Source organism: Orbicella faveolata, unplaced genomic scaffold (assembly GCF_042242905.1).
Source record: "Orbicella faveolata isolate gen_17 unplaced genomic scaffold, um_ofav_v1 contig_1, whole genome shotgun sequence".
Taxonomy (NCBI): domain Eukaryota; kingdom Metazoa; phylum Cnidaria; class Anthozoa; order Scleractinia; family Merulinidae; genus Orbicella; species Orbicella faveolata.
In genome coordinates this window covers 24,227,082-24,297,889 of record NW_028301536.1, presented here as the reverse complement: position 1 = coordinate 24,297,889, position 70,808 = coordinate 24,227,082, and the positions used below count along the sequence as shown (strand labels likewise).

The following is a 70,808-nucleotide window of genomic DNA, read 5'->3' as shown; positions in this document are numbered from 1 at the left end:
CCATCTGGTGAAGCCCCTAACCAACAAAATGCTGGGTTAACCACTAGTCCACTCTTGTACATTTTTTTATTTTGTCCACAATCAAGATACTCTTTTGCAGTCCTGATCTCATTGGTCAAACCATACTTCATAGCTGGTGTCTGAATTGTTTTTCCTTGAAGCAGTTCATTCAGAAACTTTTCTGTGACAGCTGCCTTTCTTTTGATAACCTGGCCAAACTGAGATGCAGTGATGCGCTTTGCTCTCTCTAAGGGTCCGGACGCACTGGACTGACAAAATTTGTTTGGCCCTTCCAAGAATCTCGACAAAATTTGTCAAGCGTGGGCGCACTGAATCACAGCAAAATATTTGTTAACCACAAGTGTCAATCACATGGAAATTAACACCATACTTTGCCGCTTGTTTCTTTGGATCTTTGCCCCTTTTTCTGCTCTCGTCTGCTCTTGAATCCTCAGCTTGGCTGCTTTCCATTTGATAACATGTAGTCGTGAAACTTGCACTTGTACTTGTACTCGGCTGACTCGGGTGGACATACGGATGTACAAATTGAGCAGAGCTTGGTCCTGGAGATGCAGCTGGAACGTTAACGTAGACTTGGGAACCGTAATAGTCGTACTGTGCGAACGGACCGTCATGGAGCATACCGAGGTATGAATCTTCCATGTTTATCGTTTGATTGCCGCGCAAATATAAATTTAATTTTGGCGGGCTTCGGACTGACTTGATTGACATTTTCCTTCAAATCATGGCGTGTAAATTGACAAATCTGTCAGATTTCACGCCTGACAAAAATTTGTCCTGCTCCGAGGCAGGACGACGGCGTCTTTGAAGTTTGGTAAGCCTTGACAAAATTTGGTAGATCTAAAAATCACCGGACCCACTTGTCTCAGGGAATTGATGACAGATTTTTTCGCAAAATAAACAAAAATTTGCCCAGTGCGTCCGGGCCCTAATTTCCACTTTGCACTTCCACTTTGCTCTCTCATGTCACATTCAAGTTGTGATGTATCTTTTGGCGACAAGGTAATGAAGCTAAGATCTACATTTTGAAACCCATGTACATATTCATTCCAGTCATCACTCAGCACAGGAAGTTTAAATGGTAACTCGCCATATATGTTTGTTTGATTTCCAATACAATCAATTGAAGGTAGCTGATAACTTAATGGACTGCCCTTAAGGTATTCACCAAAATTTGTTTAAACGGTGGTAGAACTATCATTTTCCACGTGAACAACTGGTGCAGTTGGGCATACCTTTTTAAATTTATCTTGAAACTCTTAAAATATTTGTTTGCTTTCCTCCGAGTCCTTTCTCTTGAGAGGTCTTGGATCGTAAAGGCACAGTGATGCACCTCTTGCTGATTCCTTTTCCACTGATGGTTTTGAAAAATTTAGCTGCATCCAGGGTTGCGGGTCGATTTTTGCACCTCTAGGAACATGCCATTGCTGGGGCTTTGAAGTACAAGCTGAAGCACCATCACTCTCCTTCATAGAACTCAACACTGCGTAGGCTAAAGCCGAGAGATGATGATAATGTCCCTGCCCGGCTTTGCAAGAACATCTTCTAAACACAATATTCGACCCTGAGTCGCTGAATTCCAAGATCATTTTATCTCATGCGGCTTTTCCGACCTAGACATCGATCGATAGCATTTTCCTTTCATAACACAACATTCTGCTTTGTGAAATGTGATAAAAAGATAGTGAACATAATCTTCCACGAAGAATGCCTGAGCCCTCTGATCTGATTTCTTTTCCTTGATAAACTCATCTAGGTATCTTTGGGTTAAAGTTTTACAAGTTTCTTCACTATTAGCTGTCATTTTAAGCTAACGAGCAAAGGTCAACACAGGTGCACATTAATAATTAGCCATGTGTCATATCAAAGATGGGGGTCGCATACCTCCAGTGACCAGTCCCTGCGCGGCATGCAAAAGGTCTATTGGTTAGTCACTGATTCCTGTGGAGGACTAGTACACATGTTAACCATGGTGACCATCATGCTGTGATTTGTTGATAACTCTTTGGTGGTGCTGCTGCTTGAATAATTGTTTTGTGATAAGGTACTTATACCTGGTCGTCCCTATTTGGTAGGCTTCGGCAGCATGTCGGGTAATATTGGTTTGAGCCTTCATTCATATGTTGATGAGACATAGTCGAGCCAAAATACCCATGGCAAGACCAAAAACAGCCTGATATACAGCCAAAGCACACCAAAAAAGGTACAATCGGGTATTTACCATACCAAAATTCAGCGAAGTAACCATGCCATCATAGCCATATCAGGTTAATAACTTGATATTGCAGAATATTGAGACATTAGACACTGTTGCTGATTTGCTAGTTGCAAATTTGGGTACGGTAACTTCAGATATCTGTGAAAAATATATATGAAAAATATATCATCAGTTTATAACTTCATGTAGCGTATCACTAACAATAGACTGTTCTATGGTGCATGCTAGTAATTGTATTGGATTTAGCCATTGCAGTAAATGTAGGGCTGGCATGTTAAAAGTTCTGTTCATATCTACAGGCAAGGATGACTTTGGAAAAATTCTGGCTGAAAAAGCCAGAGAAGCTGGTGTTAATGTGAACTATATGGTCAATGACAAAGAACCAACAGGAACTTGTGCTGTGTGCATAACTGGAAAACATAGGTTAGTGTTGGATCGATCAGATATACTTATCTGCTTATAAGTCATGGCACGACTTTTCTTCCAATCAGATAATTACATGTTCCCATGGCAAACACCCCCCTGGTTTACAAGGCCTTTTATTCACCTTTTACATGCCATCACACAATTCTCTACAAGTATTCTTGGCATAATGGTTCCAGCAATTTTCTCTGCCCATCTCCCCTATGGTGGTACTGGCAAATCTACACTCCTCTGCTCCTGCTATGCCTTCAGAATATTTTTCACCCACAACTTATGGACATACAGTCAAATCTCCTATAAGTGACCACCCAAAATGTCATCTAGTAATGATAGTTGTACAATTTTGTTATTATTTACCTTTAAGGTCTCTTGTCGCAAATCTTGCTGCAGCAAACTTTTACAGCAAAACAGATCACTTGGAAAAACCAGAAAACTGGAAATTTGTAGAGAAGGCTGAATATATTTATATTAGTGTAAGTATGTAAGGAGAAGCAGTTACTGAACATGCCTTAACTTTAGTTTAGTTTAGCAATAGACCATGGATCTCTGAAAACATTTAGCACTGCTGTGCTAATGTGGAAGGCATTGTTCTAAAGCTCTTTTGCTTTTGTAGTAATTTCCATGTGGGATCACAGCACAGTCTGTTCAATAAGCGGTTGAGCAAACAGAGACTTAAGCATATCATCTTTCCAATCAATCATTGTTAGATCGTTTAAGAACAGTTACATTCTGATATATATACTAAGGATGCTTTCACTGCCATTCCGTTTTATCCCTTGCAAACAGCTCATTAATTCGCCCACGGGTGTTCCAATTTTCAATAACGAAATACTATTTAAAACTTGAAGCCTTCTTTGTGAGAATAGGAGACTAGTTGTAAATTATAACAGATAACAGAAATCCACAGGTTTAACGTATGCACTAGCCAATTAATAATTTACACTAATTAAAATTGTTTTCTTTTGCTCAGGGATTTTTCTTAACAGTATCCCCTGAAACAATTGTAACAGTTGGCAAGCATGCTGCTGAGGAAAACAAGGTATGAAAAGTCACAACGCTATTATGATGATTTATTTCTATTTTTTAAATTGTTAATTCCACCTTTGTTTTAAGGTGACCCATGCCAGATCCCTTGGTATCATGATTAAAACTGCTTAACGTGGCTCGAAGCGGTTTCCAGCATGTTCCAAGATGTGGATTTTGATTGGTCATTATAATTTGATTGCCAAAGTGTGGTATTCTTTACCGTATGAATTACGTTCAATGGCAATCCTTAACCCATTGACACCTGTGCTGCCCGTAACTGCCTGTGTGAAAAACTCCTCCATTTCCCTGTGCTGCCTGTAACTGCCCGAAAAAAAGCATAGGGGGACAATTGCCTTTCCTACCCTCCCTGAAAACTTTTTGGTTCTCCTATTGTTCTATTGTTCTTGAGGACAAATAAACCATTCAGAATGGACTTTCTCAGCATACTTTTAGAGGACTTTAGGGGTCCTAGAAAGACGGTTTTTCTTCTTAAAATTGTGCACTCGAAAAGTGCAGGTAATCATGGTGCGTTGCAGGCCAAATCTAAAAACTTCCAAGGTCTTGTTTTTCATTCCTAAGACGGATAAATTACTGATTTGGGCTTTAAAATAGAAAGGAAAAATACAAATCAATGTTTAGGTGGCCTCAGAATCGAGGATCAAGGAGTACAGAGTCCTCAAAACTTTCTGGTGAAGAAGTTTTTCTTCCTACAACCGCCATGAAACATGAAGATCAGAGTGCTTTCAAGTAAGTTATGATGACAGATTGCAGATTTAAAGCAGCTTTTTGGACTTAGGAAACAAAAATGGTAATGTACATTATTACTTCGAAGTTGAATTCAACTTTTGGAATGATTGGTAAAGCCACGGGTGTTAAAATGACTGCAATAGTGCTCGGCAAAAACTCAAGCTTGAATGAAAATTTATTGTTATTGAACTTCCTTTCGCATTTCTTTCATTTGGTTCCCTGTATTTGGGAATTTTAGGTTTTAAAAGTGAACAGTAATTTGCACGCTGGATTTCTGCATATTTAATTTACGCTGTGGCTACATGTCTGGCAGCCAGACAGGTTTTTTAGAATACTCCATGTCTGGCAGTTAGACTTAGAAATTTTTTATAAAGTAAATCACAGTAAAAAGAACTGTAAGACAGGCAACCCCAAGAGGAATCGAACCCAGGTCGCCGCAAGTGATACTCATGACCACTGCAACACAGCAACCGACCAGCAAATTTCAGAATTTTTTAATAATTATTATTTATAGAGTTACCCTTAGCATTAATGAAAGTTAACCGTAAACAGGCTAACTCGAGGGGTAACCCGAAAACACTGACGCCTGGTCCGTGGACCCCCACTACTGACTGGGTCCACGGACTACCCATGGTCCAGTCCATGGACTACCCCTACGGACCCACTCTACAGACCACCCCCCAAAGCTTAAAAGCTGTTTGTTTTCAGTGTAATGAGATACCGATGGCAAAAAGAAGGAAAATTGTTACCTTCCATTTGTGGCTCAATCTGGGCTCAATCTGGCCATGGAAGATGTGTTTTTAGGTCGTTCAAGCTTATTTGTATCTGTAATTTGCGCTGAGCAAATTATGAAGCCTGGAATGAGTTAACGAATCCACATGAGAATGGGCTGAACAAAATTGTGGAGGGGAAAGTGCACAAATTTCAAGGCTTCCTGCAGGCTTCCTGGAGGCTTTCACGGTCTTTCATATAGAGTATGGCCACAGCAAAGGAAATGGCAATGTGTAATGATATGACTTATGCCCGAGCCTGAACCTAAGAATGTTACATTTACAAAATGTAAAGTTCGAAATTTCGTCAGCACAATCTATTAAACAACCCATAAGTGAAATATGTATTTCTTATTTTTATTCTATTTTGCGGGGTGGTCCGTAGAGGGGGTCCATAGGGGTAGTCCGTAGACCGGTCCGTAGGTAGTCTGCGGACCCGGTCCGTCACGGGGGTCTGCAGACCGGGGGTCAGTGTTTTCAGGTTACCCTAACCGGAGAGCTATTTAGGCTAACTGGAGTGCTATTCAAACGCTTTGACTGCCAGTCACTTTATAATAGTCTACGTTATAAATCCAAATATACTGGGTGCCGGGCTCACCAAAATTAGTATTCAGCCATGTAAACAAGGATTTGACATTGTTAACTGAAATTTTTAAAAAATAATTTTGACTGCTGGACATGGAGTATTTTGAAAAACCTGTCTGGCTGCCGGACATAGAGACACAGTATTTAATTTAGGGGGACCTCCAGGCACTTTGTTTATTTAGTTTATTCGCTTCGTTCAAATATTTTTTGGGGTCTTATTCAGCTAGTACAAAACCACTGAGAAAAGAACTAAATGGCCACTAATTAACACAGTTGAAATACTACTGATTTCAAAATAATTCGCTTGTTTTTGTCGTCTTTTTAATTTACAACTTTCATTTTTCTTTCGCAGCATCATGATATTTTCGTCGTGCGGCGACAAAATTACTTGATTCCTTGTTTTCAGATTGAGTTTTACATGAGTTCTTCGCTTTTATTTTTCATTGTTTTCTCAAATGTTAGTTGTTATAGTACAAGAATGAAATTCTGTCCTATTTGGCTTCGTTTTTTGTCCTCCAAAGTCAATAATTAACTCAAAGTCAATTTTCTCAGCTTCTGTGGCACATTTTGTCGCGCTGTAAAGAAATAATGTAATTTCTTGTTTCTCATCAGTTTTACACATCAGGTTGAGTTCTGTTTGTTAATATCTTTTAATATTTTGACTCTTCATTTATTCAACTTCAAATAAACGATGTCTTGAAACCTGATGTTGTGTCTGTGGTTACTGTGCATATGGTTTATTTTTGTGCTTTTGCTCACTCTGAAATATTTCAAACAAATGCCAGGGAATTAGGGGTGGGTCACGGGCAATTTCATTCAGGTGTCAATGGGTTAAGGAAGTTATGAATGCTGTAAGAGAGCTAAATTTGTGATGTACAGTTTTCTATGATTCACTGTTCAGTAATAATTTTAAGATTTAGGACATTTTATTGTTTATTTATTGATATAGTTAGAATGTTAGTCATCAACTGATCAACAATAGGTTACCATAGCAATGATATGACCAGCTAAAAACACCCTTAATTTTAGCATTAAGCTCTCATAACTCAAAAACGAGGTCAGTGATGACCATTTTTTATTACCAAATTGTGATAAGCATTGGCGACTCGCCAATTGAGCACTGGCGACTCGCGTTTTGTCCGATATTTAAAGAAAACCACAACACAACTTTTGTTTTTAAATCTTTATATTAGGAAATCAATCGGATACGGTAGCTAGTATACAACTCACCTTTCCGTCCCCAGTAAAATAATGTCTGAATATTTCAAGATAATCGAAAAAATTGAATGTATTTCGACACGTCGATACTGCGTTCACGGCGCGCCATATTGTTTCAGCGGCTTCTTCGGGAACTGAGATCGGAGGCGCACTTCAACACCATGTGCTTTTCATTTGCTGTGAAAATGACGGCAGATACCAATCACTTGAACGAAATGCGTGGGGTTTAACGTGAGGGGAACGAAGACTCAGCCAAAAGGTTAATCCAAACTTTGAATCCTTCATCAGTTGTTGATGTAGGGAAGGTGGATTTCACCAAACTGTCGACAGCGAAAGGCATTTCGAAGAAGTAGCAAAGGGAAAATACGCAAGGACTCGTCTCGCAGTGAAAACCACGGGCTTGAAACGTCTTACGCTTCGCTTCATTTAAAATGACTATGGAGACAACCATTACCTTCAGACCAGAGACATATCACCTGAGAACAATGGTAGCTTTATAACTAAGTGTTATTCGTGTTGTTTCTAATTGTTTTCGCTCTTCAATTGTGACTTTCCTTGCATGCAAAGTAACGTATAAAATCGTGTTCTTGTGTAAGTTAAATATAAAATAAGGTGGCGACCAAAATTTTTCCGTTAGTCGCCAGCTGGCTCCCGAACGAAAAAGTTAATTTCGAGCCCTGTTCAGTGAATAAATTCTTTTGAGCAGAGGTCAATTCATGAAAAATGTTACTTGACTTTTACATATGTACCGTCTTGTTCCAAAAGTTCACATTATGTTGTATGTTTTGATAGTAATGAATTGAAACTAGCATTGGAAAAAGATTGCTACATCAGAAAGTAATGCCAGTTGAAAGGGTTGTCATTTTCAGAACTTAACAGTAAAGAATTTGAGAAAGGGGAGTTGAGAATTTACAATGTGTAACTCATATTAAATGGTCAGTCATTCAGAGTACAAAACAAAAAACAATTCTCAGACTTTATTTATGGTGTAGGTAGTAGCTTAGATTAGGGTTTGAATTTCGTCAGTCGGTCAGTCAAACAACCCATCCCTGCATCTGTCTGTCAATCATTCAATCAATTAACATTGGACTCTTTTACCAGAAAATTTCCATTTTATTCCTGTGAGATGTACGACTACTCACTTTGTTTTCTTTTTATTGTTTGCAGCTCTTTACGATGAATTTATCAGCGCCATTTTTATGTCAGTTTTTCAAAAAGCCAATGACGGATGCCCTCCCTTATGTTGACATTCTATTTGGCAATGAAACTGTAAGTGTTCAGTAAAGATTATTATTATTTTCATGATAAGTATTACTACTCTGCATTATTTATTTATTTGTGATCATTTCAGAGCAATACTTTTTTCACAGAAGTACAGTAATGCATGTAATATAATTATGTAACTATTATTATCATTATTATTGTTGTTGTTGTTGTTGTTATTATTATTATTCTTATTATTATTATTATTTGTAACAAAGTTATCAAAGCTACTGCCCTGTATTTTTCATTTCCTTTTTCAGACCTACATGTAGCACCAAGTCAAATCCATTTTAATTTTATTTCTATCTATTTATGTCTCAGACTACTAGTAGTAATCAAAGATTAGAGTAGTGCGTTCACACGCATACTTTGCATGTTTGGTCTACTTTGGTGGTGTTGGAATGGCTAGATATGGAAAACTAAGTTTGATCGAATGACAGATAACGATCTACATATGAAGTTGAAGCCTGTGGTAAAATTGTTTTTAATTAATTATAAGTATTAAATTGTACCGGACAAAATCTTTGCCAGGAAAGGCATTTGAACTGTTGGCGACACTTGGAATTCAATTTTAGATCGCCAACACTTGTAACAAATAAGCTTATTTCTCGACAAAATAAAGTTTTGACCAGTGACCCTGCAAGACAGTGCATCCCCAAATGTTTTTAAATTTTTTGTTTGTATTTGTTTACATTGCTCGAATTTACATCTTGCTTTCACAAATGAAAAAAGGTGAATTAACCATTCTGATCGCAAAACACAGCCTTTTGGTGAGTTACACAACATGGAGGCTTTGTTTTCTGACAACCAATTATGGCCACAACGAATTTGTTGTGCTACAAATCAGAAAATTTATTTTCTGACCACAGATCTGAGGGCTATCATGGGCATTTGTTGTCGCCAAGCTACAAAACATTCTTTCCTGATAACGCAGGCTTTAGTTACTTGTTTTTGAAAGCTAGCAGGTCAAAATACATGCAGCTTGGCAGAAATCATGTGGAGGCGTGGTGGCCTCATGGTTAGTGAGCTCGTCCCTGGATCGAGCGGTCTGGGTTTAAGCCCTGGCCAGGGACACTGTGTTGTGTTCTTGGGCAAGACACTTAACTCTAACAGTGCCTCTCTCCACCCAGGAGTATAAATGGGTACCGGCGAATTGTTGGGGAAACCTAACAAATTGCGGGAAGTGACCTGTGATGGACTAGCATCCCGTCCAGGTGGAGTAGAAATACACCTAGACGCTTCATGCTACAGAAGCCGGGATAAGCTATGTCAGCTATGAGCGAGTCAGCTCCAAGGCTTCACTTTTTTTGCAGAAATCATAGACACTTAAAATCTATACAGCGAATATGTGACTGCGTGGATGCACTAATGATGTAATTTGCACCTGCTGTGGATGGGTGGCAGGGAGGGGGGGGGGGTGCAAATCGGTGAATAAATCCATCCGAAAAATTCTCGATACAAACTGGATTAGGATTGCATTATACTACGTGAACACAAATATAAGTTAACAGGAGGAGACAAAGTTTGCGTATTACCGAAAGTGAATTACAACTCTGTACTTGGTATAGAGTTGAATTCACTTTAAGTAGCACGCCAAACCTTAAGCCGAAGGTAAAATCGTAGTTCTGAGATAGGATCAACGAAAAAAAAAAAAAAACTAATTAACTACACTAGAACGAATGCAACACCCTATGGAATGGGCTTGGGACATATCGTATCTTATAACTTGTTCAGGCATGTCTAAAATTTCATCACAGCTAGGTTTGCGCATCATTTTAGACAGAACATGAATTGATAAAATGATTATAGTGCCACTCCAAGCTGGTAATAATCTATTTTAACCTCTGTCTATCATTATTAGTAACTAGAAAATCTCATTTTAAATCTGTATTTAATCCATACTTTTCCTGATCTACTTCAAATCCACTTATTTTCCATTCCTTTTTTGTCCTTCCGACAAATTTTAGTAAGTTATCCAAATGTTACAGAGAACTTTAAAGCTATTATTATAATCAGTGGTACTTTTAGTTGGCAAACCTAGACCTCGGTGAGAATGTGGGAAAATGTAAGACAAATGTAACATCCATATACAGTGGAACCTCTATACAACAAAGTCCTCGGAATAACGGATATTCCTCGCCCCAGTAATAGTAATATATATGGAAAAGAACCTTGTTACAACAAAACCTCATCATAGCAAACATATCTTGTCAGTCCTTTGGCCCTTCTTTATATCAAGGTTTCACTGTATATACATGTACATGCAAGTCACCCCTCGAAGAAATAGTGGAATGGTACCTAGAGAAGATATCTGCCCGCAAATTCTTTATTGCATTCTCTTAATCCTTTGAGAGAGGTTTCTTTGTGAGTAACTAGTGCATTCAAGTGGATGCTGTTTTCTTCATTTTCCCTCCAGGAAGCTACAGTTTTTGCCAAAGAGCATGATTTTAAGGTGAGTGTATCTCTGCAGTACACATCAATTGTGTAAAAGGAAAATTTAAAAATGTCTTTGGAGGTTGATTGTCAGAGGCCTCGTGACCTGCTTCTGGAATCCTGATTTGCAGCACTCCAGATAAGCTGTCAATAAAGAATACTAATAACACTTAAATTAAGTCTTTCATACAAACATCCAATTCAATAGATATTTCCAAAACACCAAAAGATCTCTATGATATTGTCCTTCTTGTGCAGTTTTTGACCTAAGTTAATTCCCTACCAAGAGTTTTTTGTTTACTAACATGCTGTTAATAATTTCGTCCATTTGACAGACAGAAGACATTAAAGAAATTGCAATGAAAATGGGTGCTCTTGATAAAGTCAACAAAAGCCGTCCTCGCACTGTGGTGATAACACAAGGAAAGGAACCTACTATAGTTGTTAAAGGTATGGCCTCTGCACCCTGTGAGGAGGGCCTCTGTTGACTTTCGTTAAAGGAACTTAGTCACGGTATTTTGAGTTATTTTGGCCACATACAAAATTACCTTTAAATGTTAGGAAATCTGAAAATAACAGTTTAATAAGATAGAAAAACACCAGAGATAATGATAAACCATAAAGGAACAAGGATGGCTAAGGATGGAGAAGATTAACACGGATTACAAACGACGAATTTGAAAAATTGAGGCTAAACTTTTCAATATGCTCAAACCGTGACTGAGCTCCTTTAAATCGAGAAGAAAGGCAAAAATTAGAGGTTCTGCAAGCAGGATGCTGCCAGACACTTGTTTCGCATTGTACTGTAACCTTTAACGCATATATCGGACCAGACCAACCACAAAGCCGGCTTTCGTCTTAAATATGACTTCAAATTTTGTCCTCACCAATGGCTTTTACTTGTCTAAAGTGAGTTACGTGCATGAATGGCCATCCAAACAATGCCTCATAGTCTTGGGTGTTTCTTTGTGGAAAATGTTTCACTGCCAAAGCAAATTCCTAAGCTTTAACTGGAAAAACAAAGTAAGTATGTCCAAGGTTCGTACTTGTCCTGGAAAACCTGGAAAGTCCTGGAATTTTACTGTGGCATTTTCCAGGACAGTGAAGTCCTGGAAAAGGGCTACTAGTCCTGGAAAGTTCTGGAAATCTGTTAAACTCAAGTAAAAAATATGAAATGTATGGCAGACAGTAAGGAGAATTAACGCCCAAGTCGCTAGTGGAGGGAAGATGCCTACGAAGCTCAGGGGCTGCAACCGCAGTCACATCCCCAAGGCGCTAGAACACCCGACTGGCCTGCCCAACCTGCAATCAAGCCACAAGCCCCCCGCGCCAGGCCCCCTGCAGGCACCCATCACACTCAAGCCAGACGGCTCAGTGGAAGGGGGAAAAAAAAAAGAAAAAAGAGGGAGGGGGATAGGGAGGGAACACCGAGAACTGCTTAACTATAATTCAATCCACAACGCCACACTAACAGAGCAACGAACACACTGCAAGCACATGGGACGACAACGCACGTACTAACCAAGAATACGGCTGGACAATGTCAGCCCCAGGACTGTCACGACCATATGACTACTGCAAACGCTACAGAACGCACCAAACGCTAAACAAACGCTAACAGATGGCCAAGACAATATCAAACGCCTACAAAAAACGCAACTGACCAGACTAGCTCCTGGTCATAAACTATGTAAAATTGCATTGAACTATATCAAACGCTACAGAACGCACCAAACGCTAAACAAACGCTAACAGACGGCCAAGACACTAACAACCGCCTACAAAAACGCTACTGACCAGACTAGCTCCTAGTCGTTAACTATGTTAAATTTCATTTAACTATATTTAACATTGAAATCTTGGGAGTGAAAGGGTTAATGTGAATTTTAGAGTCCTGGAAAAATCAGTCTGAGTCCTGGGAAAGTCCTGAAAATTTGTTTCTGAAGAAGATTATGTAACCCTGTATGTCAGCTGGAAGATGCAAAGGAGTTACGAAGCTGGATATTTTACCCTATGAGATAGTAACGTTCCCCCATTCTTCCTGTGAATTATTAAGTTACCCCGGAGATTAAACTTCTTTTTCTGTTGTCTTTCGCTGAAAGTGAAATGTAAAGTTAACGTTTTAATTTCAAGATTCTTTTGTTGTCGAGTGCAAAAAGACAAAGAATCACAGTCACGATATTTTGAGTTATTTTGGCTGCGAACAGAATTAGGAACAGTGATGGAGAAGATTGACACGAATTATAAATGACGAACTTGAAAAACATTTAGGCTAAACTTTTCAAGATTCGCAAACCGTGACGTAGCTCCTTTGACCTTGACCTTTGAAAGCTTCAACTATAGTCGAGTCACTTCTCTGTTCATGGACTCTTTGCAGATGGTAAAGTCACAGAATACCCAATCATTCCCATAAAAGAAGAAGACATAGTGGATACTAATGGAGCTGGTGATGCCTTTGTAGGAGGTGAGAAAACAGAGTTGATTTCCTTAAAGCATTTTGCAGAAAAAGTGGTGTTTTTTTTTATGTACTTTTGTGGGATGGTATAAACGTTTTCTGACTTGTTTTCCAAACATTGAAATTAGAATTTTGTTACAACTGGAGTCGGTGGCAACTAGCTAAATTCACAGAGGGCCCTTGCATCGCATCAGAGAATAAATTAAAATAGACTACTTTTATTGTGTTCTGTGGCGGCCATTTAGAATTTCAAATATGCTCGGGGCTCGGTGAGCGATCCGATCATCCGAGAATGCTCCGAGAATGTCCTTGGTACTAGCTCAGCACGTATATTTAAGTTTGTTTGTTTGTTTGTTTCATTTTTCCATAGTGAAATGGGGCTCCATCTGAATTCCTGGTCTGGGAGTATGGTTTAACTCAGTGGGTTGTGTTTGGAAAAAGAGGACAAACAGCAGTTTCTGAAACTGGTGGGAACAAAATTCACAAATTGAACGATCAACAAAAAATCCTAGATAACCGTTTAAGAAAGAGAAAGAAAAACTTGCTCCATGGAAGTAATGTGCAATTCACTGGTATAAACGTTACATGTAGCGCAAAAATTGCCGGTAAAGATTTCATAAGCCACACTGCTGATGGTAATTGATATAGAGGGGTATTTCAAAAACTTATTTTTATTGTCGAAGCTTAGATAGCCAGAATCGTTTTCTGGGGTGGAGTGTTTTCAAGTGTATCAACCTTCCAGCATGTTTTCAGCCGTTCTTTGTTTTGTTGCAGGTTTCCTCAGTCAGTTGGCTCAAGGAAAATCAGTGGATGACTGTGTTCGCTGCGGACACTATGCTGCTAATTACATGATAAAGCAGTCGGGTGTCACGCTAACAGATATTCCAAACTTTTCGTAGCGCTGCGTGACTGCAAACTAGGGAAATAGCATTTACTCCTCCTTGCAAACGTCAATAAACCAATGTTTTACTATAAGTGAGTCATATCTTGGTTATATTCCGCTGACCAGTATGTCTTGATTTTTCTTTCTGATTTTTCTTTCCCACTGACCTGGTTCCCAGGGTCTCTCGCTTAGGGAGGGAGAGAGTTGCTTTCCCGGGCGTTTTAGCCGGCTGTATACCTCAGATTATCTGGAAATGTGCTAAAGACCAGCTCGCCGTTTGGCTCTTTCCGTCTTCGATTTGCTATAAAGTTTTCCACACTACCAAGGAATTTAGCTCGTGCATTTCTCCACAGCGACAAAGTCCATAGAACTCCAGCAAAGCCGACTTATTTAATCCGTTTATTTATATGGCTGTCAGTGCCGAAAATAAAATCAATTAATGTGGAAAATAAAGTTTAAAGTTTTCAAGTTTAATTCAACAAACAAGTCTTCGGGTTTTTTGTTTGTTTATTTTGTTGTTATTGTTGTTGTTTTGATTTTTATAATTAGTTTGAAAATATGGCCAGAAAGTAAACTACCCAATAATAGGTTGTACACGTGCATATAATCTCTACGATCGCTGCAAAAAAGTTCAGAGATCAATGCGATCATATGGAAACCACTCTTAGTTTACCGATCGTTGTCAGAAATAGACCTCGGTTCTACTTCAACGATCGTTGCACTCCTATGGAAACCACTCATGTTACCTCTTGGCACATATGGCCTTTACAGAGGTCTTCCAGTGTTCTCTGTTTGCTGCAATCATCTTCATTTTCCCCCATGATCTCCACCTTGCCTATTTACGTACCTTTTCAGCTGTTCGTCGCCATGTTGTCTTGGGCCTTTTCCCCTCTGGGGCCCAGCTTATTGCAGTGTTACAATCATTACTGCGATCTTGCCTCAGGATGTGACCCCTTCATATTCCATACCAAAATGGTTACGATCAAATATATACCAGAATGCAGCTCCTGTCGGGCATTTCTTTTATTTTGTGATCAATCAAGCCGTAGCCTGTGTAGCTGGCGGTATTGTAGGCGTGCGGAATAAAGTTTTGTGGCGGTATTGTAGGCGCGCAGAATAAAGTTTTGGCGGCTGAGCCGCTAATCGCGAGTGGCAAAGCGAGCACCGCTCGCTTTTAGCGGCTCCGCCGCCAAAACTTTATTCGGCGCGCCTACAATACCGCCAGCTACGCAGGCTAACAACCTTTTGCATAAATGGCAACTAAATTTGAATAACAATACTTATTATCAATTATTCAAGCGGTTTTTCAACTGATGAAGGTTTAAGAGTTAGCCGAAACGTCTTGCTAAAATATGCAAGTCAGTGCACTTTTATCGATTATACTTATTATCACTTATTATACATACTTAGCCACGCATTCATGTGAAAGGTCCTGTGTCTGGAAACACGTGTACGAGGTTAAGGTACATAAAGTACCGTTATTCAAATTTAGGCGCCAGATATGCCAAGGGTCCATGGAAACTGGTAGGCGTAGGGAATTAAACGCTAGATTATATGGAGACCAGCCTTAAGAATGAAGTTTACGGCAACCGACATGTGGCAAAAATGATAAAGCAACCTCAGGTTTTGTCGTCTTTTCTTCTAATCCTAAAACAATCCGACAAAAGCGGAAAAAAGATTTATTCACAGAAAATGCAAATTTTATCTCCAAAGTGTACAAACGGCTAAAAACCGAAGAGACGGCAAAAGATCAATTTTATGATTGGCCGTAAGCTTCATTCTTAACTTCTGTTATTAAGAATGGATCTGTTTCTGTTCGCGAAGGCATTTCCGTCCCTTTTTTTGCGGTGTGTTCTGTGTTAGCTTCACAAACCTCGCCCTAAGATGTTTGCGGACGCATGCGCGAGCAGCCGTTCAATTTCAGTATTTTAAAGCGCGCGGTTTGAAATGAAGTGTGGAGAGATAAGGGAAATCGTCTCTAGATCACGACTACTTCCCATTTACTATAGTCATAACTTAGAATGAACTAGATTTGAATTTTTTTTGCCTCATAATTATTTTGGAGTTTTGCGACTTTTCTGAGTGGTAACTAATTTGTCAGAGCGCGAGCAAATTATTACTGCGCGCGAAGTTGAAGTATGTCATAAAGAGAGCAGGCGTCACAAAAGGAAAATAACTGCGTCAATCGATCAGTCGAAAGATTGCTTTTGAAAAGAGAGGACGTGTTGTGCTCTTGTCGGCGAAAAATTCTTATTAGTGTACATTAAACGGATTTAAAAAGTTTACATTTTCACTTTCAACAATCTTGTATAATCACGAGTAACTGCTGTTGCTGGAGGTAAGAAAGAGAATTTCAGGTTTATAATTTTACCTTTGCGCCTAATTTTCAAGCTGCAATATTTGTTTGATTTTTCGCTTCCTTTTCATACCAGGTCAAGTCCAATGAAGGGCACAATTATTGTGATCTTCCTTTTGTTAGCGTCAGCAAATCCCACTGGTCAGTGGGTCACCAAGTCCAGAAACCTTCTGGAGAGCAACACCTGGTATTTTACCCGCTTGGAAATACGTAATGGTAAGTAAGCGAAGTAAAATATGGCTGTACTGTGGAAGGAAAGAGGGATACTTGTTCAAGTTAGTAGTCTACCTCGCTGGCCTTTAAAGGCTCCTCCCTTTTTACCTACATCTCCCTGTTTTTCCTTAATCGTCCAGTTCAGTTTTATTTCCGTTTCACGTGAACGTCCTTTACAGAAGCCTAGTTAATTTTCATCATCGTTTCATGTGAAATACAACTTATTCACACAGTCGAGCAACTGGCTCGTTCAGTCGATAAAGAAGAGCAGCGCGCTCTGTAATTAACAAGAACTTATACGAGAAAATAAGGCTGTTACTAACGCCGGCTCTGAAGCAACTAAATTAGCCAACACTGGAGAAAACGAAACAGGTAGCTAGACACATTTCTGTATAATGGCCTTAATAACCAGGCCGCTATTAATCGATATCTAGCTTGGAAGTTATGCACAACACCAGTCTTCTCTGAAACCTAGATCATCTCATTTATTGAACTGAGTTCTTCCCGCTCCAGACATTCTGTGACACCTATAAGTATAGTTTCTGGCCAAGAACGGTATCGTTGACTCCTGGAACAGTCTTCCATCTGATTACTCGTTGAATAGACTCCTCCGCAAAGTTTAAGGCCACCATCTCTGACCACATGTGTTGAATTTTATTCCATTTAATTTGAACTTTTCCAATTTATTTTTTGTATTAAAATTTTGTTTATTTAATCTTGCACTCGTGACACTAGGTGATTTTGCAAGTATCCAATGTTAATGTCCATTGTTCTTTCCCTCCTATCCAGTCTTTTCTTCCACGTCGCCAGATAAAAACTTTAACAACTGTTCTTCATTGGGTAGAAACTAACTTTGGTAATAGGAAAAAAAAAAACGTTGGGAATTCGTTATTCCTCTCAGTTTCGTCTCAGTATTCAATTTGTGTCAGGTTTAGCGCTTCTGGCTCTACTTTAAGCACTGGGGTTCCTTAAAAATTATTTGTTATAGCTATACTCTTACTATGAAATGCCTGATAGGCGTCTTCTTGGGCTTTGTTTCAGATCTTCTGTTGCCTTCGTTATTTACCATATGTGGAAGTCTATTGGCATTGTCACTGATAGTAGTGAGTACAAAAAGTTCTCTGTGGCCAAAGATGAGGTTTACAAGGAAGACTGGAACCCGCGAAGAACTGTCATCATCTTATATGACACCTCTTTATGTCCAAAGAATCACGCAAAGAAGAAACCAGTCAGCTGCTCAACGTCGGGTTACGCAAGTTAATTTCAACACGAGACCTCTGTGGTGTAGCAAATCAGATAACGATACACGGGGCGATTGTGAATTATGGAAGAGAAGGCGCGAGAAAAATCGCGAGAAAAGGAAAGAAAGGCTCACCAAACGACCGGCGAGAATTAACCCTGAAGAGTTGAAAAGAATCAATCAGAAATGGCACAAGGTGTACGGATTCAAAAACGGAGATCTGTTTCACATTGAAAACGAGTTGGAGAACACTGTTGCTAAAGTTCCTTCAGTTTATTCCAAGAAAGGCAAGGCGATCAGGTTTGATAATTCCGTAGATGTTGTCTACATCCAGAAAGATAATGCAGGCCGTCGAGTGAACAGATCACAGTGCGAAACATGGAGATCTGCAGTGAGAAACACTGAAGTCACATCGGAGCAACAAATTATTGTGTAATGACATTTAAACTGACGTTTTTAAAAACCTGTGCGGAACATTCATTGCTTTTCGAGACTGTATTTAATTGAACTAAGTGTTCGAATTTGCGTTTTTTGGGGGGCGATTTTGTTTATTTCTTAACTGACGTTCTTGAAAATGTGACTTTTATAAGTCTAGTTTGTTGTGTTAATAAACGATTTGTTTTCATAGTAGTATCGTTCTTTGTACAGGGCGGAAGTGTTGTCAAAATGTACCGCGCGCGGGAAAGATTGGAAAACAAATACAATACAGTTCTTCACTCTGAGGCAACAAGCTACTTACATACCAATCAGTCTATATCAGCTATACCTATAGCAGAATCAGAAAATACTATGACTAATAACTAAAACATCCACGATAGTCACGTAGTCAGTGTAACGACACAAAGGGGGATAGAGCCCTTTCCCAAGTAATGTATGATGAGTTGGAAGAGCAAAAAACAAGTGCTCGCACTCCTTTCATAGTTGGCAACCTCTTTCCCTAGGTCTCTCAAGATGAGAGACCCTGGGAACGAGGTTGCATAGTTGGTAGAAGAAAATAAGCTCCCATTTTCTTGTTAGTGAATTGCCTGAAGTGCTAATCATTCAATTTCTGAAAAATGAAGAAAAAATTCTGACTTAACACTCAGGGGGCGTTGTAATTGTCCTCCAATCTTCCTCTTGACAACCTTCAGCTAACTGTTGTAAGCTAGCCTGCGTAGCTTGGCGGTTTTTAAGCAATTTGAGTGCGCTAAGAAAGGGAGCCTGGGAGAGAGACAACTAAGACACTCGTTTGCTCGTTTTCGCGGCTTCGCCGCTTTGTGCGCTCGCGCCCAAATTGCTTAAACAATTGCTCAAACCGCCAAGCTTCGTACGCTAGTTGGAAGCTAAAAAACAATCGCTCAGAAAAATAGTTATACTTGCGAAAATAATTTTTGGTAGATAATGGGACCTTTCCTCATACCATCTCCTTCTTGAAATTATTAACATAAAATACGGTTTCTTTATGGGAAGAAAACGGTATTGTAAACGTATACAGTACAAAAACTTCTGCGGCGGCTAACAACGGCGCGATGCAGGTAAAGACCGAGGAAGACTGAGAACGAATATTCTGTGGTTTGGTGCCACGGGAGGGACTGGGTAACAAATGATGTAAACATGGCGGCCAAAGGCATTCTAGAACGTGGAATCACTGCAATCTGGCAGAAACTTTTGACGGTTGTCAACAATGCCTTGGTCTATCTTGACAGTAGAACGGCTGAATGGATGCATTGGTGTGGTAGTCTTCAAGATTTGATTGATGCAGGAGCTCTTAATGTCTACGACATTGCGTCCCAAAGAGTGAGTCAATAATTTACTAACGCGAACTAAACAGAGAGATAGAGGAGTTTGTTTAGGTGTTATTGATGAAGCGAGTTAAGCTTTAATTAGAGCTAATTAATGTGATTTATATAAGATCATTAGCAAGGAACTTTTAATCTTTAAATGAAATTGTCAAGAATAAAGCAAGCATTTCATAGGAAAAGCAGAAGTACGCGTCGATGATCAGTCTTATAAAACTGGGTACATGCAATTTCTCAGAAGGTTTTCAAACAGATCAGCTAATATTTCACGTATTTTTGCCTTTCATTCTTTATATTTGTGAGTATTTTCGTTGTTTTTGGGAGCGTCACCTTGGGATGATCCGGATCATGGTCTCTCGGATCATGGTGCATCTATGCAAAGAAACTGATGAATCCACTCTGGACAACGATTTATTAGTTTTTTTTTGATACACCATGATCCAAATGCCCCTGGATCATGGATTCTAATTCGGATCTTACCAAACGAGTTGCACCCAATAATAGGCTCTTAGCACAGTTGACAACTTTGTGCTTTAATATATTAGTCGATTACTGCAATATCCATCAATAGACCTCTTCACGTTTTAAGGGGCATTATGGGTAATCAGGGCAAATTTACAAAGAAGCAAAGGTGTAAAACATACATTTTCTTTATATTTACGTTCTGATTTTACAGTTGGAGATAAAACATATACTGTAGATGGAGAAACCCCTTTTCTAGGTTTACCAGTGTTTTTGAGCTGTTGGAGTGACTGTTGTGGGGGCAGGAATTTTTTACGATTAAAACTGAGTAATTTGATCAAGTCTTAGCCGCTGAAGCCACAAAAATAACATCTCCGATACTCTGATAAGTAGGCTAACGCCTAGCTCAATCAAATCAAACATGCTAGTAACCATAGAAAAGGGGTTTCTCTATTTACAGTAAAAGTTTCCCCTTGAAAATGAAACTCAGAATGGAAATATGAAGAAAAACGTATCTTTTGCCGCTTTGTGTCTTTACAGTCTTGCCCTGATTACCCATAATGCCCCTTAAAGCATGAAGGGGTCTATGTCAGGGTACAGTTCATGTGCATATATCCCACCCCAGGATAATTTATAGCATTTCTCCTGATATTTATTTCAATATCTGGGAACCTCATCACAGACCTGGACGGTACCTTTTCATTCTTCCTCACCAAGTTTGTCCAAATGAAAAATATTTTCCTTCTAATTCAGACTAAAATGAAAACATGTGAGCCAACAAAGACCACCAGAGCAAATAGAGGTTGGGTAACTTGTTTCAGGTAATTAGGGAGTGTAAGAAATTCTTGTACAAGGAAAAAAAATAACAAAGATGCAAAATGTCTGCTTTCTAACAAAGTAAAATTTACCATCTAGTGGCACATAGCTAAAGAGATTACATAAGTTGGTAGTACACCCATTCGATAACAGTGGTTCCATAACGGTGGTTATCTACCTGTAACCTAAAGAGATTGGATCATGTGTACTAAAGGAATCTGCGGTCAAGTGTTGATCAATACCCTTGATCGACACTCCACCGAATTCTTGACACTTGACCCTTGATTGACATCTTGATTGATACTTGGTCTACACTAGATTGACATTTGATCAACATCTTGGTTGGCCCTTGATCGACACTCGATCGACAGTTGTTTGATAGTTGGCAGAGTGTCAGCCCACTCACATGTGTCAATCAACACTTGATGGCATGTCTGGGAAAATTAGTTGACTCTCGACCGACCTTCGACCAAGATCAATGTCAATTGAGTGTTGACTGAGTAGCAATGGAGATGTCGATCAAGTGTTGATCGAGATGTCCATTGAGATGTCGATCGAGTGGTGATCAAGTGTTGATCAAAGGTATCAATCAAAACTCAACTGTGGATGCCGAAGTAGTACACATCGATCTGAAAGATCTGTCTTTCATAAAAGGCCAATATGCGTAATATACATACAGAATGGTGTGAATAACTATCTTCTTATTCCCAGGGAGGAAACGAATCAGAAACAAAGGCTGTCTTTATTGTTGGCACACTCCTTCAAAGTGAAACTCTGGACTTAATTCGCACCATTGTAGAATCAAGTGATTTTCAACACTGTACAGTTCTCTGTACTGTGCCAGAATCTGTCCACAGTTTTGCAAGACACTCAGACATAGGAGAAGTTTCACCATTTGGGGAAATATCACAGAAACTTAGAGAGTGGATGGGAAACATGGTGAGTGTAAATCATATTATTTTTACTTTCAAAATTATGCCATGATGCTGTTTTAGGACACAAAACTGAATAATCAATACCCTTTGCTCCCTTGGATTGTAGTGTATCTATGGCTAATCCATCTCCACCCATTCTGATCCCCGGGGCTTTAGTTAGTATTTCACTGTGACCCTATCTCACTGCTTTTCTTATCAGGCATTTGACCTCTGCTACATATTTCTTAGGCTTTCCTCACTGACCTTCTTCACTCATTTTCCTCAGAGGTTTCCTCAGTTGGACTGTTCTATCTATGTACAGTTGGGACCCACTAATTCAAACGCAGTTATTTAGAATTCCCTGTTGTTTCAAACTCAAAACTATTTCCCTTGGATTCCCCCTTCAGTCATCTACTTTCAGCTATTTTGAACTTGCACTATAGGCGAATCTTTGCTGACGTCATTGTTTACATTTTTCCTCATTAACATACAACTTTGCACATAGAAGGCATCATGGTAGACATGATTTTACTAGAAAAACTTAAAGAGCTTGTGAAACTTAGTAAGTGGTGAAATTTTTGGCTCTTTGGGTGTAATATTCAAGGAGAAATTGGCTTTCAAAAACATCAAAATTTCTGTGTGGCAAAAGCGCTAATGAGCTCATACATTCTTTGTAAAATGTTGAGCTTTTAAACCCACATCGCACAAAAAGTATTCAATGCATTGCCCTCAAATTCCTTGGGACAGTTAATTGTGCTGTGCCCTTCCAATATTCAGTATTAATCTCTTTGTAGCTCCATCAGAAACTGTATTGCTTACGGTAACGAGGCAAATATTGTAAACAAAGATTCTCCTATTTCAAACGATTTTTCGTTTTCCCTGAGAGTTCGAAATTGTGGTGTTCAACTTCAGTGACAGCTAACTAGGGAAAGTCATGGGAGTAACTTAAGAGATTGTGAATACAATTTCTGAAGATATTTGATTTTCCAAACACTGTCTATGAATGTCTGTACGTAAGAGCTTAAATGCTTTGTTAAATGATTCATTTTTGCAAACAGTATGCGACTGTGGATGTTCATTACCTGCCTTTGTTCCCTGCTGTGGTTTGTCCAGGACTTTTCATCACTCCAGTTTTTTCAACACTCTTTCCTCTTCTACCATCAGATGTTCCTAGGTTGCAAAAATTCCTCAGGAGTATGGTATGATCTTTAGAATACTAGTGTCGTGTTAGATTAGTTGTTGAAAATGTGACTGAAGAAAAGTAAACTAACATGAAGCATTTTCTGATTTTTTTGTATTATTATTTAACAAATGTCCTGATTTTAATTTAGCTGTTTTTTTTTTGTTTTTTTTAATAGGGTGACAAAAGAATATTCAACTTCCTTGACGATTTTGAGATGTCTTCACTTCCTCATAATTTACAACTTAAAATCAAGGTACAACGTTGTGTTGGTCTATGTTGTGGCTTAATTTTTGTCAGTTTGAAGTTTTTCATGATAAGCTTGATTTTTCTTTCTCTCTGTCTCCTAGTCATCCAATGCCATGATCTGAAACAAATGTTTGTTTGATATATGGATACTACCAATTTGAACAAGCAACACAGTCACAACACAGTCACAACACAGAAAAATTACAGTCAACATGTCACAGTGCTATCAAGTAAACCCTGAATTGACTACAGTACCTATGTTTGATTCATGTGGCATTGTCTCCCGCAACTAATAAAAGTCACTCACATAATTATATATAATTTTTGTCTCTGACATGGTATCATTAAATGATGTTGCAGATGTTTGCATTTGGTATGAACAGTTTATTTGAACTGTTGGAAGTCAGTGAGGATTGTTATGGCATCGGTTACCTCAGCAAAGTTGTCGCTACAGAGTTAGCAAACTTACCAGCAGCAAGAACAAGAAGAAAGGTAAATCAAACTACAAATAAATGTTTCTCTCAGATCTATAAACATGTCAACCCTCCCGGATTTTTTTATTTTGTACTCATCTAGCCACAAACACCTGATCTCTGACTTTGTAGACCACCTTTGTAGTCCATGCAAGCAATCATTGTAAATTTCCTCCTGTTTGCTGGTCTTAGAGGTCATTGGTGACAGACTCCTTCCTCTTTGACAAAAATTAAACTAGTTTGAAATCATTCTGACCTAAAAACAAAAGTTCAATTTACTAATTTAGAGAGGCCTGAGGTCTCACTGGCATCCACTCTGGTTTCTACAGTATATGCTCCTAATAGGTTCCCCCAATATTTTGTTCGGTTGCTTTTAAATTTATTAGATTTATACACCTGAGTGGACAGAAGCATTGTCAAATAGATGGGTGACACAGTGACCCCACAAAGGGTTGAGCTTTCATCTCTTTATCAAGAGTCTGTCCCACTCCCAGTAGACCACTGTGCTTCCTCAAACCACATGAAATGAAGTCTGTTGTTAATTAACACCTTTGTTTTCTTTATTTCATGTATTACCTCAGAGCTCTAGCAGTCGAGGATCTCTGATTCTGATTGACAGAACACTTGACCTGGTTGGGCCCTCGGGACACACATTTGACACACTTGCTGACAGGATCATTCAGCTCTTACCAAGGTTACCACAACATACCAATGATGTGGCTATAGACATGTCTCCACTCTGCTCTCATGGCAGGTATGGCTGTCTTCCCTAGTACCAGGGGATGTTGTTCTTGAAAGATCAGGGAATTCCCCATTGGGGCAAAGAGACTTGGGAGGTCTGCTCTTAAGGAAAACTCCACATATAGAGAGCTTACATTCTTTGTCTCTTCTGTTTTCCAGTTCAACTCCACACACTGTAGCTCCTGGCTGCCTGGCACATCCTAGAGACCCTCCTACACAGGCTCTCCTCTGCTCTCTGATTACTAAAAGACAAAAGGTGACTGGTACACAAAGATAACTTTTTGTTTTATTGGCCACACATGTACTGAACAGAGTTGAATAGCTAGAGCAAAAATAATGTTTAATCCAACATCAACATAATAGATTTTAAATTGACTATAGATCATGCATAGCTCACTTGTTACAAATTGAAGAACTTCTTTATATTGGTATGTGACAAGTTTGTTCTTACTGTAACCACATTCAAAACAGTGACCAGTGTGTACAATCCATGGCTACTTCTACAATCTGTGTGTATTTTCAAAAATCATAGTTTTTCCTGGTGGCTATTAAAGTACATTGAACATTATTTCATGTTTTCCATTGTCAAGGAAAGTCTGGTGGACCTCTCAAGGCAGCTGCAAGAAGCTTTGGCAAAGGAATCACTTGTACAAAAGAGCAAATCTGTGCACAGTAAAATTACAACAGAACAGCTCAAAACTATGACAGAACATTTCAGGTATGCCAAAACTGCAAGTCAAATAAATATTTCCTTGTTTTCAGATTTCTAGCCCTCTACTTCTAAATGTCCACATATATAGGAGACCATAATTTCCATGCAGTCCAGGCAGTCCAGACACAATATGAGAGTTTAGTGGATGAGTGAGATGTGTTAGAGATGTTGCATTGCACTGTCTATTAATTGTTAAGAATATCTTTGTAATAGTTATTGTATGGAAACTAATTTATTATGTGTTCTGGGTTCAGCCTCTCGCTGTACATTTTGAGTGATTTTCTTTCTCTGTTAGGGGTCAACCAAAGTCTCTTCAAAGACACGGTGCACTGCTACAGTTGGTCAGAGCAGCAATAACAGCGTTAAAAAATGAACAGACATCACAGGTGGAGCACTTACAGGCTGTAGAGAAAGTGAGTATTTTAGCAGAATTTCATTATTCACTTCATGTAAGGGCCTGGATTTTGTTGCTAGACAAATGATAACCTTTGCCTTACCCTGTGAGACAGACTGGGGAGATTCCCTTCTCTTTCTGTCTCTCTCCGAGCAGAAAGGGAATCTCTGTTGGTACCTTTGCCTAGGCAGGCTCAAGTTTTGCTGCTCTCTTGAGTCCAATCTCTGCTCCTCTGTGGGAAGGACGTGGACTCCTTTCACTAACAACGAGCCAAATTGAACTTAAACTGGGCTATGCTATCATAGTTCTCAATTATGTTCAAACCCAAACTAATAACTAACCTTGAATTGCTAGTAAGTTTTCTATAGTGCAGTTACTTTACTGAGGTTAGTGAATTTGTTTTATCATCTTATAATTTTCAGGGTTTAATTCTTCATATTGGAGAGCATGGTGTACAGAGTGTTTTATCAGAGCTGATAACAGCCCTACAGTCTGATAAAGAACAGAGGTGTGTTTCTTACCTGTCATTTGTTGACCTACTTATTCAACTAGCTTCTATATGTCTCTAACTGCAACGCTCCATTCGTTTCTTCCACCCTTCTCTCTCAGGCGTCACTTTATCTCCTTAGTTTATGCTTGGATAACTTTCATGGAAACTGGGGCCTTGTCTGAAAGCACTCCTGTCTGTCACATAGCACAGCAACCTGCCTGAGAGCTCACTAGCCACACCATTCTGAAGAGATCCAAGAAGGTTTCCCTGCCGGTGAATGTTTGAGGTCTCTCAAAGCTCAAGCCAAACACCACTCAGGGGTAGTGACCGTACTGATCTTGCTAGATAGCATAACGTTTACAAAACGTACATTGTTTGTACATTTAGGCACTGGCTGTCATACTGTTTAATTTAGTTGAAGTGTTAGCTGTAATCAAATATATGGGTGGTGCATTTTTGTATTATTTCTTTGTAGATTTGCGACTGTAGAGGATATTCTCCAAATCCTGGTATTCCTTTACTCATTGACGGGTGGACAAGAATGTTATGATTCACCTATGGAAGAGGAGCAGATCAAAGTAAGTTTGTAAGTCTTGCCAATTTTAAAAAGGTAGAGCTTTGGGCGCTGCTGGGTGGAGGTGTGTGTTGTTAAGGCTGTTGGCCATGAGTTTAAGGTGTTGAAGATGCTCGTTTAACGTTGTCGTATGGCTTTTCCAGAGAGCCACCTTTGGGAACTAGATTGTTCCAGAAAGTTGCGCAGTGTTTAAAAATGTAGAAGGTTTCTCTTAGGCTTGATTACCAGCTGCTGTTCGGGTAGGGAGCCAGCGCTCCTCTCTCAAACTCTTCTTGGGGTGGAACATAGACTAGACTCGAGTAAGCGGTGGAAATCAAGCCAAGGTTTCAATCGGTGCTACAAGATGGTACAGTGTATTACCGCTAATGCTAACATAGCCCTTTTCAGTCAGACTAAGGTGCACAATGGCCGGCCTTATCCACAAACCCTAGTGGGTTGTAAATCTTCACCATTTGTACCGCTATTCTTATTTTGTGTCTCTCAGAACATCTTGGTGAACAGCATACTCAGCGGAGAACTCAAATGCAGCAGTGACACATTTATAGGTCAGTGACAACCTTATCATATGAACACAGTAGACCACAGTAAGCACAAAGTAGAGTGTGCTCTCTGCTCAAAGAGGCCCACATCACTGGAGCTTATCCCAGCATCTGTGACATGAATTGACCTGGACTATTGCTACCCTCTCTAGATAGGATGGTAGGTATTGCCGGCAGTTGTGGCAAGTCTCCAAATATAGACAGCTGCATTTGAATGCCAACTTGTACCTATCTGCCCATAACCATAGCCAGCCACTGAGAATGATATTGCAGCCCTTTCAGGGACATGCCCGGCTTAAGTGTGACATTGAGAGTTGATTATTATCTTTATTTCTGTATCTTAGGATCGGAGCTTTCGGAGAAGACTGTAAGAACCAGAATTTCTGAAGCGTTTGAGAAAGTGCGCGGAGTTAGCTTGGCAAGGGAGGAACTTCAAATGTTCAGGTACATTTAGCGGAAGCAGGCAAGGTTTCAAGAGATGTTTCACCGGTCTGGAAAACATTTGGAAAAAGTTTTTCAAAGCCTGAGTTTAATACATGGTCAGGAAGTTGTAAATTTTTTGTCAAAATGTTGGAATTCAGTTTTATTTAGGAATATTGCATGTTTTGATAAATAATAAAAAAAAATAAAACATAATAAACGAATATTTTAAGGGGGGGGCCTCCAATCACCTAGAGGTAGTTTTCAGGGGGGTCCTCTAAAAAATAAAAGTCTAGAATATACATTAAATGTCTAAAATAGTGAAGTAAGTGTGTGTTGATGGCATAAGTGAGTGTTGTTGATAACGACTGTGGTATGTGGTCAGTGAAAATTGTTTTTCACTGACCACATGAGCATTTTTAAACCATCCCGCATGGTTCATTGAGACAAATGAGACAAGTGGTATTTGCAAGGACTTCATTCTCAACTAAAAAGAAAACTCCTGAATGAAAACCTCTACACTTTGTTTCCTCACAAATGACTTTGTCATACTTAAGTGTTATTTTCTTCTTTCTTGTCAACAGACATGTATTTCAGACGGGGACTGCATTAAAACCAGCTCAGTATCAACCACTCGTCAAACAGGTTTGTATTCTACACCACTCGTCAAACAGGTTTGTGTTTTTGCACCACTCGTCAAACAGGCTTTTGTTTTCAAGACCACTTGGTAAACAGGTTAAAAGACCACTCGTTTTTACCCACATGTAGGTAAAAAAGAGTTTTCATGTTAGTTAAGCTATCAATGATTTAATTGCGTACTTAAAATTTGTTTTCATCAGTCCTATCTTTTTCAGATCATAGATGGCATATTTAGCCCTGAATCACCTGAGCTTCCAGACATTGAGTTCAAGTCACACGGACTGAAGGATTTCATCAAAACGGGATTTAGGTAAACACTAGCCAAAGTGGGAAAGCTCCAGGCGGGGGCTACTCCCTTAGATTGGCTATATAGGGTCAGGTCTTTTAGCTGTTTTGGTCTGAAAAGGGGTAAAGATTTTAATCATTTTGTCTGAAATAGGTTATGTTTTCCACTCTGGCTTGGCATTGGACATCTTGTTTATAAGGAATTAATTGTTATTGTAGTTCTTCTCAAATGTTTACGCAAATACAAGCCATATCTGGTTATAGCTGCGGTCATATATTAGAGCCGTGTACTAATCGCAAGTAGTGGAAACGTGTTATAAATGTCGTGAATTGATCACTGTGTTTTATTCTTTGATTCAGTTTATTTATGAATGTGAGCAAGCCTCGTCCTAACGACCATCCATTATTGGTGCTTTACATTGTTGGAGGAATCACGTGTTCTGAGGTCCACCAAATAAGGGAAGCGCTTGCTGCATACCATCCTAACACACAGGTCAGTGACCATGTCACTATAGCAACTGAAAACAGGCAGTTTGGAAAGGGAAAGGCAACTATTTGGATTTCAAACTTGCATATCCGCTCAAGTTGAGATCGAGTGCGTCTTATTTCCATGATCTGTAGGTAGTAATTAGTTGTCCTTGTAGGAGGTACAGGGCCGCTCTAATCGTTAGCGTAATGAACTCTACAACTTGAAAACATTACATTAGGTACAGGCTCACAGGCTCACGTTTACAGCTTTCTTAAAGGAGCTCAGTGAGGGTTTTTTCTAGTTATTTTTGCGACGCACCAAATTACATGAGTTAAATTAAGGAAACCTGAAAAAAGTAGTTACTAAGATAGAAAAACACCAAAGAGATAATAATAACTCATAAAGGAACAAGGAGAAGATAAACGCGGCGGATTACAAACGACGAACTTGAAAAATTTAGGTTAAACTTTTCAAGATGCGTTATCTGTTTCATAGCTGCTTTAAAGACACTGAAATAAAACTTTATAGTCGTTAATATAAATTACTACTCTTATGTGCCAACCTTACACCAGCTTTGCGTCAACTTTACGCTCAGTTCGAATTTAAGGATCTTGAACGACATTTAAGTCATGGTGTCAGACAACGGGGTTTTGCCCGACCGGTCGCTCTGAACTCTAAATGGGGAAACGGGCGCTGAGAGGCCTGGAAACTTGTTTCGCTTGACTCGACTGGGGAGTTTAGCTTGGAGCAACCTGCTAGGCTGCGGGAAACTGATGAACTTTTCACGGGTTCCAAGATATCGAACAGATCTGCGTCAAATGGAAATAACGACACTCGTAGAACTTAGGCTTCACACGTTTATTCTGCGCTCTTCAACTTCGACGTAAATCGCACATGTAAATCGAATTACAAGGATAAGAGCACTCTATTTATGCTGACGAAATGCATGATTTCGCCATCTAGGGTACAATAGGCCATTTTTGAGTTGACTTTTGCCTGTGTCAAAACGAGTCCACTCATATGAAAATGCGTCCCACCTACAGGTTCTTTTTCACGCACATCAAATTCATTTTCATATGAAAGGTTTTGCACAAGGACTCGTTTCGAAAAAGAGGCACAAGGTAACTCGTAAGTGACCTGTTGAAGGATAGCCGAATAAAGTCAGCTTGTGACCTGAAAGTATTAACCTGAATACATCAGCTGAGAATTGGCGGTCTCTACAAAGCTAGTTTATAGCGTGCATCTACAGAACGTGTGCCCAGCCTAGAAAGCTGTTTAAAGTCAGCTTTACTTTAGAACATAACTTGAAAATTGGGTTTTCTTTCGCGGTAACATTTCAGTATGCTCAGAGACAAATCCATTCAACTTATTTACCGCGAATACTACTGTTTTTATCCAGGTGTATAATATAAACCAACTTTAAATTTTCCGTAACTGAATCTGTGTGTTCATCATGGATGTGCTGGTTGGGAAGATGCCATTACTCTTCATCACTTCCCCATCAACGTTTTGTATATTGAATGTTATGTATATTTTAAATTTTTGTTTCAGCTCTTGATTGGTAGTACACGGCTTCTGAAATGTGATGATTTGTTTGAAGAAGTTTTCCTTCAGGACAATTTGTTCCCAGCCCTTCATTGATGATCTTCAAAGCAAACTTTACAGAGAAGAGGCCACAGAGTTCTGTCACCTCCATGACATTTCAGGAAGTTTACTGCGAGGTTTTGTGCAAGTTAGTAGAAGTACAATTGGCGTCACGCATCGTGTATCCAATGACAAGTTGTCCAAGCAAGTGGTGAACCGATCGAGCAGAGGACAGACTGATAACTAATAGACCATGATTAAAGAGAAAGCGAGAGTAAACCGTCGATATCAAGAGGAGAAATGCTCCCAGATTTTTAAGAAATGTTTTGATAAAAGTGGTTGACTGAATAATATAATTATAGTATTGTTACAAACGACGTATATTATTTAAAAGTAGAAACAAGAATAAGTTTGTGCATGGACATCGACTTTGTAACCGTAGCGACTCACAGTTGCCAATTTTGAAACGTAGTTTTTGACTAAAACAAAAAGAGTAAGGAATTTTCTTTACTTTATTATTGCTCTTTTGAACTTAAAGAAAATTGGTAGAATATAAAGCGTTCGAGGGCCTTATTTATAGTTTTAAAATGAAATAAATGAAATAAACCTTGTGGCGCAGTCTTTTATTCCATGAATTCGTTCTCATTGTACTGACTGAAAAAAAATACATGAATGTTTATACACGTACACCTTTTTATCGTTTACTGACCCCTAAATGTAGATGTCTCTTAAAGTCTTTTTAGGGAATGTTCTAACATTTTGCTATTCAACGTTTTACATATTTTCACACGAATATAAGGTGACCAAAGGTCACTCTCACGGCCCTGGTTGTTATTCTTGTGAGTTCAGTTTATTTGTCTTCTAGCTTTCTTGTCAACGACCACTTCTTGGGATCTTTTGAAAAACCCAAACACGTCTATAAGTTACTGTTTGAGAAGGTTAGCCCATTACTAGATTAGGTAATCGCTATACGCCAGTAATGTAAGCCCCGGGTGTAAGTCGTGCAAGAATAGTGTATCGCTGCCAAAGGTGAAGAGTCCTTTATCATAAAGTTAAAAGCTACGAAATTAAAATAAAATTGAGGGACACGCATCAGTTCGGCTCGTCAGCTCTATTCAAACCACTGGGGCCCGTTTCTCGAAAGCCCCGCACTGAATCTTTTCGGGCCCGAAAAGCCATTTCTCGAATAGTTAATCGGTATTTAAAGACAGAGAGGTGTATACGCCTAAAACTTCTTGAATGAAGAGAACCTCTGTATTAAGAACATATGAATAAAACTGCTCTGCAGTCAAAAGGTTTGAGATCTTGCTACGGCTTTCCGGATGAGAAAACTTTTCGGGACCTTCGAGAAACGGGCCCCAGGGCGCAGAAAAGAATTCTCTTCTGCGCCCTCATTGAAACCCTTGCTTTACCCTAGCTTTATTTCGCACGCCGTGCGCGAAAACACTGTCTTAACTCTGTCTTTGAAACCCGATCGGGACCCGAGCCCGGGGGGGGGGGGGGGGTACTTTGGGAATTTCTGGGTGGGGATGTGCCGCTTGGACCCTGGAACCCTTAACCTATACCAGAGCTAGTTCAGCTGAATTTTGCTACCCTATACTAGAGTAAAATTCCCAAATCCCCCCATCTATCGACACTGTTGAGGCTGATTTGTGTAAATTTAAACTTGCCGATATGATTTTTTTATATTTTTGAGTGGCAATTCCTGGTTTCCTTAGTCTAGATAAAATCTTCAACCAACTAGTCAGTTTTGTGAAAAATTATAACCTTTTCTAGACCCAAACGCTCTGATTTATATACCCTATCCTAGAGTAAACGGCTTGAAAACCATACCCTTCACAGCGGCACATACCTATATAGCCCATATATGGCAGTGCCGCCCTCCCCCGGGACTCGAGCTCTGTTAAAAGAAATCTACAACCTGACCGTTCCAGCCATGAAACTTTTTCAACTTCAGGTTGATAAATCGCTAAGCGTTGTATGGTCAGAATTTGTCAGGCTAGTAGTATTTTAAATACTACGATGCTTTTTTTTTTTCTTCTAAAATACGATATTATATTTCTTTGGTTATTTGACTTTCTTTTGTCACCTCGGCATTGATTGATGGCCATGAAACTTTTTCAACTTCAGGTTGATAAATCGGTAAGCGTTGCATGGTCAGAATCTGTCAAGCTAGTAGTATTATCAGTGTTATTAATATTCTAATGTCTTTCTAAAATCCGGTAAATTCTTTGGTTATTTGACTTTCTTTTGTCACCTAGGCATTGATTGATAAGTACAATATTAAAACTGGGAAAAAAGGGCATCATTATTGAACCATATTTTACACATGTCTTACATGCCGCACAATTACCGCAACCTTTGGTATGGTACTTGCTTATCTGTTTAATTTTATTAGCTTAGATAAGAATCAAGTTCCTCAAAAATTAAAGCCGTAAATAAAGTCGAATTACTATCATTTTATTTCGTCGGGTGCATCTTTGTAAGGATTGAGGATTGAGGGAGATTATTCAAGTCTATTTTCAGGAATTTTGTTTCAAGACTTGATTTACATGTTATTTAGGATTGACCCATTTTATTATCACAAAAACAGCTTGTTAGAGTCGTCACCACTTGTAAACATGCACAGACCACCCACTGATTTGGAGAAAAAACTAACATGTGGTCCGCCAATGGCACATTATATATATGTAGGCGCAACTGTTTTGCTAAGCTGCTTAACTTTTCGTTTGGACTTTGTGACGAATTTTAACGAATTAAATGATATTTAGAATAAGCGTTTTAAACGTAAAACAAAATTCACCGTGTTTCGCTCGTAAAAATATGACCAAAATAAAGTAAATGATCTTTATTTTTCTCTTTTGATGATTTGATATGCTAGCCTTTGCAGTAATGACATGAAATACTTCAAGGTTTTCTTTGTTCAGCCCTGAGAATTCGTCTGAGTGAAGGAGTTCACCTCTTTCGTTGTTTCAAAACACAGGTTCACAGGAAACAGTAAAAACAGAGGAAATTGCAAAGTAACAAAGAGATAACATTTTGTTTTTTCTTATCCAGTTTATTAACGGAAAGTGTATGTCGTTTTCATTTTTTGTGGTTTTGTTTTTCCACGCGCCAGTTATTCTTTGCTTTTATCTAGTGTTTAATTCATTTTAATGAAGAGAATCTTTTTATAAACGAACAATGCTTTTAGATGAAGTGAAAGAAGAGAGGAGATAAAAAATTTGCATACAAAGCAAGGCGGGAAGATCGACACAACAGCATCGCAAAGAGGCTTGTGACGTCACGCAACCGCAATTTCCTTCAAGTGTTTTGGCAGTTGAAGATTATTTTATCACATCCTGCGTACGATCGGACCGGAACAGTTGATTCGGCGTTATTTTCTCCACAACAAAAGACTGACATCAAGACGTGATAAGGCAGTGTCGGGTCAGTGTTCAAGCCACGCTTCTGATTTCAGGACAAGGAAAAATGGACGCGTTGAGATGAATCTTATAAAAGGTGAGAGTTATGGAGAGCCCTTCTAAATACAAATACCGGGTTTCTTGTTTGGATGGATTCTGTGTGGAATTGACGTGATTCTATGAACATAAAATTATACTGCTCCTCAACACGTGTTTCGGGTCCATCGGTGTACCATTAGCGGTATGAATTACTTTGTTATTCTACGCAGAATTCAGTCATTGCAAATAAACGCTTACACGTACGGGCGCTGGGTCGCTCGTGCATAACTGGTAAACCACTATTTAAGTGAAACTCGTTTATAAAGCTTATTGAATTTTGTTCTCTTGTTGTTTGTTTAAGGTTTGCTTTCGCTGTGCATGCAGTGAAAACATGTTTATAACGTTCCTTTCGTGTATTTTTTCGAGTAAAAACCTGCAATAAGCGCCACTAATGACTACATGTATTTGTAGATGCGGTTGTGTGATTACGGTAATCAATGCATGAACGAGGTAAAGTTACAGAACCGTTTTAATTGTCCATAGAATCTTAGTTTTCTATCGTTAATTCCAGTAAATGTTTGTCTATTCCTTATATGCGTTGGGAAATCGAACGTAGGCATGACGGCGTACTGCTTTGCTAACAAATTCACGATCGTTTTCACCTGAAACAAGTGCCATTGTTTGCTTAAAAGGTCGGTTAAATTTAGAAAATTATATCAGCTATACTTAAGCTGCTTTACAGAATACAATCACGCAATATTCTAGTTCTTAGCGGCTGGGTTCATTTCTGATCTTCTTCGATTCCTCTCAACTAGAAGATGTAATCAGAGCTTTCTTTTCGTGAATGTGTTTTCAGGTTTTCAACAACGGTGGACAAAAGATAATTACATTCGGAGATTGTAGTTCGTTGACACTTTCAGATCACGCCCTCGGATGGGAAATGGTCTTTTCTCTTTCAGCTGTTCTATTCCAAGAGTTGAATGTTTAAATGACTTGATAGTTAGTATTGGTCCACCAAACTGCAAACCCACTCTATAGGTTTTTAGTTTTTCTTAAATTAAGCTCATAAACCGTTAAAACATTGGACCCGTGGGTAGTTCAGCTTATGGTATCGAAGTAATTGTGCCAAACTAGTCTTATAGAAACCAAGCTCAAGATCAAATCGCCGCATATCTTGCGATCCCAAACTTTTGCGGTTTTATGCTTGAGCACCTCACTGAGATATTTGATGTGACGACCCCGTTTATGTAAATTTTATTGCTACAAAATCATTCCACTTTCCAGCACTTTCCAAGGGGGTGCATTCGATCTTGTGTTCCTAGTAGTGGCTCCATGCCGAGATGCATGCTAAAACGCTGCTCACATTGGCGCAGCTCAATAGATCACCGGAATACCACCTTGTGAGGTAAAATTTGTTAATTTTGTAGCGATTCTTTTGTGAGTAAATGTTTGTGTGTTATCCGCATTATTTTCTGTGAATGCTTGTACATGTACTTGAAACTTTCACTCAAAGAAACATGACATATCACTTTTCAAAGTGTGGCATGGTGTTCGATTTTGTGAAAAATGTCTCTCTGCGATCGTTTTTCAATTGCGCTCACGTTTGAATGATCTTTGGGAACAACTTGATCAAGACAGCTTGCTGTGTACGTGCCTTTCAGTAATAGCTAGCTCCTACTTTGTAAAGGAATGTAGAATTTTTGTTAATCCACCCTCTGTGTTGAAAGGCAAACAGTGGCATAATTGTTTTTTATTTGACATGTGAAAATTAGTTTTTTTCCAGTGTAAATGCGCAGCATCCTTATGCCAAGAGGAAGTCATTTGATGATATGGGCTGAAAAATTGTGTAGTTCTGAAGCCGGGAAAAAGCCAGTTTTTTATAACCACAAGAAATTATTACTGCTGTCAGTAAAATAAAATTTGATCCATTTTAGAACTTTGGAATAATGAAATGCACATTCTAGAAGGCAAGCTGTTGACATTGCAGAGTGCGAATAAAAACACAGAATGATGTAACTTTTCTTCATCTGCCCAATCCGGCATCATCTGCAGTAACAATTTCCTGCACCACTAGTACACAAAACAGATGCACTTTTTGAAGAAATTTAGAAATTTGACCCAACCTAAGGAGATTTCAAACACTTTTTTTTAAATCAACCGTCAATTAATTGGCTGTACATACTACAAATAATGTTGAAGCATTTGAATAAATAAGGCGACCAAAGTTTTACAAGTAGTTTTTAACGACATCTCTTGTCTTTAATTCGCCACCAATTTCCAATCAACCAAATAGTACGAGTCAACTCTGTGATTAAGCTTTTTATATGACAAACAGCAGCATGGGATGGTTAAGTTGTGTAAACTTATATAAACAACGTGCACTGGAACAAATTGAATTCCTTTTTGGTGCAGATGTTAGTTTTGAATACAATTTTTGCATTACAAATATTAACGCTAAGTAAATACACCTTTCTTTGATCCAATAAGGGATAAGCTATATATATATATATGCTAACATGTACATTTTGATTGGAGGATGGAAAGTAAAGCATGGCAACACGTTTATGGCTTGTGCAAAAATGTCTTTGGAAAATTCTAAAAATTAAGAAAAGAAAACATTTGATGAATAAATTCCAGCTGTTAGAATTGTTGATTTAAAAGATTAGAGACTCAACCAGTAATGTGATGGGTATGGTTTTGTTGGGATTCCAGATCTGAAGCTACAAAACAAAATAATAAAATTATACAGAAAGGCCAGACATTGTGTCGAGAACTATCCATTCATCTTTTAGGAATAATCAACATCCTCAAATACACAAGGGTTCATAATCCATCAAATATAGGTATTTTTTTCTTGTGTGAACTTGCCCTAAATAAGTTATGTAATCTAGCCCACCCGAGGAATAGATGATGATGATCCTCCAAATAACATTCCCAGTTTTCAGAATTTGTGTTTTATGTTTGCACATTTAGGTTACACCCAAGTACTATACACATACAATAATATGTTAAATTGAGTAGTCAGCATACATGTTAAACAGACTTAAAATATTTTTGAACACTGGTAGAGTTGATCAGTTTGGAAAGTACAGGTCTCCTCATGCAAGCAACCTTATACTTTAATATTTAAAGGACAATCTACTCAATTACCTTGATCATGCCATGAAAAAAAAAATGTATACTAAGGTATTATTTGGTCCTTGGATGTAGTCTTTATTTCGTAAAGCTCACAGTTCTCCTTGAACTTCACTCAGAGATTTTTTTTGCTTCTCAGTTCAAATTATGTGTGGCTCAGGCAATATATTTGTGACCATTTTTGCAATCAAGGGAGGTCATTGTTTAGTTATTTTAACCCAGACTGGATATTACCTCAGTCTGGATACAATTGTGTTTATTTTGAGTTGTTTGAATATACAGTGTAATGGATCATATCTACCATAAACTGAGTTCTATTTTTTAAAGTGGAATAATAAAATATTTGCAAAACTTGCAGTGTTTCAAAAAGCAATTTAGCAATGCTTAATTTCAGAAGGTTTTCTTATGCAGTTTTATTTTAACATGATTATTTCAACTATTTGTGAGGTTTGGTTGGTGAAATGAATTTAACAGGCAGCATTTGGTAGACACTTGGGAAGGGTCTCAATTTGTCAAATGTTAATTAAACCAAATTGGGTTAATCTGCACATTAATTTGGCAGTTGCAGTTGAGTTGTAAATCTATTTAACCCTCATACACACTTGTCTCTAAGCATGTAAATGTTTCATTGCGATTATTTCAGTTTGTAATATCAGTGTAAATACTGGTGTAATTTTGTAATAGGTTTATTTGTTTTCTTATTTCGACTTCTCCATATCCATGTGTCCCCTTATCAGTTTTGAAATCAACTGCACCCTTTGGGCTGTCTGAAAGATCTTGCATATTTTCTGTCTAACTGAGATAAAGTTACTCCAGCTTCTTAATTTTCAGCCACAGTTTAGTTGTTAATATGGCCATGTTAATTCTGTTGTTTCACATTGGAATGACAAGTGACAATTATTATGCATTTATTTGATTTAAAAGAGTTATTCATTTTGTTTCATACATGTATACACTTAATATTTATGTTATGCATGTCTTAAGCAATTACATGTAAATGACATTTTCTGCATACCAAGTATTCTGTCTGGTGTATTTGACTACATATTTACAGCAGTGTCAAGTTTTGACCATTGACTGACAACCAGTTTGCTACAATTGTCATTCTGATTGATCAGTGCTCTTTTACCAATACTTTAAAAAGCCATGTCTGGAACACCATGCTACAAGTAAGCATTGGTTATTTTGAACTTATATTTATTCATTGTTTGGGAAGACAAAAGCCGGCTTTCTTGTCACTTTCTACTGTCTAGCAGTTTGTGATTATTATCTCAGCAAGTAAGATAACATTTGTTTTAAGAAATCTCTGCTTCACTAGATCAATTCTGATTGTCAAAATGAGAATCTGTAGAAATATCTAAATATCACAGTATTAGAGCATTATGAATGTATATCAATTGACATTCCTTGAATCTTTTGTTCTAGATTCAAAAATCATGCATGCATGGCAAATTTAAAGATGTAGAAGTTGAAATTCCTCCCGTTGATTACATAGACTACAGTAGCTGAGAGAATTATGCTATCTTTATGGAAAAAAAATGTTCTAGTGATGTACATGTTCTATATTGTATTGCAAGCCAACTGATAAAGCTATGACTTCACTGCCTAATCATGAAGCCTTGCTACACGGATGCTAAATGAATATCAATAACACCTTCTAATGTGGACTTTTTAACTTGAGTCAGATCCAACCCTTGTGATCTTTTGTTGTTAACACACATCTCATAAATTATTTCATTTAACTGAGGCTCAACAAGAGCTTGTCTCATTAAAGATTATTTTTGACTGTCATCAAGAGTTATTTTTAACAGAGAGCTAGTAATTTATTGGACACAATTATTGTACCTGTTGTGTAAGATGAAACAAAATAACTTGCAAGACTGAATGAGAACTGCAAGAGAAATGTACCAGTATATTTACAGTGCATCTGGATCTCTAGATCTTTAAGAATAATCACTATTTAATTACACCAAATGATGTCCTTATACTGTACAAATTCAATCTAAACGCATGTAGGTGTAGATGATGTGAAGCTTGTGGAAAATGTAAAATTATATGTATAAGTGAGTCATGACTGGTTTTAGTCCTTACTAAATAAAGCTGATCTGGTGAGAAAGTGGTGCAAATTTCTTAACCCAGTCACTTAAGCATACAGGTAGTGATACAGAACTAAAAGTGAATGCAAATTACTTTTGACAGCTCAGTGAAAATCGACCTTTGGGCTAACATGTGAATGTTACTGATTGATCAGCATCTTACTTATCATGAATCTCAAATGTCTTCCTCATTCTATTACACAAAAGCATTGTGTGAATGATTTTTTTTTAATGTGAAATTTTATCTTCTATTTTTCAGAGGTCAGCTGGAATCATTTCAGGCCAGAGTGAGACCATTATGGCAAATGGCTCAACTTAACTGACATGAGTAGCAGAGAAAAGCCTGGAGTGATTCGTCGACTCAATCGTGGAAGAAGTACACCTGATAGTAAAAGTAAAACTGACTCTGGGTGTTTTGTGGACGAGGAACTTGAAAGAAATGGTGGCAGCGATAGTTCCCAAGGATCCATCAACTCATCACCAGTGAAAGAAAAAGATTGCAAAAAGTCCGAACAAGCGCATAAAGAGAGCAAAGCAAATACTGCCACCACACTGGGGTCATCTTCTGAGCCAGCCACATTTGAAGAAAATGCTTCAAAGAATTGTGTTGTTGCCAAGGAAAATGTCATGAATGGGGACATAACTGCTGATGATGAGAATGAAACTTCAGTCACAGAGAATGCGGACTCAGTTTGTGATATTGTCGAGAAGACTCGATGTTCCAGTGATTTCTATTGTCTTTACTACAGTGTGTCACCAGAGGGTACACTGACAAAGAGTGATGCTGTAAAGTTGAGAGGGAAACCTCCTGTTCCCCTTAAGCCCAAGCTTAGACGTGGCAGTGCTCCTCCGTCAAGTTTTAATCATGTTGAAGGAATCTATAACCAAAATAAAGACATCACAAAACGTTTCTCTTACAATGAAGGCCAGAGTGATAATAATGAGATTGTCCAGCAAAGTGAAAAGAGAAAATCAGTTGAGGAACGTGTTCTCTTTTTTGAAGGATTTGCCAAAGATGACACATTTAAAAGCAAAAATGTACAAGCTGCAAATTTTAGGGATTTGCCTGATGTCCTTGGAGGTAAGGACTTGGAGAGAGAAAATCCCAGCGGTTTGCATGTTGTTCAGAATGGTTTAGATGTGGAGAAAAGGACTGCTCCTTTGGCTGATAATGAAGAATTTTCCTTTGAGAGTAACAGTGGTTGCGAGTCTGTTAATTTTGATCAGGAAGTATGTGTACCAGAGACGTTTGTACCACTAGCTGAAGAAGATGCACTCTCAATTAATGGAAGCAACTATTACCACTCATCAATAAACTGCAGTACTGGTAATGACAATAGCCACAGTAGTGAGAGTGACAGGAAGTGTCTTGACTGCGTTAATGAAGTTGATGAGATCGAAGACACTGAATGTTTTGTTGTGGATGAAAATCAGAATGGTGTCAAAATTGCTTGTCATCAAAATGATCATCAATTCTCTGATGTAATGGCTTCAAACATTTATGAAGAAACAGTGACTGATGCACAGACAAAAGATAGTTGTAATCTTGCTCTTCAGAATGGAATGGAGTGTTTTGAAGTTTTGACAAAGGAAGGTGACTTATTAGCAGTAAATACACCGACTTGCAGCAGTGATTACAACATGTCAGTGCCTGCTCCTGAGAATGAGGAGGGGATAGGTTTCAGTGAAAAACTTGTGAATCCACGACTAAATGAAATCAAGCAAGAGTTGTTGGTCAGTTCATGGCATTATGAAGGAAATAAAATGCCAAGATGTCCAGGATCCTTTGCTGGTTTGCCTGAACAAAATAAGGATGTCTCTAACTTGGAGCTGAAAAGAAGATCATGGTCATTTAGTGAGTTGACACATCCCACGGACAGCAACACCCCTTTTGTGCGCAAAGTTTATCAGGTTCCTGCTCCAAAGCTAACCACATCATTGTGGCATTCTGAGAGTGGTCTTTCATCACCATTTATTCGCTCTGTGCAGCAAAATCAACCAAAGCAAAGTCCATTAACTGGTAGAAATGTTTTCCAGAGAAAGATGGGCCTGAGTGATCACCGTCCAGCTAGTGCTACACAATACCTTGATTACTCAGGCTATACTTCAGATGACAGCAGTGTTCATTCAGAACCATTATTTCAGCCATTGAGACGCCGGCCACAAAATCTGAATAATGATCGTATTCTCAAAAGCGTGTCTGTCGATTCTAACATCTCTATGCTAGACAATGGGGCCACCTCTTGGTCTAAAGTTCAAAGAAGGAGGGTTCGACATTCGTTAGGAAGCAGGGATCCCATCTTTGCATTGAGGAGACAATCTGTTGAATTTGCTGAAGAAGAGCAGCCACCTTCATTTCGCCCTGTCAGTCCAGTTCAGCTTCCAAACCTTCAAACCTTGAGGCGGGCTTCATCATACACCAGCTCTTCAAGCGACTCGGAGGTTGAGAAGATCTTTAAACAGCCAGAGGTTTCAACTTCTCAATACCATCGTCACACCAGTGGTCACAGTGGCCTAGTAAGCAATGTGACTCACCGCAAAGTCAGTGCAATGGAGGCACTGTTTGGCCCTCAGTCTCCAAACAGTGTGGCACCTAGCTCGGATTCTGAACAATCAAGGAGAAAATCTCTTTCTGAGAGGCTTTCTGAAATTCCATCTCAGCCAGCAGAGGGAGATTTCTTTTCTGAGGAACTGGAAGAAGATGAAATGGCAGTAATGGATGAAAAGGTTGAAGAGCCAGGGCTGGAGTTTGATGACACTGATTACAGTGAGTTTTACACTCGATGTGAAGACAAGGAAAGCATCATTACAGCTGAAGCACTGAGTATTAAAAAACTCTTGCAGTCTCCGATAACAGTTTTACCCGACCCTGATATTGAGTCTGTGGTGATGTCAGTGACAGAGAGACAGGCCTCAGTACCAACCTTAGACAAAGCGGAATTTACCATTGAGTCTCAAAATGCATTACCTGAAGATGACAATTTTAGCACAGAAGACAACACTTCTGAACTTGAAACAGCACAGCAATTTTACAGACGACACAGAGGAACGCAGACACCGCCTCCTGAGGTCTTTAAAGCTTTGTCTCCGCCACCTTCAGTTGCAACTCAAACTCCTCCCTTGCCAGTCTCTCAAGAGCTTTCATCTTCACTGTTAAAAGAGTTAGAATTGCAAATCCTCAAACCAACGATACCAAAAGCCTCTCCCACTATGTCACTGTTACAAGAACACCATTCTCCATTGCTGAGTGATTTCCAAGCAGTCTCCCCATCCTCTGCTCCCATTACTAACACAGGCCTGCTTTCCCCTTCTCAGGAGGCTGACAAAGCTGTCTCGGTCGAAGAACTTCTACAGATCCTTGCTAATATGCCGGCTTGCTCACCCAAAGAAGCACCATCACGGAAGCCTGTCTCTGTGCAGAAGTATAACAATCCATCGCTTCAGAATGAAAGCACAAAACCCAGTGAAATTCCCAAAAGTCTTCCAAGCAGTTGGCAGCATTTGAGTAGCCCCACTGGAAAACAGAATGACAGTGAAAGCTTTAAGAAACCTACTGGTGTTCCACCAAGGTCTTCCAAGAGCTATGATTGCTTGAGGCGGGGTTTCTCAGGTAGAGAGAAGCGCAGTGATGCAATGCAAGCAAAGATGGTTGGGAGTAATGAAAGTAGTGAGAACATTCGTAAGAAGCTCAAGGAGTGGAAGCTTAGATCGCAGCTCTTTGAAGAAGAGGTTGAGTGCTTGGAAGACAAGGGAAATAAGCGTAGACAGCCAAAACCCAAGGAGGAAAAAGCTTTAAAAGTTTCCTATGATGGAAGCGAGTCCACAGATAACATTGAAACACAAAGCAAGTTGACTAATACTCACAGCCTGAAAAGACCACGTAAAGACAGGGCATTCTCTCAGAAGGAAAGAAATTTCATTGATGTTAGCAGCTTTGACGAGAAACAATCTTTAACACTCACCACCACAAAGCATGACAGTTTGAAAAGTACAGAGGCTAAAGATAGTGATGGTGTGGTCAAGGAGACCTCCAGTAGCTACGGAGAAGATAAAAGTGAGCTTGAATTGACTTCAGTTGCTGATAAATTGCAGAGTAATGAACCACTGCTGCATGAAGTAGCCAGCCCTGAAGGTGTTGACATTTTTATTGATTATAGAAAGAAACATGGAATGCACATCACGAGTACTCCAAAACCCCCACCTGACCCTGACAAGAGTGTTTCTTGTAGGGAGGATAGGGTGGGTAAAATAAATTTTGAGAAACTTGATGATCTACAGGCAGAGAAACCTCTTAGAACAGGTACAACAGAAGACAAATTTGTCCCTACTGATGTGGAATCTCAAGGGGATGCTTCTTCGTCATCTTACTCATCTGATGATGATCACTTTGGAGACTTTGGTGGAAGTACAGAGACGGTTGTCTTTGTGGACACTGAACCAAACTCAGGGATCTCACTGGTGTCTAATCTTGAGACTCTTGACATGAATCTTGTTGGAGGCGACAAACTGTTATCTGGCAAAAATGACGATGATGATGATGATGAGAAAGACAAGTCTAGACTAGATGCTCTGTTAGGAGAAGTGCGCAGATCTCTGAACTTGGAATTTGTGGACTCTGATATCTTGGATAAAGCAATTGATAGATTTAAGCAGCGTGTGTCCCCAAACACTCAAGATAAGGTGAGTTCTACACTTGTTTATTAACTTTTTAAATTTACTTAATTTTGTTTTTCAGTGAAATCAAGCTGCAACAGCATGCAAAGAAAGATGTGTCCGATAGCCCTGTGAAGCCCGATAGCCCTAGCGAAGTTTCTTGGGGAATTTTTTGAGGAAATTCCAATAATTAGAGATTGAAGTACTGTAAGAGATGAATTTTTGGACTAGTGAAAATGACTTTTGGGCTAGGACATCACAGTTACAGCTTGCCCCAGCTAAAGGCAGTGAAATACGAGATACAAAAGCCCTCAACTTGTCGCGCAACATTATTTTGTTGCAAGTTTTGGGTCGATGTTTCACGTTTTTCACGTTGCGTAATCAACTTGTCGCACAACAAAAACATTTATTGCGGGTTAGTAAGTAAGTAACTTTATTTAACCAGGGTAGCCCATTCAGCAACGAGGCTGGTATCCATAGGGGTCCTGGGGAATAAAGATATGTACAATCTATAAGATCTAAAAAGTTGAAGAAAGGTTGAAGAAAGTTGTTGTGAAAAGTAGAGTGCGGGTCTACAACAAATTTTGGCTTTGTTGCTCATTTTTCATCAAACTCGCAACTTGTCACGCAACAAATTTGCTCATGTTGAGCGACAAGTTGAGGGTTTTTGTATCTTGTATTTCGCCACCTTAAGGGCAAGTCCAGCAATTGGAAATATCACAAAAAAAGTGGAAACATTACTTGCCTTTAAAATAATGAAAAAAGAGAGATCTGGAAGGTATTTTACAAGGAGCTGCTATTGTATATTTTGTGGCGTTATGGTTCTTAGTGTGCAGGACTTTGGACTGAGCTGTACTTGTGACAGCATTGTCCATGACCATGCCCGTCATATATGTTGGATTCTTGGGTTCGTCACGCTCAATTCCTCTTTTCACCTAGTAGGAGTTAATACATGTACAACTTACATTTACATGTATAAATATTTACTGATGGCTAATGGCAAACTTAAGGATGTAAGGAGATTCATTTGAAAGTTGACATCAATAACGAGTTTTATTAGACAGCATATTTCACCAGCTACCTGCATATAATACATCTTATAAAGAGGTGATGAAATAATCATTTTCCTAGATTATTTTGTTCAACTTGTGGGTGAAAGATTTCACTCCTGCAAATAGATTGAAAAATTGCCTGAGTTTGTTGATGTATATCTTTCAATTTTAAATTTCTGAGAAAGTATTGATGACCTCTTACTATAAAATAGATAAATATAAACAAATATTTAAGTAGGATAAACCCATCAATACTAGTAGCACTGTTATCAAAAGGGTCCTGTAAAACTTAAAAAGTTAAAAAATGTCAAAATGTACAAAACATCATCTTAGTAAAATGTACATGTAAAAAAAGTTGGCTATGTATGTGTACTTTTTGGCTTTTTAATCTTCTTTGCAGATTAAAAGGTAGAAAGTTTCTTCAGAGACAAATCCCTCCAAATGTTCTTTCAAGTTAGATCGTGATGTGATGAGCAGATTTAATTACAAGCCTATTCTCTCAGGCACAAAAGAGTTTTTATCAATTAGACTGGTCAGCACATTAATTTTGGATCACAGATGTTCATTTAATTAACTGTATGTAATTTCTGTGAGCCCTTGGTGGGCATTTTGTTTTCTATAGTTGTTGTCTTTTCAAGACAGCTAAATGAATGTTTTCTTCAAGGTATTGATAAGACTGTAGCAACCTGATCTATTGATGTCACTGTGTTATATTAAGCACACATCAATCAGTGAAGAACACCAGACATTTGAAAAATGCAACATTTAGTAATCCAGCCAGAGCCCAGTGTGTACCTGGTCTTGTTACAATATCTGGTTCAAACTTGGACATTTTATTAAAGAGTGTAGTGTGATATTTCTCTTGGAACACTTTCAGGTATTGTGTAGAAGCTTCCTTATGATATTTTTTAGCTCAAAACTGACCTCTTTTTTGACAAAAATTTCCTGTTTGTGTTTCAGCAAGCCATGCAGTTGATTTTGTGAAACTAATCAGGTTTTTTAATAGCATCTTACACAGTCAAAATTAATTTTTGCAGTTTGTTTAAGTTCTACTTTTAAGGACATTTTAATTCCATGTTCCTTTTTAGGCAGGATCATAGTTTCTTACCCATGTATTCAATGAAGGCTTAATGTAAAATGTGTCCTATGTAATAAGGACAATTCATGGAAAGTTAACTGTGTTTACAAAGCTAGTCTTCTAATATGTTTAGTATTTTAGTGTGAAATCAAATATATTTTCTCCTTTTTTGCTATTTAAAGTGTAGTTTTAGCTCAAGTGAGAAACAAAACATTGGTTAAAACCAAAATTTAAAGAATGATTTAATTTGCAATGGTGACCTAACATTTACGAAATAAATTCCCTTTCAAATGATGATTGTAAGCATTCTGACTTTCAAAACAGTGACACTCTGAATTAATTTAGTTTTCTGGATATTTAACTGATCACAAGAAGTACATATAGCTTTATTTAAAGTTATTAAGAACACTTAAATTACCACAAAGTATAATAATTGAATAGAATGTCATACACAACTTTGAAATTATTTTCCTTCGGTTCCTGCAGCAAGCTAAACGATCTGACTTTTCTGACCTTGGATTTTGTCCTAGTGTGATGCTTCATTTTCATTTTGTTGACTTTGTACAACAGGTCCTAAGAGTTAACAGTTAATCAGCCAGCTTTTGTTGCATACTCCATCTTTTTGTCTTTGCTAGGACTGTGTATTTTTCCTGTATTACATGAACATGTATGTGATTGTATGGTGTTGACAGACCGTTTAACAATAAAAAGTAGAGCAGCTTGTACTTGTTAAAAGACAGCAACAAAAAGCTTTGTTACAACGTTGACTTTCAGTAATTCATTCTGACTTTGTAGTGATGTTCAGATAGCTCCGTGCCTCCATAAAAATGTTCATGGATTTGGCTTGAGTTCAAAAACCATGTTGATCTTTCAAAACATTTAAGGTTCAAGATTTGATCACCAAATGCACCACGTTTGTGCCTAATTGAAACAGACTGATCAGTGTTTAACATGTTTTGAAATGTCCACAATATGCAAGGTTCTGCTAAATAGAAGTGTTGTAACTTCGTCAAACTCATATCAGCAAAACTGAAAGCAACTCTAACAGTTACTGTTAGATGAATTAATCAGTATTTATATCAAGTGAGCTATTGGTAGACAAATTGTATTTGCAGCAATGTATTTTGTGAATCTGTTCAGGATATGAAGCCATACAAAACGTACGTCTTTAATTGGAAAAGATTGATTTACTTTGAGGGATTTTTCTATTCGTTTTATGGATGTTATTTTGGCACAGTGAATTTTGTGACAATGTTTTGGTTTCTTTGAAGTTGTTGTTTGTCAAATGCATAGCTTCTGATTACATTGAAATGTCATCAAGTCGGGTGCTACTTTATCAGACATATGCCTGATGTTTTCCTTGATCTTAACACAGCTATTTACTGTCAAATGATTAACAAGTGTGCATGTTTCCTACCCAGGCACTCTGTGGAGGTCTCAGCATGGAAGCTTATGTGGCTTTGCACCAAGCTGATGAATTACAAGGAATTATCAGTGAAATAAAGGTTAGTTGATGTTCTTGTTGAAAATTTTGAGCAAGTGAAAGCAGGTCTAGACACATACTCTTAAATGGAAAAATATCTGCCAGACTTTACCATCAAACTCTACACGAGAAGCACAGTTATTTTGTTTCCACTGCCTTTAGCATATGGTTTAGACCCTTTTGTGATGTCTCTAATATTAAAAATCATTTAAAAGTCAAGCACAACACAATTTACAGTTCTGCTGTCTTGTGTTTCCAGGGGGAGCTGAAACTACTCCATGATGAAAATGATATGCTGCGAGAACAAGTTGTCACCCTGGCTAATTATCAAACAAATGGAGAAGTGACTGAAAACAGTAGCACAGAGTCATCTGAGAGACTGGAAAATCTCTATAAGCTGTACAAAGTCAAGCATGGTTAGCTGTGTGTTTGTATGTTCTGACTACTAAATAACATTTACATGTGGGTCTGGAGAGGTTCAGACTCTAAAAATAGCCAAAGAGAGTGAACTAAAATACTTATTATGTAATAACTGGCACTAAATTTAGTTGGAAAAGGTATCTATATGTTTTCTAATTTCCCTCAAGTTCTCTTCCTTTTAGTCTTAATTTTGCTTCTCACACTGGTGCTTAGTATTCTTCCAAACAAAAAGGTTGAGAGAAATTTTTTCCAAGTAGACAAGAACATGCAACTTGTGCTTAGAAATCCAACCAAAATCTGGAAGGACAGTTTAAATTTCATACCCAATTCAACACAGCCTTGTAAATAAGAGAGCTTAAAATCATTCCAGGTGACACAGATGATGAGGATGCAGTTGAAATTGATGTGTGCCTTAGGGGATTTTCCACAGTACCACTTGGCCACGTTCCCTCCAAGGTGAATATTGATTGTTTGATTTATGCAGTGATGTGGGAGATGGGTAGCATATTTAGCTCTGGATGAAATGGTTTGATTTCAAGCTCTTGCTGGAACATCTTGTTGTGTTCTTGGGCAAGACACTAAAGCCTGGTTCTCATATCCAGCTGACCTACCTGGGACGTAGTCGCCGGTTGCAGATGACAACGTTTGGTGATCTGTTCCAGTGGGTCCCTGGTGCACCTGCGATGGATCGCCGACATACTCAGATTGTCACCTAATGCAAATTGAATTGACGCAATTTTCAACCATTCCATCTGTAAATGTGGAATTGTGGGAAAAATCGAGATGTTACGTCATTCATTGTATCCGCAGATGATGTTCACATGAAATATTTTCATCCCTGACAATCGCCAACGACTGCCGGCTCGCCTGCGAAGTTGAACTCATCTCAACTTCGCAGGTAAGCTGGCGGTCAGTGCCTGTGACAGGTAATGATTCGGCGATAAATGTTCACATATGCTGTAATGGTGTCCCAGGCCGGTTGGTGGCTCTGTCCCAGGTATGTTGGCGGCATATGAGAACCAGGCTTTAGGTAATGCTGTACCTCTCATCACCAAGGTATATATAACCAATCAGAATTCTCCTTTTCATTGTGGACCAGTTCAGCCATATAATAACAGGTGTTATTGGTTATAACTGTATGTTTGTTCATTTGTTTAATATTTATATCAACCAGTTATGATTGAACGTGGTTGTGATGGCCTTTCATTTATTTGATTTTTCCTGACAATTTTCAAAGAAAAATGATGTCCATCTGGGAACAGTATCAGTGAAGGGAGCTGACTGGAATGGAGTCATGGAAGCTGCAAAGAAAACATTTGTGGTGAGTTACAAATGGTAACCTGTGCAGGACTTGTAGTGTATATGAACTTCTCTACATGCACAGTAAATGGTTTTCTTTTGTCTGAGTGCCAACAGTCTATTTGGAAGAACAAAATTATGTTTTCAGCCAGAAATGCATGTTTATATAAAGAGGCTGGACTCTGTAACTAAAACAGAACTTTTACATGCCTTGCGGACCTATGGTACTAGGGGATAATATTGATTGAGAGTGTAGGGACAGAAGATATAGGTAGGTTTACAAGTTCAGATATTGAACGAACAAATTTTTTTACATTACATTTTATATTCTTCACAAAATTCAAGGAAAAAAGTAAACAATTCAATTGGGAGATGCATATAAATCTTTTGTCTCCACCAGCAATCAGTTTCAATTTGCTCTTTACAAAATCATCTCAAATCCAAGGAAACTGGTAATGAGAACAATAGACTTGATCACTTCAAAATCTAAGCTTAGACACTAAAACAAATTCACCCAAGGGGACTAAGAAAAAATTTGTGTAGTGTAGTGCTCAAGTAAAATTTTGATAAGTTATGTTTTGTACACAGGAGCACATGAGGAAAGTTGATCCAGAAGACTATCTGTGTCTTGGAGCACACAGCATACGAGGAGTTCAAACAGGAGTCGTTGTGTGGAGTCCAGGTCTGAAAAGGCTCTTTATGATCTTAGTTATAGAGCAGGTTTTACTGATAGTGGCAGCGCCATGGTTAGGCCACTCAACTCTGGATTGAGTGGACCTTGTTTGAGCCCTGGCCAGGGATTTTGTGATGTGCTCTTAGACAAGACACTCTACTCTCACAGTGCCTCTCTTGACCTAGATCTGTAAATGGGTATGGATGAATCTAATGTGGGGGGTAACCCTGTGCAATAGAGTAGCATCCCATTTGGGGGTGGGGTGGAGGTTGAAATACTCCTAGTCACTTCTGGGTACAGAAACTGGAGATAAGTGCCAGCTTGATGGGCCACTTGGCTTGGTGGAAGACAGTACAACTTAAGATGGACTAGTATCTCATCAAGAAAGGTAGGTTAAGGCAAAGTCTGCAGACGAAGCATAGAACACAGTAGTGACTAGAAACATGGAAACACATGTATGGTTTATAAGTGGGAGAATTTAATTTCAAATTTGGTCTCGCCTTAATTAAACTAAAATGTAGGATTGTTATTTTTTTCCTGTCAGGCTCTCTGAAAAGAAGCTCTCCACGTGTTGAACTGTCTGATAAAAGTACTCCCTGTGTCATTCAACTTAAAGGTGCGTAAACTCTAATACATACATGTAGTTGTATGTGTGAAACATTTATTCATGTATGACTTTCATTGCATTGATAGTGATACAGTGGAAGTATGCTATATATATATATTAAGGATTTAAACTTCTGTTGCCTTCCTGAGATTTGTAGAAAAATTTTGTAAAATCAGGGAACTCAATTTATAAACATTATCCTGGTGATTCCAGAGGGCTTTTTGGTATTCACTCTGTTAACTGTTTACCACTGTCTTCCAGTGTTTACTGATATATTTTTCTTGCAGACGGAAGTCACTTCTCTTGTGATTCACTTGTTTATGACACACTGCTGCCCAAGGAAGCAATAGAGGTGAGTGGCTGTGAAATAGAATGTGTGATAATCCTTCATGAGAAACAACTGAGATGTCTGTATACAATCTAAGGATCAGCTTTAAAGTACATGTAGATAGATAATCCAGACCTGCCTTGTCTGAGGGATAACTACGAAATAAATAACAGCCAAAGGGTGCACTTCCCCAACACAGCATAGTTAGTAATTGCGGAACCAACTTTTGCTGATATTGTAACTAAATAACATGAGGCATGGTTGCCTCATGGTTGGTGCGCTCGTCTCTGGATCAAGCGGTCTGGGTTCGAGCCCTGGTCAGGTATACTGCATTGTGTTATTGGGCAAGATACTTTACTCTCACAGTGCCTCTCTCCATCCAGGTGTATAAATAGATACCAGCAAACTTAATGCTGGAGGGTAACCCTGTGATGGACTAGCATCCCATCCAGGGGGGAGTAGAAATACTCATAGTCACTTCATGCTACAGAAACCGAGATAAGCTCTGGCCTGATGGGCCACTTGGCTCGTATGCAGACTTATAACTAAATAATACTAAGTGTGTTATGAAAAGTAATCATAAACAAAATTAACAAAAGTTCCAAGGATACTGAATAGTTAGAGGACAAATTGGAGAAGAAGTAAAAAACACTGGGAATAAAACTGTATGGCTAATCATACATAACATGCAGTAGGAGTGGAAAATGCACCAGATTTTGTGAATTTTAGGAAGCACATCCTTATTGTTTAGTGAAAGGCTGAGCCTAACACAAGTATACAAAAGTATGCAGTTATTGAATAACTGTTGACAGACTATGTGCATGGCTGACATGTGCTGATATCAGTATAGTTAAATTATTAACACTTATATGAAATAGCATATTTATTGTCTGAAGATAGTGCATGTCTTAAAGATACGTTCCTTGCTGTTGTAACTAGTAGATGAAGTACCATTTGTTTACGAGATGACCCCCAAAAAACAATAATTTATTCTTACAAATGTCTTGTTTTTTAATCTAAAAGTGATCTACAGTCATAACTAGCTAAGAAGGCATTGTATGAAATGCCATATTGCTGTGCTTCTGAGACCTTTGTGGTCTTTCATATTAGATTTCTGTAACAAAGGTTCTATATAGTCTAGGAAGGAATGGATTCCCAGTGCAGTCCCAAGATGATCATCATGCATTATCTTATTTTAATGTTTGTTATAAGAACTTATGGCAAGATAGTGTGAACACGAACTGAAATGTTTGTGCACTGTATGGCACTTTGTGGGAACCAAAAATTTTGATTCAAATGCTATGGGCCAGGCCCGCCATTAGCGGAAGTTGTTGCATCAAGATAGTGATATACTATCAAGAGAGTATCTGTTGATGATTTTCATGATTCTCATCAGCTGTTTGCTCGACAGTTATATTACCACTACAAGGAGAAAATATGGCTGTTAATCACTCTAGGAATTTTAAAGAGCCACTGTGTACAGTTCAAATTCATGTGAGATTATATTTAGGTATAGTTGTTCGGTTTTGATATCAAATGCTCTGATCTTACAGAATTATGTTGAGCAGTTGTTGGAACACAGATGTATTGTATTATGTGGACAGCAAGGCTTAGGCAAGTCATACCTGGCTGCCAAACTAGCAGAACATGTTGTTCAAAGGTGAATTGTTGATTGATTCTGAACCAATTTAGGGGTGGACCAGTTGGCTTTTAAGGGGGGATGTGGATGATCTGGTAATTGCATGAATTTTTTTTCACCCTTTCATGGACAAGCATTTTTTTTTTTAATCTTTGTCTTTTTTTGGCGGGGGGGGGGGGGGTAGGAAGCAGAGGTAGGGGGTTATGTGTATGCGTGATATATTTCTCCATATAACGTGCTTTTTTTCAGTTCACTGAACGTGCGTGATATTTCTTTTGGCAGTGGTCGTTTACATGAATGTTTTGGGGGTACAAGTACACTGTATGCTTGCCGGACTTTTTTTTTCAGAATTACCCACCCCACCTCAAAAGTCAAATGACCCACCCCCTTAGTGGTTTTCTTTCAATGCTGCTAAAGATTGTTATTACCTAGTGACAGCCACTGAATACTTAAAAACAATTTGTTTGTCTAATTTGTGCCATAATTAATTGTTATTGTTTACTAGAGGTTATAAAATTACAGTATTTGTCACTGTACTGGCGTCATTAGGACTCCAGTACAGTATTAGTGGTCTCTCCTTACTTGAAGTATCAAATGTTATGACAACATTGTGCTGGGACTGTGAGTCATGACCTGTCAGGAAATGTGCCAAAGTGGAGATAAGAATTCACATTGAACTACTAGCCCAAATCTGTTTGTTTTTTATCCATAGTTTTATTGACATTTTTCCTGTGTGCTTTCCATATTGACGTTGGCCTTTTTACCAATACATTTATTAGATTCATGTGACTGCTGAATCAAATTCTAAGAATGGACATGATCTGGCTATACGGCTAAGATCTATCTCTACAAACTCCGATTTTTTCATTAGTGTGTGTTTTGCAGTTTTATTCGGGCAACATTTAAATTTAGCCACCTTGCTATGTGACCATAAGAACGCGCGTTAGCTTCCACTATACTCCAGTTATATATCAATGCGTGATGGTACATTGCGATAATTCAGAAATGTTTTATTTGACATTCTATCAGGATTGGATGGAAGTCGTCACCAGCTGTGGTAACTTTCAATGTCACTCAACAAACTCGAAAAGTAAGTCTCATCAATTAGCAACCTGGGATCAGGCGTTCTTTTTTTGGCTAACGGGAGAAGAGGAATAAAAAAGAACGCCTGATCGCAGCTTAATTAATCAGTAATTATTTTTTTTAATTGTACTCTTGCACGAATATCGTCTAATTAGTTCGTGATCCTCTATCTTTGCAATTCATTAGAGTATGTTTCTTTTTTGTTTTTTCTTCACACTTAGTGAAAGACCTACACTTAACATTCTTTTGTAAGTGCTCAAAAAGATGTCTGGTATAAAACTTGTTTTTGCCTTTTTGTCGCTATCATTGTACATACAGTCAGTTTTGAAAATACCAACTTACACTTTGCTTTTCAAAAAATGATGTAGTCGTAATCTGTGCAGAAGGTAAAACCAGAGTTAAGATATTTGTAATTTTATGGATTTCTTAAAGTTGTGTTACTCGTCATAAATAATATTTCTAATCTTGATATCTCGTATGTTGTCCCGAGTAGCCATGTCTCAATTCGTTGTTGTTCTCTTACAGGAACTAAAGCGAGATTTAGCCTCTCTAATGGAGAAGACCCTGTCAAGGTATGTATTGACCTGAAGTAGTAGTTTATTGACCCGAAGATGTTTAACAAGCTAGATGAAAAAGGGGATAAGTGGTGGACTCAGAACATCCCTGTTGCGAGGTGTTAAGCAAGTTCTTTCACATTGATTGATTGTCTGTCTGATTGTTTGTTCTTGTTCAGTACCGCCCAGAGATAAGGGAACAATCAAACGCGTTTGAAACTCGTTGACAAAAGGAAGTCAACGCGTTGGTGCGTTTTCTCCAACGCATTTAGGAAACTCGTTTTTCATCAACGCGTTTTGCCTTTCTTATTTATTTTGTCACCTCCAGTTTGTTTTCTTTTGTGCGCTTTCTCTATGAATTGAAGATGGCTTGGATTGTAAATTTTGTTTTGAAATGTGACTCGACTTGTAAGAATTGAAAGAAAATCTGTTCAGTAACTGGAACTTATTAACTGCTTATGCATGATATCTTTAATTATGAATCTATAACTGGTACTCTACTAACAAGTAACGGATCTCCTCGGGAACCTTCTTGGGGCTTGCTGAGATCCCCTACAATGCAAAATGTCATTTAAACCTATGAAGGTGCATGGCACAATGTAGGAGTTTGCCGTCACAAATTCAGCTTAGTTCACAGGCTACATTTATGATAACCTGAGATCCAGGAAAGGAGAGCCCTATCACTGTTAATCCAAAGGGAAACTCTGACTAATGAAACTTCTTGATCATCATGTTTTTGTTTCTATAACAGTTCCAATGAAGGCACCCCGGCTGTGATTATACTTGATCAGTTAAATTGTCTGGCGTCATTGGCTGACATCTTTGACTTCTCACAGCTTGAGAAAAACAGTAGTTGGTACGTAGTGGCTACATTCAGTCTGTATACTCCTGCCTTACAATGAAGTGTCATACGATGAATTGATTTAGTAACCTCCTTTCAATAGACCATTTGCAGGATCCGGTCACATGGTACGGAATTAATTACGCTGGGACGCAAGTTACGCAATGGGACTTCCAAAACAAAGGAACTCGTACCTGTCCAGCCCGACTTTCCTTTGTTTTGGAAGTCCCACTGTGTAACTTGCGTCCTAGCGTAATTAATTCAGTACCATGTGACCGGATCCTGCAAAGAGCCTATACAAGGCCGTAGCTTGGTCAGCTATCAACAACAGAACTGGTGAATAAATTTGATGGTTGTCATGCAGACAAGCCACCAGTAGACGGGTTAGAATTATCTTCTCTGAAATATCTTGAAAAATTACGAAGTTTTAAATAGAAGTTGATAGTGATTGGTGTTGCATACAAAAGAAGTATTGTTTAGTTGCTACTAATGCTGTTTACACTACGTAGATGTGTGTGTTAATGTTGTGATTTTTGTGGCAGCCCTTACATCATTGGTGTTCGGGATAAAAGCAGGAAAGGACCCTTCTCTTCTAAGGAGCTGAGCCTATGCCATTACTTTAGGTGTGTCCTCTCTTTTTTGTCTTACCTGTCTTTTTTGTCTGTCTGTCTGTCTGTCTGTCTGTCTGTCTGTCTGTCTGTCTTTGTCTTATGTGTGGTTGGCTGGTCAGTCAGCCAGTGTGCCTGTTCGCCCATTTGTCTGTTTGTCTGTCTTGTGTGCACGTTGTATCTGCCTCTCTGTCTGTCTACAGGAACAGAGGATCTCTCTTATGTCATTTTCGTAACCAGACGTTTACCTTGACTTGTTGTTAACCATAATTGAACGTTTCTGTTTTGTTTCTGTATTAAGGTGGCTACGAGTGTCTGTAAATGACAGACAGTACAGTGGATTGCTAAGTAGATTCCTGAGGCGTAAACTGAGTTGGAGTCAAATTCGAACTGGGTGAGTATAAGGGAATTTTCCGAACTTTGTGCTGTTTGTTCTCATACTGTCCAAGCCAATGTAATGACCTGTTGTTGTTGTTGTTGTCGTTGTTAGTGTTGAAGGTGGTGACCTCTTGGAGTTATTTGACTGGTTGTCAATAGTGTGGCAGCACCTGAATGAAATCCTGGAAGATTTTTGCGACGCCGATGCCACCATAGGTATGTATGAATATTTATTTGAACTACATAGTGTTTTGATCAGGCCAGCTACCCCGTCTTACCCGCTCAAGATTGCCGGCTGTATTCTGCAAGAAAATGGTGTCGACTCGTGCAGGTCACATAATAAATACTATATTGGCAAAGTTTGTTCAGTCTACATGACTTGACATTAGCTTCGATCTTATTTGCGTGTTTATGAACCTTGACTTCGTCTTGGTCCATGAACACACACACACACACACACACACACACACACACACACAAACACAAGTCTTGGCCAATATCCCACCATCTTGACCGAACAAACTTTGCTAATAACCCGTACTCACAGAAATTGTCCTGTCATCCTTGTCGTGTTCTTCAACGCATAACGTAAAACACTATTTTCCCCGGGAATATAATTATGCTGTATTCATTATTGATGTACGTGTCTTTCAGGTCCCTCTCTGTTTTTCTCATGCCCAATGGACTTCAAAGCCGCCGAGGGCTGGTTCGTTAATGTTTGGAACTACAACGTGATCCCATATCTACACCAGGCTCTTAGGAGTGGCCGAAAGGTACTTTGTGAAGTGCTCTTTATTCTTTGCTCTATACCAACTCCCTTTTCTGTGAAAGGTGAATCATTACTTCAATCTCCTTCATCTGTAATGCTGTAATCTGTAATCTGTAATGCTGACCTCTGTTAATTTTGTTTGGGAAAGGGTAATTCATAAGTGGGTTAATTTAAATACCTAATTTGTGTGACGGAGTAAAGATTATTTTCCTCCTGTCAGATGTTTTCAATTGACATGAAATAGTATTAGCAGTTATTAAGATACCTTGTTTCTGTGTGGCGTTAGACTGTATACAGCTGAACAACTTATCAGTATACTTCAAAAAAAGAAATGTTTTTTTTGCCCTTGAACAGATCTTTGATCGTTGTGTCAGTTGGGAGGATCCAACAAAGTGGGTAGTTCTTAGATACCCATGGAATAAGGACCACAGCAGGGTCCTTCACACGCTCCGGAAGCTGCGGCAAGTCGATGTTGTCCTCAACAGGAACCAACTGGGCTCAGACAATGGTAAGAAGACTTGTTTATAGTATAATAAAACTCATCTGCGGTTCTAACGGGTTCGATGCTTTTGTCTATCCTTCGGCCCATTTCGTAAAACTAATTTCTGTTCTGGGGCCCGTTTCTCGAAAGTCCCGGAATCTTCTCGGGCCCGAAAAGCCTTTTTTCAGTTAATCGGTATTTAAAGACAGAGAGGTGTATACGCCTGAAACTTCTTGTATCAAGAGAACCTCTGTTCATATTAAGAATACGTGCATAAAACGACTCTGTAGTCGAAAGGTTTGAGATTTTGCTACGGCGTTTCGGGACTTTCGAGAAACGGGCCCCTGACCCAAAATAGACCCGAAAAGGGCTTCAAAATCCCTGCACCCGAACGTCTTATTGAAGAGAGAGACGTTAAACAGGAAAGTTGTTGATAATGCTGTTGTTATTTCTCCTTCAGTTCCAGACTATGTGATATGCATATGCTAAAAACAAACAAACAAAAGCACAATTTAGCAATTTTTGGTTCCTCACTCTCACGTTACTCCGAAACTCTTGTCTCACGGGCTTGACTTAAATGACTGGGATAAAGATATAGAGCATTTTCACATGACGTCACGGCAGCCATACTGGTGTTCCAAAACAATGAAATGGCGGCCATGTTGGTGTACCAAACCGATCCTGAGGGAGTTGAACTCTTTTCTTATGTCAACACTTCCTTCTGTAACGTCAGTCACCAGTAACAGTTCTTTTCAGAACTACCCTCACCTGGACGATCCCACTACACGCACTACTTCCTTCTGTTCTAATAAATTTGCATGGATGCTGGCCACGTGAGTGAAAACGCTCTATTGAGGTTTCAAGTAACTGGTGTTTTTTTAATTTCTCAGTTTCTTTTGCTGAGTGCATCGAAGACAATGAGAAAATTCTTCGTGCCCAATCCACTGTGTCTAAAAGGGTTCGTACTGTTGTTCAGGAAAAAATTCCAAAGGTAAAGTTTGAAGGACTCACACAATTTCACGGCCACTTTCCTTGGCAACTGCTTAAAATCTCTTTTAAAAGCTTCTGTAAATCACGGCACGTAATTGCTTAAGCTGGTTTTATTGCGACAGTCTGTTGACTGTACGTTAGAGTTGCCTTTAAATCTTTCAAAAGCTGCTTAAATCACAACATAAGCTGCTTAATTTATTTAAATCACGACACGCATAATTTTAAAAGCTCGTTATGTCACAGACATGTTCTTTTTCCTTGCCTCTTTAGATGTCAGCTACTATTGAGGTCACTGCAGCGCAAACTCTTTCATATCTCTGCTCACCTGTAAGCGCCTCTGCTTAGAAACCTGAATATTAAGTGATATTTATCTTTGTTACTTGTAGGCAGAACTAAAAGAAAAGCGAAAGACCGCAGAATTGAAGGAAGGCCATAGAGACGACGACGACAGAGAGTCATCATACTCTGAGTCCGACAGCTACTTAGAAACCAGCATTTGAGCTTCCATGCTCACTCGTATGCTCCCCTCTCTAACATGGAGAGATTTTTGTACAGTAATGATTTCCAAATTATTCATTAACCCCAGTCAAATGCAAACCATTAGGACACTGGGAATTTTTTGGCACGATTTACGTAATAACATGCGATTTTTAAATCGTTCCCAGGGTCCCCTCTTTTCTTCTGTGAGAGAGGGAAGCTGGGAACGAGATTGTGCGATTTCACCATGAGGGCTTTGTTAATAGTAGTATATTATAAACCATTTTAGCCCCCCCCCCCCCCCCCCAATCCGTGGAATCTTTCTAGACTTGTATTTAAAGGTGGTTTTAAGTATTAGATGATAAAATTTAATCAAGATTAGTCGTAAAGAAAAATAACTATTTTATCATACATTTTTAGAAATCAAGATATTTTATGTAGGACTCGTTATTAAAACAGATGCATGAAATCAACAAGCCGGACATCAATTAATCCAAGTGTTCATTAAATTTCCCCAGATTGACTGATTTCCGAAATGCTTTGACAATTCGTATTTTGAATTAAAGAAGTTTGTAATTATATCGTTATTTTTTAAACTGTTGAAAGATTTTTTCGATTTGTAACCTAACATTAGTTTGAAACGTGTTTAATAAGAAGCTAATTCATAGTCCTTATAGAACTGGAGACGATCATATTAACTAGCAAGTGGTAAAATGCTCATATTTTTCAGTCCATTTTAAAAACATTTTGGTGGAACAGGTACAATTTCATTTTTGCGAATTTTAGTGTCCGTGACGAAGTGAACCGCTGTTTTTGTCTCGAAGTTGCTATAGTAACTGATCGCGCCATGATGACTTGTTATTTTTCTTATTGATAAGAACATCGCAACTTAATAACTCCTTCAAACGACACTTGTTCCCCACACTTGGAATGAAAACGTGTTTTCTTTTGTAAGCCTGTTAGATCTTATTCTTGTTTTCGGTATTGGACTGGAATTAGCTTGAAACTGAGACGTCAAATTCAAAAGACAGTCTCTTTTTAATGATATTCCCTCGCATGAACCTCCACAGTAAGCTAGCTCCAGTCAAGACAGAATGACATTTTCTCTTGCTCCAGTCCAATACCAAGGATACGAGTATGGCCACACGTTTTCAAATTATTAGCGGTCCTCACAGTTTTTTTTTTTCTTTGAAAAGAAGTTTAGCGAGTTTACCACTCAGTGCAGCTTTGTAATGTAGGTGGCGCGATTTGTACATTGATCATCTCTGGAGTTTGTCTGATTCCTAATTGAACTGTCAGGACCAAAACTCAGAATACGTTTTACCACGAGCAGTCCATCTTAAAAGAACTAGTATGACCCTGCATCAAGTTGGCATTGCTAAGGAGTAATCATTCGACTGATTTTTTTCTACTTGCAGCCTTAATTAATACCCTTGGATAATCGCCAATGTTACCGCGAACAAAGGAGAATTTTTAAGGATACATCGAGACAAATTGCGATGACTAAGAAACTAGGAACTAGTGTTGATACCGTCTTCGTGTAACGCAACCTTGCTATTAAATTAAACTTTTACTATATATCATTTATTCAAATATTGTAAACACATATAGTTTTAATACTTTTGTAACGGCGTCCTCAAAGTCATTTTTAATAGGTCCTGATTAATAAATTCAAGATCTTGTTGAACTGAGTCTTGTTCGTCAGTCGCGTAAGATAAAACTCATTTAACCCAGTGACTCACAGCTTTTTGCCAAAAACGCATTTTTCGGACATTCTGGGGATTTTCAGGCTGGATATAAGCCAGATTAGCTCCAATCTACTCAAAAAGGCATTTGCAAGGTCACAGCAAAAAAGATGACAGCATGCCTTTTTTTCCACCAGCATTGCGTTTTAGGACATTTTTGCTCGGGCATGCGCAGAAATCAAAATTCTGAAAAATTTAAGATAGCTCTGAGCCCTATGTACAGTTTCTTTTTTTAACTTTGCTAAAAGTTGCGTCTTATCATGCTTATTAAAATTCAATAAGGTAAAAAAATTTCATGCCGTTTTTGAATTATAAGCCCATAAAGCTGTAATTGAGGGTTTTTTTAGTAGGTCATACTGTTGCCATGGAAACCTATTGTGTCCCGAAAATGATAACAACGTGTTCACCAATGATTGGGCAGTTTTGTGATGCCCTGATTATAGCATCAAATGATAAAGAGAGGTTATAATGACCCATCAAAATCTAACTTCTGGAAACTGTTTTGAGCACGCACTGAGAAAAGCTAGCGCCCTGAGTTATACCAATTTGTTTTTTGGAAATTTCTTACCGAGAATTACCGTTCCATTCGATTTTCTTCCCGGAATTTCTGATACAAAATTGCCCGGAATTGCCTCAAATACATGCTGGATTATATTGTTGTGCAAATGAGAAAAATTATACCCGTGGGTATTGCTTCATGACTGGTCCAAATGTATTCATCTATACCACGGTCACGTTTTGAATACGATGCTTGTTATTTAACAAATTGACGTCAGTCCTCTTATTGATGATAAATTACGTCATAACATTGTTAAAGTGGCTGTGGAACCACGAGCCGCACGCGAGCGGTTTCGCATTAAACTTTGACAATGTTATGACGAAATTTATCATCAGTAAGAGGACAGACGTATAAAAACTGACGTCAATTTGTTTTTTACAATAACAAACGCCAAAATGGTCAAATGCCGGGAATAAATGAGGGGAAAAGACACCGTAAACTTGCCGTAAACAAAGATAAGTGAATTTTATTCAAAATGACGCGAACATTGTCAATAGCTTTTCTCGCTTTTTCATTGGCTACTTAAAAACGTCCATAAAGTCTCATTGGTTAAAAATTTTACAATAACTGTCCAATTTCTCGCGCGCTCAATGGCTCATTTTTATTATCATTAAGAGTACAGATAGACTGCTCAAGTACAGATAGATAAAATTTTAATTTATTTAAGCTTCCAAGTTCAACTTTCAGCTCTCAAATTGTGGACTTTTTAACCACTGAGACTTTTTTAAGTAGCCAATGAAAAAGTGAGAAAAGCAAGAAAAATTTATACTTTGGTGAATCCTGGGTTGGCGTTAACCGGCTTCCGAACAACCCAGCCCCAATTATAACAGGTAATTTAACCTGACATGAACCGGTGTTCCAATCGAAAACCAGCACTTGTTCAGGGATCAACTTCAAAAAAACAAGTGCTTCGTTTGGTGGTCCTCCAAGCCGCCGGAGCCCAGCTATGATTCATCTCGATACCAGTCAAAATTAGCCCATCTGACCAGATCGGGCTCAAATTAACCTCTTTCAGGCGTTCAGTTAGTTGGGGTTCAGCACGTAAAACGGCGTGCGAAAAAATAAAAAAAGCCCGGCGAGGGGTAGCGAAAGAAGTCTCGCCTCCTCTCGCCGCGCTTTTTTTCATTTTTTCGCGCGCTGTTTTTCAAATAGTTCTAAGGCCCTGCTCGTCTAACATCAGCAAAAACAGGGAAGGCGTCAAAGAAGTAGGAATTTCCACAGATCTCTCCGTTAACTCTCTTTAAAGAACCTAATTTTTGCTCAACAAATAAAAATCGAAAGGACTGGATGTTACGCGGGAAAACTTGTTTACGCGGGAATGAAGTTGATCACGTGGAAAGAAACAAGCAAATTAGCGAAGAGCTCTAGCTCACGCGTTGGAGAGGCCAGCAGGCGCGGTTTTCAAACAGTTGCAGAACCTCGCTGGACTTGCACGCATTTTGGTAAGAAGCTGGCAACATTCAGAATATTCTATTATTCGCCAACTTATTTGAGGATAAAACCGACTTCAGCGACATGATTCGAATTAATGAAGCGAACTGAGGCAAATAGGTGAGTGAATTTACTGCTGGAAGGCATGATATTGTTTAAAAAATATCTTAAAATTTTGGAATGACCGCTCCGTCCGTCGGAACACGTGGTTTCATGCCGAAGACGAAAATTCTTGACTTTTTCGTCCGCCAAAGAGCTTTAACTGCAAACTTTGGCTTTAATTCCAAACCCATTTCCTCTTTATAAAGCTGCCCTAATTTTAATTTGTTTACAGAATTTGCCCAAGCAACTGAAGCTGAATGAAAGCATGAATTTGTTACTCTTCGTCAAGTCTATGTTGCTGTCAAACTCTGGAGCAATTTGCAAACCAAGTTTTGAGAGGTGAGCATTGCAGCTTTATTGTCATGTGATAGTGGTAGCTGTTATTATTCTGTTGCTATTTTACTGATTCCACGCAAATAGTGCAAAATGCAATTGGCAGAAAAGTCGGGTTTCCGAAATATTTCTCTCGAGTTCTTGCTCTGTGCAATGATGGAATGTAAGCTTTATAAGGTCCGTTATAAGCTTAGTGCTTTTTACCCAATCTAATAAATTAAAATCGTTTTATAAAAGTTAAATTGCTTATCAGCTTATCATGATTTAGTTTTCTTTCTCAACGTTTTAAAATTTATAAATTTTAACCCACAAGGCGGCTGAATCTATTTGCGTTTGCCCGGGGCGTTGGCTATTGGTCGTATATGCTGTTGTTGTCAGAAAGTATAATTTGAAACTCAAGCCTTGAAGGTTGCGAATGAAAATTATTGTGTCAGTTAGTTTTAAACATGTCGTGAGATAAATATGGAAAAAAAAAAACCGGATTATCAGGCAAATAGATTTTAAAATTTGTCGACTGGAAACGAAATACGGATACAGTCAGTTTTCGAGTTTTACAAAAATATTTCTTCCCTGCAAAACCTGTCGACATAGGTAGAGAGTTTCCACGGTTATTAAAATTCTGCGGAAGTCTGTGGCTTATCCACAGTGCACAGATACCCATCATTTTGCGTCTTTGCAGCCGCTATTTGGCTTATCGACCTTATCACTACGGTTCTCTCCACTACTCAGAACTGTTACGAGATGATCCAAAATAGCAAATAATGTATTACGCAGCAAAGGTCTACATTGTATCACTCAGTTTCTTAACGTGTATTTAAATCTGTTGCTTAATATTTTTAAGCTTATCAAGTTTGCTGTTTGCTGGTGGTGGAATTTGTTGACTATGGAGTGCATAAATCTCCTTTGTTCTCTCAGTCCAGTTGATGCCATACAGTCCAATCATCACCATACAGTCCAGATTGTCCCATACAGTCCAGTCAGCGCCAACAGTCTAATCTGCACTATACAGTTCAGTTGGCACCATTCAGTCCAATCCATTGCCATACAGTCCAGTCCACGCAAGACAAGGCCTGACTCCAGTACCCGATCAACATGAATGGGGACATTGTAAGATGCGGAGGTAATGGAAGGGTGGGGAAGAAGGGAACTCTTCTCTTTCCTGCTTTTCATTATCTACCGCTACTTACGATTTACTCAGACGAGAAGAGAGGGGAAAGAGTCAGTTAGAAGATTCTGATGGAAGACACTTGAATTAAATGTTGGTCAGTGAAATTGCTTGTGGGTTAGGTGGGGGAGGGTTAAATAAGAGCTCTGGTTGAACCTTGAATCAAATTTCGGCTAGAAGTCAATGCACTTCTGATTTGGCTTTACTTAATGTAGTTAGATTAGTTAGCTGGGTCCCAGGTTTGGGATGGTTCCTCCCTTTAGGGTTTTCTTGTGGGTTTCTTTTCAGGCTGTTTGGACAACTATTGGTTCGACTTCGACATCACTTCGACTCTACTTTGACAACATTTTGGCTCTACTTTGGCACTGCTACAACTCTATTTCGGTTCAACTTTGACTCCATTTCGGCCCTATTTTTCGGGACTTCTTTAGCTCTACATCAGCTTTTCGTCTCCTCCTTAGTTGCACAATTTGGAACTAATTTGATACATCATGTTTCACTCTATTACAGCAGTTGTTAGCAATGCGATAGAGTGAAACTATTTCGACCAAATTATTCTGTTAAAATTATTTCATCAAAACCATTTTGGCACAAAGGTTCAATCAGACACGACTTAAATGTAGATAACTGGAGGATTTAGGCCATTCAGCTTAAGGAGGAGGACTATGTTTGCTACTCATTAAAGTTTAGTGGCTTAACTCCAGTTGTAGCCGTCAGCAGAGGCTTTTAGGTGGGGAATGAGGGACTACAAGAGAAGTTAACAGTAAAAGTTAGGCCAATTGTCTGATGTCACATGTTGGAAGTTTGGTGACTGTCAATCAAAACTGTGGGCCATTAAGTTTTCTGTTTCCTTTCACTGAGAAGTGTTATTAATCAATTGTCTTGTCATGGCTGCTCATCAGCTGTTTTCTGAAACCATTTGAATTGTTCACAATTTTATTAGCTTTCACGTTGAACATTGGCCCAAATATGTATGTTTTCGCTTCAAACTTTAAACCAATCGTCTGTCGTGGCAGTTTGCCAGTTGTAAGCTAGATTCTTCACAAAATCAAATTTACAACATGGACTACTTGGTGAGCATGGAGCGGAGTTCCAGTGTGTAGCAGCCAGAGATTCAAGCAAGGTGGGGCAAGTTCTACACCCTGGCATTAGGTACGTGGAACCTTATTTGTCACCAAAAAGTCTGTTGTATCACACTGGAGGACATCATCCTTTTTAATCTAAGCTTCACAAGTGGAATGTTAATGCCCTGTATCCCTATCGGCATGCAGAGGGCTATATGAAATTTAGTAAGTCAGTCATTTGAACTTTTAAAGCCAAATTGATATCTAGATGTACTTGCTTTATGATGGCTCGCTTAGATTGAAATGTGTGGTGTATTCTAGTGTGAAGCAACATACTTTACTTTCGGCTTTTGATTCGGCTTTTGGTTTGGTAAGTTCAGTTTATGATTCGAAACCCAATTGGCTCTAATTTACCACACAAAGGCTTGGTAGCGTCTATGAGATGTTAGCAGGACCACTGAACCGCACATGAACCGTCTGAGACACCCTGAGTGTTCCAATCGGGGTGCCAACATTTTCTGGCACAGGAATACTTGGAGTTTCTTTGGACGCTAAATTTTTCAAATAGGAATGCGCCCCTCCCCAGTACAAACTAACTTAGGTCCTGTGGATGAAATTAATTAAGAAACAATGTAATGAATTGAAACAATAAAACCAGAAAACCTGTGTCTGTGTTGCTTTCTTTAGTTTATAAGTTGATAGAACTTTTGCTAAGTAAGATTAAAATTTTGTTTAGGACTTACTGAGACCCTTTCTGGGATTTATGGGATTAATTTAGAAATAATGTAATGAATTGAAACAAAACCAAAAAACCTGTGTGTGTGTTATTTTGTTTAATTTTTAAGTTTGATAGTACTTTTGCTGAGTAGGGTAACAAATTAATTAAGGACTAATGGGATTATTTCTGGGAACTGTGGATTACTATTTTAGAAATAATGTAATGAATTGAAAAAAATAAAATCAAACAACTTGGCTCTGTGTTATTTTCTTTAATTTTTAAGCAATGGTACATTTGCTAAGCAAGGTGACAAATTTATGTAAGGACTAACTGGGACCATTTCTGGGAACTGGATTAATTTGGAAATAATGTAATGAATTGAAACAATAAAATGATGAAAAAAACTTGTCTCTGTGTTATTTTGTTTAACTTTTATGCGATGGTATATTTGTTCAGCAATGTGACAAATTTATTTAGGACTATCTGGGACCATTTCTGGGACCTGTGGATTTAATAAACCTAAGAAATAATGTCAATGAATTGAAACAATAAAATCAAACAACTTGTCTGTGTCATTTTCTTTAATTTTTAAGCATTGGTTCATGTGCTAAGCAAGGTGACAAATTTATTTACTTACTGGGACCATTTCTGGAAACTGGATTAGTTTAGAAATAATGTCATAATGAATAGAAATTGCAATTAAATAAAAAAACCTTGTCTCTGTGTTATTTCCTTTATTTTTTATAAGCAATGGTACATTTGCTAAGCAATGTGACAAATTTATTTAGGACTAACTGGGACCATTTCTGGAAACTGAATTAATTTAGTAATAATGTAATGAACTGAAACGAAAAAAAACAATAATAACTTGTCTCTGTGTCACTGTTTTTTTTTTTAATTTTCAAGCAATGGCACATTTTGCTAATTAAGCAATTTGACAAATTGAATTTCTTTAGGACTAACCCAGACCATTCCTGGGGACTGTGGATGAATTTATAAATGTTGTAATGAATTGAAAGAAATAAAACCAGAAAAATCTGTTTCAGTGTTCCTTCAATTTTTAAGGTGATGGTACTGATTTTTGACTGTGTGCAGTTTCTTAATTTTTAATGCAACGACAAATGCTTTTGCTAAACAAGCCAGAAAACTCTCATTTCAGGATAAACGGAGCCCATTTTCAGTGGCTGTGTACTATCAGTATTTAGGACATCAACTGAAACAAATTCAAAAAAACCTGTCTCTGTGTTCATTTCTTGTATTCTCTAAGAGACTTGCCCATTTTCAGGAACATCAATTAATTATCAGTATTTTTCTTCAAGTCAAATGCATTGCATAATTAGCAGCTACTAACAGGTTTCTTTGAGTAATTGCAGGTTGTGAGAAGCGTCATGTCATTGCAGAACTTATCAGCAGTTGAAAAAGAGAGGTCTATGAACAGCTTTTTTCAAGGCATTTTTCTTCAGACAGTAAGCCATCTATTTCAAACATGACAACATGTTTGTTTTCATTTATGTTTACAGAGCACCAGCCACATCCATTCACCTGAGGAGAAAGGAAGGGTGAAATAGCTTTGTTCTTAGGCCATGACAATAATAAACTTTCTGACATTCTGCTGTTGACAGATAATGAAAAGTAAATAGTCAATTGTCTGATCAGGGATAAAATCACACACCATGCATTTTTCAGGAGTGTCAAAATGATGCGATAATCGGTAATAGTCTAAAATGAAACAAAGTTAAATCATTTTAAGGCAGCTTAATAACAATGCTTGGATCTATTAATATTGTCTTCTGAGGTAGTCTATCTTCTCTTGAAAGTCACTATTTAGCGGTGTGCAAAATGATATGCAATCATGATTGACTTGTGTCAGCAAGGAAGTAAATTTACATAAATGTATTTGTTTTTTTCAGTGGTTCACTAGCCTTATGCACCACTTGGCACGAAGTAGTTAGGTGAGGGTGGTTTCAGCGGCACAAATGAAGTAAACAAAATTTTCCGCCTCGGTGTTACAAGGTCCCTGGGCTTAAAGACCAATAGCAAAATGTTCTTTATTTATATGAATGAATTGATGAAAGCAAAATATATTATTAACATGACAGCTCTGAATCAGTGACAGCCTTCCTTTGCTAATGCAGTCAGTAACTGCAAAAGATTTCTCTCTGTTCACTTATCTTCCTTGCTCTATTTGTCTGTATTGTCAGATTGAATTAATCTATTTGCTAGTATGTTGCAGTTGCCTAGTGCTGATGTGCAGCTAGAAAGTCAGCCAAGGTCAGTGGTGATCAATACAACCCATAGTAAGAAGTCAATTTGAACAGCCAGCAAAAGAGAAATCAGTAAACAAGGATTCCACATAATTTCCCACAGAACAGTCATGTCACGGGCACCATGAAACATTCCACATCCCGAAGAGTATCAAGACAGCATTGTTTGAATAATAGTAAAGAAGGTACATTTACTAAACAAATCTAGCTAGTTTAATACAACTTTTATTCTTGACTGTCCGTCGTCTGGCTAACTGCAAAGTTTCTGGGATGTAAAAGGACTTAAAAGCCAGGAAAGGCTTTGTAAAATTTAGGTTTTTGCATTCCATGTCACACAGAAGTATCTAAAATACTGCTCTCCAATTGAAATACAGCAAATGAGTTAACTGGTGGGTGCAGGGGCCTCATGGTTAGTGTGCTTGACTCTGGAGCGAGCAGTCCAGGTTCGAGCCCTAGCTAGGGACATTGTATTGTGTTCTTGGGCATGACACGTTACTCTCATAGTGGGGGGTAACCCTGTGATGGACTAGCAACCCATCAAGGGGGGAGTAGAAATACTCCTAGTCACTGCATGCTATTGACACCAGGATAAGCTCCGGCCTGATGGGCCACTTGGCTCATAAGCAGACTTTACCATTCCAAGGCGGAAACTCCCACATGAAAAGGTTGGGGATGCCTGTCGTCTCGCTTAGGGGTATAAATCAAGGATTGTGGTATCACTTCGGGTGTTCATGAGAAATTACACCTATTTTTAGCTGTCAAAGTATATTTCTTTTATGATAGAAAACTCTCTTATTTCTGTACTTCAGCTCCGATATTCACCGGTCTCTCGAGTACAGTCTACTGGTGAAAGCTCTCTTTCTGAACAGCAGCTGGTAATTGAGCCTATTCCATTTTAAGTGGTATCTTTTTGGGTCAAATAAAGCTCAAGCCACGCCCAGATTGGTCTCCTTTGGGGGTTTGAATCAAATTTTTTGACTACCTTTTCATGTGTGGCATACTCATTATGACCTTTCAAATACAGAGTTGCTATTTTTGCAGCTCAATCAGAGACTAGCTGACGCGTTTATGCTAATGAAGCAAATTGAAATATGTTGTAAGCAAAGGTTAAGGGGTACATGCATCCACTGAGAAAATTCCTGCTGATGACAAGAAGTGAAATTTAATATAACATGTCTCTGAAACTGACAATCTTTATTGTGTTTCTCACACCTTTTAGTATGTAAACATCATCAGAGATGTCTACATAATAAAGATCCTCATCTAATGCTACATGTATATGTACCTGTCATGAAGACATGGTGTGATCACAGTTGAACAACATTCAGTGTCATCCTCCCAAAAGATGTTTCCAAACATAACCCACAGATCACTCAGATCTGCCTGAAAGGATGATTTTCAAAGAAACCTACTGACTCTATCAAAAAGATAAATATCATAGCTGTTATTTATTACCAAATGTGAAAATTGTAAGGATCATGTGTACTAATGGCATCCATGGTCAAGTGTTGATCAATACCCTCCATCAATACCCTCGATTGACACTCCATCGACACCTCGGTTGACACTCAATCACCACCCCATCGACATCTTGGTCGACAGTCGGTTGACAATTGACTAATCATATTTCAATCAATGCATATGAGTCGGTCAATACTTGGCCAGCCATCAACTGACTGTTGATCAAGTGTCGACTGAGTGTTGATTGGGATGTTGATTGAGTACTGATCAAGATGCTGATAGAGAGTATCAATTGACAGATGATTACCGATGCCGTTAGTACACATGATCCAATTGTAATGACTAACAGTGGTCTCAAGAATTAAAATGCAGCAGTTGTGTTGCACACTGTAAAAATTGCAAGGGTCCACGGGTCAGAATTGAATACATGATTAACTACTTTTAACTGAGAGCGAGGACTTCATGGGAAAATCTCAGACTGAGACCTTGCCATATTGACTATCAGCTATAGCGAGTTCAACACGGCAAGACCGAGGTTTGAGATTTCCCCATATTGGCACATGTTTACATACATTTCACATATTCGATTTTTTTTTTTTTTTTTTGATGTGTACATTTGTATTGATTTAGACTTTCATTTTGTGTTAAACACTCTTAATTAAATTGTAAAATTCATGATTCAATCAGGAGACTATGAATGTTGTCTTTCTGGCCTCACAAGGCATATAGGAGAGTTATTTCCTTTTATTTGTGCTACAATGGGCCTAATTGTTGAAAGCTAGGTCTAGATTATCAGTGACATGTTAAATTCTGTGGCTATGTTTTTGGAAATTCATACAGACAGATATATGACTACGCCCAAATAATACAACTCCATTTTTAATGGCCAAGTGGTGTTGATTATTCTCACGATGTTCAACTGTGCTTATTGGTTTTTTTATTTCTATTTATTTCAGCTACACCAGTGACTTGGCAGGGAGATTGCTAGTTCAATATCGTGTGATGATTATGTCAAAAAGTGAGCTTTCATGACTGGACTTTTAAGTTAGTATAGTCAGAGATGAGTTTCTTGGCCAGTAGTTTAATAATTTGTTATTGTTTACATTTTGTGTTCTTAAAACTGTTTTTGTCCCAATGTTTGCAAATGGGAATTATTGGTGTTTCTGAAAATATATATATCAATAAAAGAAGTCAAAACAGTTTTCAAAGTTTCAGGGAGATTAGAATGATCGGATGTGAATATTTTCAGATATTTTCAGGTCTATTCATCTGTTTGTTTCTTTTTTATTAGTAGTTCTCGGTACAAGTC

The 70,808-nt window shown here is 38.5% G+C and overlaps 5 protein-coding genes and 1 long non-coding RNA gene across 9 annotated transcripts in view; all 6 read left to right on the top strand.

Moving 5' to 3' along the window:
• The window catches only part of LOC149118485 (uncharacterized), a 4,746-nt gene extending 2,226 nt beyond the window's left edge, over nucleotides 1-2,520 (top strand). The window contains exon 1 of the mRNA XM_089273186.1: nucleotides 1-2,520. This exon is cut by the window's left edge and continues 2,226 nt beyond it. The gene's annotated coding sequence lies outside the window, so the exon portion shown is untranslated.
• LOC110049134 (uncharacterized) overlaps nucleotides 1-14,134 on the top strand; it is a 21,390-nt gene extending 7,256 nt beyond the window's left edge. Inside the window, exons 6-13 of the mRNA XM_089273594.1 lie at nucleotides 2,539-2,662; nucleotides 3,027-3,135; nucleotides 3,633-3,701; nucleotides 8,176-8,277; nucleotides 10,688-10,723; nucleotides 11,040-11,154; nucleotides 13,082-13,168; nucleotides 13,934-14,134. Of these exons, the coding sequence (XP_089129720.1) occupies nucleotides 2,539-2,662; nucleotides 3,027-3,135; nucleotides 3,633-3,701; nucleotides 8,176-8,277; nucleotides 10,688-10,723; nucleotides 11,040-11,154; nucleotides 13,082-13,168; nucleotides 13,934-14,058 (767 nt within the window). The 3' untranslated portion in view covers nucleotides 14,059-14,134. The remainder of the gene's footprint in view (nucleotides 1-2,538; nucleotides 2,663-3,026; nucleotides 3,136-3,632; nucleotides 3,702-8,175; nucleotides 8,278-10,687; nucleotides 10,724-11,039; nucleotides 11,155-13,081; nucleotides 13,169-13,933) is intronic.
• A 2,350-nt stretch (nucleotides 14,135-16,484) lies between these two features.
• LOC149118484 (uncharacterized) lies at nucleotides 16,485-18,892 on the top strand. The gene is made up of 2 exons (XM_089274112.1): nucleotides 16,485-16,614; nucleotides 17,653-18,892. The coding sequence occupies exons 1-2, from the start codon at nucleotides 16,485-16,487 to the stop codon at nucleotides 18,285-18,287; spliced, it is 765 nt and encodes a 254-aa protein (XP_089130238.1). The 3' UTR covers nucleotides 18,288-18,892.
• A 520-nt stretch (nucleotides 18,893-19,412) lies between these two features.
• Nucleotides 19,413-31,181, top strand: LOC110066488 (sec1 family domain-containing protein 2-like). The gene is made up of 17 exons (XM_020773719.2): nucleotides 19,413-19,627; nucleotides 21,619-21,846; nucleotides 22,880-23,020; nucleotides 23,180-23,257; nucleotides 23,611-23,742; nucleotides 24,305-24,477; nucleotides 24,624-24,720; nucleotides 25,055-25,182; nucleotides 25,472-25,589; nucleotides 25,993-26,078; nucleotides 26,536-26,638; nucleotides 27,119-27,179; nucleotides 27,518-27,617; nucleotides 28,178-28,238; nucleotides 28,448-28,542; nucleotides 28,878-29,010; nucleotides 30,538-31,181. The coding sequence occupies exons 1-17, from the start codon at nucleotides 19,445-19,447 to the stop codon at nucleotides 30,625-30,627; spliced, it is 2,007 nt and encodes a 668-aa protein (XP_020629378.2). The 5' UTR covers nucleotides 19,413-19,444; the 3' UTR covers nucleotides 30,628-31,181.
• Nucleotides 31,182-33,848: 2,667 nt separating this feature from the next.
• Nucleotides 33,849-60,344, top strand: LOC110066449 (uncharacterized). Of its 4 annotated transcripts, XM_089270481.1 has the most exons (21): nucleotides 33,849-34,071; nucleotides 34,485-34,523; nucleotides 39,504-43,924; nucleotides 47,449-47,532; nucleotides 47,770-47,926; nucleotides 48,301-48,386; nucleotides 49,168-49,251; nucleotides 49,818-49,911; nucleotides 50,447-50,518; nucleotides 50,797-50,861; nucleotides 52,391-52,497; nucleotides 53,506-53,566; nucleotides 54,085-54,131; nucleotides 54,865-54,969; nucleotides 55,497-55,577; nucleotides 55,864-55,956; nucleotides 56,053-56,156; nucleotides 56,595-56,713; nucleotides 57,064-57,217; nucleotides 58,081-58,181; nucleotides 58,567-60,344. In XM_089270481.1, the coding sequence occupies exons 3-21, from the start codon at nucleotides 39,569-39,571 to the stop codon at nucleotides 58,678-58,680; spliced, it is 6,084 nt and encodes a 2,027-aa protein (XP_089126607.1). In that variant the 5' UTR covers nucleotides 33,849-34,071; nucleotides 34,485-34,523; nucleotides 39,504-39,568; the 3' UTR covers nucleotides 58,681-60,344. The 4 variants fall into 4 exon arrangements, with proteins under 4 accessions (XP_089126607.1, XP_089155187.1, XP_089126648.1 ...); XM_089299061.1 differs by lacking the exon at nucleotides 34,485-34,523; XM_089270522.1 differs by lacking the exons at nucleotides 33,849-34,071; nucleotides 34,485-34,523 and adding an exon at nucleotides 35,165-35,418.
• Nucleotides 60,345-62,297: 1,953 nt separating this feature from the next.
• Nucleotides 62,298-69,558, top strand: LOC149118483 (uncharacterized). Its single transcript, XR_016202690.1, has 3 exons — nucleotides 62,298-62,512; nucleotides 62,727-62,833; nucleotides 63,743-69,558. It is a non-coding gene; the product is annotated as an uncharacterized LOC149118483 (long non-coding RNA).
• Nucleotides 69,559-70,808: the final 1,250 nt, after the last annotated feature.

Bases quoted from the DNA above. Each gene is read 5' to 3' on its own strand.
- LOC110066449 (XM_089299061.1), top strand. From the start codon at position 39,569: ATGAGTAGCAGAGAAAAGCCTGGAGTGATTCGTCGACTCAATCGTGGA. The intron at 43,925-47,448 runs GTGAGTTCTACA...TTTCCTACCCAG, and splicing joins CCCCAAACACTCAAGATAAG to GCACTCTGTGGAGGTCTCAG. The intron at 54,970-55,496 runs GTACGTAGTGGC...TTTTTGTGGCAG, and splicing joins CTTGAGAAAAACAGTAGTTG to CCCTTACATCATTGGTGTTC.
- LOC149118484 (XM_089274112.1), top strand. From the start codon at position 16,485: ATGAAGGGCACAATTATTGTGATCTTCCTTTTGTTAGCGTCAGCAAAT. The intron at 16,615-17,652 runs GTAAGTAAGCGA...GCTTTGTTTCAG, and splicing joins CCGCTTGGAAATACGTAATG to ATCTTCTGTTGCCTTCGTTA.
- LOC110066488 (XM_020773719.2), top strand. From the start codon at position 19,445: ATGGCGGCCAAAGGCATTCTAGAACGTGGAATCACTGCAATCTGGCAG. The intron at 23,743-24,304 runs GTAAATCAAACT...GTATTACCTCAG, and splicing joins CAGCAAGAACAAGAAGAAAG to AGCTCTAGCAGTCGAGGATC. The intron at 24,478-24,623 runs GTATGGCTGTCT...TCTGTTTTCCAG, and splicing joins CCACTCTGCTCTCATGGCAG to TTCAACTCCACACACTGTAG.